Here is a 72089-nt window from a genome sequence, read left to right as displayed (position 1 = left end):
ACTTGTTTACCCTAATCCTTTACTTGATCTAGGATGGCCCTTATATTGTGATTGCTTCCTACTTTAATGGATATTGAGCATGAAATTGTGGCTCACTCGATATGAAGATCTGTTACGTAGCCACCTGACTTTCATGCCCATCCCTCGGATATAAATCAGTTTTTGAGCAAGTATTATAAGATCCATCATATAGTTATTTGACTATTTTTTCCTATTTCATAGATGAAAAATGTTTGTTTATTGTATTTTCAACATTTTTATTTATGTTAAAATGTGGTCATGGGTCTACATTGGGAAACTAATGTTAAATGTACAAGAATGATTTTAAAGAATTTTGTATTAAATAAATGAACTTTTACCGATTTTTTGTGTACACTTAGGGCCAGATGTAGGTGGCTAAATACCGGTCGGTAACGCCGAAATTTGGTAAATTTCAGTGTTACCGACCGGTATTTAGCCATTCCTAATGTAGGTAAGGAATCGGTAAATAAGGAATTGGTAAATACCAATTCCTTATTGCTCTTGCATTTAAGGAATCGGTAAAACCGATTCCTTAAATGCAATGTAGGAAGCACATTAAAGAGTGCTTTTGAGCCTTAAAAATTCGGTAATTACCACCAACTTCAAGTTGGTGGTAATTACCGATTTCCTTTAAAAAAAACACTTTTTTGTTTTTTGTTAAGTGCCATATGGCACACATTCATGCTCTTAGGGCATGTATGTGCGGCACATGTGCACACATGCACATTTCAGGGTTGCAACAGGGTGTCCATTTGACACCCTGGCACCCTTGAAAGTGCTCCCGCTGTTAGCGGTTCGGTAATACCGAATCGCTAATAGTGAATGTCTTCATATTCATTCCTTTGGGCCTCCAAGCTCATAGAAATGAATGGGTAGGTTTTCCTTATTACCGAATCTCAATTACCGATTCGGTAATAAGGAATATTAAGGATTCGGTATTTTTTACTGAATCTTTACCTACATAGAAAATACCGATATCTTAATAGCGAATAGGTAAAATTCGCTATTAAGAAATTGGTATTTCAGATTTACCTACATCTGGCCCCTAGTTCCTAATATCATGTTGTTGTTTCGCTAGGTTTGAAAGTTTTCATAGACCAATCGTTGCCTAGGGGCTCTTCTCTCAAATGTGTCACTCCATAGGAGAAGCATGTGTGTTGCAGAGTCTTTGTCCCACCCAGCTTAGTTTATATGCAATGTCAGACCCTGTTTCCAAGCACACTCACACACACATTTTGTATTGAGTTTCTCATATTTAAAGGAGTAAACTGCTAACATTATTAACTCCTCTCCAAGACACTCGTCCCTTGTAAATAAGGGAAGGCAATCATCTTTTGAGAGAATGATGTCGCAGGCATCCAATGAATGTGGCCGAAATACAGCTTTTAATGTCTGCGATAGATCCCCTTCCATCAGTGTTTCAACCTGTATGTATTCTTCAGTTGGAATCACCAGCAGATAGTCTTTGAGAGTCTGGCAAAATAAAGTTACTTCTGCTGTACTCTACAAAAAAGGAATTGCCCAAGTCCAAATCCACAGAGATATTTGCAGCTTCTGAGGGGTTTTTCTTTGTCAGTACAGCTACTTTCTGAATCTTACAATGAGCATTTAAATCGAAATGTTTCCCTTCTTTCTTTAAGCTAATCTCAAGATCGAGTGTTGACTGTCTTTCTTTTTTCCTTTTTTTAAAATATTTATTCTTTTATTTAATTTTAAGAAATCGAACTGTGTACAGTGTTCAAGATAATGCTTCTAACACTGTTTCTACTCACTAGGAAAGTCCATGTCTTTAGTAGTCATAGAAAATGAAGGAAAAAAGGATTTTACACAATTCACAGAGAAAGCGAATGCTAATAACTCTCTATTGCCCATGGACATTTGTATAAACTGAAATACAGAAAACTCTCCAATACTAATATAGCGAGTATACTCATTTCAATAGTTTATTATATCTCTATTGTCTGCTTCCAACATACTGTCCTCAAATACTGTCACAAAATTGTATGTTATCGTTCCTTTTGTAAATCAAGTATTCATGTGAGGTCTTTGTCATAATTGCATCTGTCCAATTCTCCACTATGGGGGAACATACGTTTTCCAATGCCGCAGAATGCATATTCTTGAGTATTTATTCCCCAGATTCCTCTGGTGTTGTGGAGTGTTGCAAGTTCCACGGACAGTGTAATGTTCAGCTTTCTGGTTGTTTTCATTTGTTGCCACACTGAGGTCCCGTAGTTCTGCAGAATTGGGCAGTGGCACAGGATATGTGCCATTTCGCCTGAAGGGACACATCTCCAGCATTTTATGACCTGTACCAATTTCGCTTTGTGCAACCTTTACGGTGATCAATGTCAGTCCTGACTTATCTTGAAAATCTAAGCTTCAGCCTGGTTTCTCTGATTCTATGATTGTCAGTAATTAAAAGGATTATCCAGTCCTCTTTGGGAAAGGCTTTTGGATGTGAGGCTGCCACTTACATCTAAAGAGGGTTGCTGTGGGCTTGGAGTAAGCTCTTTGATCAATATTCCATATTAGTGCACCAAGCAGAGTACGCTGGGTCAGGGGCACAAGCATCAGAGTCGACAAGCCAGGTCTCTGCCGGCCCCGATAATGCTGCATTGATGGCGGCAATACCACAGTCTTGTGAGGCGCTGGAGGCACAAATTGGAGTGGTGGGGTCGGATGTCATACTCATTCGCCAAGATCTGCGCAAAGCAGTTGACAGAATAACAGAGGCCGAAACTCACATTTCAACTGAGGAGGATATTGTTGCGTGCCTTCAGACGGAGGTGACCTCTTTGGAGTCTATTACGAAGGGGCTGGCGATTAGGGCAGATGAAGCAGAAGGCAGAGGATGGAGGAACAACCGTCGCTTTGTGGGTTTCCCGGAGGGATGTGAAGGCAATAATATGGAGCAATTTCTTGCAAAGTGGATAGCTGGATGGATGCCCCAAACAGCTCTGTCTCAATGCTTTATCATTGAACGCGCTCATTGCGCTTTGATGCAGAAGCCTCCGCCTGGGACCGACCACGACCCATCATGGCTAGACTTTTGAACTTTCACAACCGTGATGCCATCCTTGCACAGGCCAAATTGGCTGGCAAACTCCAAATTGAGTCCCATCATATTCTAATCTTTGCAGACTATATGCGACTGGTGCAGCAGCGTCGCCAGTCGTTTACAGCTGCAAAGGCTCGGCTGCGAGACCTCAACATCCAGTATGCTCTGCTCTTTCCAGCCCGATTGAGGGTTGTCTACAAGTCGCATACTCACTTCTTCGACACTCCAGAAGAGGTCTTTGCTTGGGCAAACGAGAGGCAGTGGCCGAGGCCACACACCCGCCGCGATTCGACTCAGAGTCGTCCTCCGGAGAGGCCACGCAGCAGCTGAACAAACCTAAAGTAAAGTCTACTCGCAGATCGCGATCGAGATGCCGCTCCAAATCATGGGGTGCCTCCGGCTCCCAGATGGAGGATGATCCACAAGATTCATCATTATTACAACGTGGGGACTGAGGGCTGTATCCAAGAAGTCTATTTGGCTGATGACATTCTTTGAGGGCCCACGTGCGACTTCTTGCCCCACAACTCTCTTCTCAGTATCTGAGAACTTTATTTACGATAGGGAGATAGTTATTGGGGATCTCTTGGTGTGGGGTTGTGCCCTGCTCCCATTGGGGTAGATGCATTACCCCCACCGCAAAAGATGCTTTAGCTGTTTTTGAGGTATTGGGTGGGGTGGGGATTGTTCAGTTTCATTGAATGTGCTGTGTCATACTCTTCTATACATATGGTCTTCATGCCACACGACAAGGCAAGCCCTACATTCTTCTTATATACTTTGCCCTGGGACAGACCCCATTGGTAGGCTTCACATAGTCAGTTGGAATATACGGGGGCACTGGATAAGATTGAAAGAGGAGCGGTCCTTCAACAGGCCAAGCGCGCCTCAGCAGATGTCCTGTTACTGCAGGAGACTCATCTTATGGGTTCCAAGCCACTGTGTCTCTCCTGTTTTGGATATATACAAATTTATCATGCTGGGTTCACGTTGGGTGGCAGTCCTCATCCATCACAGAGTTCCCTTTGTGCATGCTAAAACATGGTCCGACGCACAGGGGAGATATATTACTTTGATTGGTTCATTACGCGGGGAGTCCATTATACTTGGTAGTATCTGTGCACCCCCTCCGCTATCAGAGCCATTTGTAGAGTGCCTGACGAGGACAATACTGGAGATGTGGATGGGTCTCGCTATGATAGGTGGGGACTGGAATGACGTAGTGAATGTGGTTCAGGACAGATGTAGACCACACACCGGACAGGAGTCACTTAGGGACACACGTCTGCAGACACTGATGAGGGACATGGGGTGGATGGATACATCGAGACATTTGCACCTGACTACACAAAGCTATACGTATTATTCTGCCACCCATGACTCCTTCTCCAGACTAGATTATATACTAACCATGTAATAGTATTAAATCGCAGCGACAGATATACTACCCAGGGGCTTATTGGATCACTGCCCAGTAGTGCTGACTATGCGTTTGAGGTAGCCCGTCCTCCATTTCGGTGGCGCCTATCGGCATGGCACCTCCAAGACCCGCAATATAAATCACACATGTGTCAGGCAATTACGGACTATTTCACTGATAGCCTAGGCACGGTACACTCCACAGAGATTATCTGGGAGGCTTTGAAGCCAACCATTAGGGGTGCGGTATTTCAAATTATTGGCCAAAGCCCTGGCTAATCGAATCCTTCCCTATACGTCAGACTTGGTTCACCCTAATTGGGCAGGCTTTATGCCTCGTTGAGCGACTCGTCACAACATTCGATGGGCCCACAATGCAGTAGCAGCGATTGATCTCTTGGAAGGCCCGGCAGCACTGCTGCTAGCCGACAGAGATAGAGAATTCGATTCGCTGGGATGGACTTATCTGTTTGCTCTCCTACAGCGCCTTAATATAGGTCCGTGACTCATATCCTATATTAGACTACTATATACCGATCTCACGGCCTTGGTTACAGTAGGCGGTGCAATCTCTGATCCCTTCCCTATACGACGTGGTATTTATTTGCGTTGGCAATGGGGCCGCTTGCCTCGTGGGTTCGAATCAATAATCAGGTAAAGGGCTTTGAATGGCCGGGACGGTTTTCGGATCGGATCACCCTATATGCGGATGATGTTCTTTTCTTTCTAATGAAACCACTTCAGACAGGGCCTCCAATACTCCGCATTATGCAGATATTTGGTCAACACTCAGGATTGTTTATGAACGCTAGAAAGTTGATACTGTGGCCTCTTCGCGGAGTCCCGGAAATGGGCACATGGGTGGGAGAAGAAACGCTAGTCACAACCGGGTTTAAGTACCTCAGGGTCTACATTTGGTCCTCTCAATCTGTGTTGTGGAATTAAAACATTGCCCCCATCTGGACGCACCCGCAGGCTGAGATGGAGTCCTGGGCGCATATGCCTCTATCCATACTGGAAAGGTCAGCGATATTTAAGATGTTAGCCCTCCCTCGCCTTCTCTACCTACTGCAGAACCACCCTTTTCAGATATCGGTCTCCCGGTTCCGACAGCTCAACTCAAGACTAAGCTGCTTCCAATGGAATGCTCAAGCTGCTAGAGTTGTGCTTAAAACGTGCTTTCAATCAACATACTGCAGACGTATGGCAACCCTTGATATCCAGTCATATCTCGCAGCATCTCATCTCTTGGTATTGAATGACTAGTGGTATGGGAATAGCAGTGACCCGGCGTACCAAGTGGAGAAATGGCTTATGGGTGATGTACTTCCCCATAAACTTCTGTACACCCCAAAAGCGCAACTGTGATTTCCGCCTGCCACCCAAGTGGTTTTCGGAGTGTAGAAGGAATCATTGTGCAGGATGCGGTGGTGGGAATGGCTGATGAGAGAGAGACCTCTTTGGCAGAGCGGCTTTATGCCGTAAGTGTCCATCTTAGTGAGGCTTAGACAATTCCTTAGCCATTTCCACATTGGGGGATGTAATGCGAGGTACCACCATGAGGTCCTACAGGAGCTCAGAAATGAATATGCCGTGCCACATGCCCAATTTTACAATTTTGCTTGAAACTGTGACATTCCATATCCCCGCATGTCACGCATTTGGAATCTCTCCCAGAATTTAACCCAATAGAGGCAAATGTTTTTATTGGGGATTTGGAGGACCTTAAAACTGCAAAGATATATCAAACTATAGTGACAAACCTCTCCACGACCTTAGATTTGCTCCGGGAAAAATGGCAGACAGGCCTTTGTACCCTTGACAGTGATGATTGGCCAGAGGCCTTGGAATCTCCGAGTTTAAATATTTACATCATGCTCATTTCACCAGATTCAGGCTATGGAGGACGGGCTGATAGATTCCCCTAAGTGCCTACGATCTGGCAGCAAGGAAGGCATGCTCATACATACCGTTTGGGAATGTACTGCGCTTGGTAGGTTTCAGAGGGGGGTTACAAATTGCTTATCAGAAGTGTTGGGATGTGACATACCTTTGTCTCCTAAGCTTGCCCTCTTGCATATCACGGAAGAAATAAGGGGAAACATTTAGAAAAGACTGCTATTCTTGGGCCTTACTTTGGCGAAAAGAGATATAGCTAGGGCACGGAAATATCCGGTTCCGCCTAGATTGGGTGCTTTGGAAGGCAGGCCTTGATTGGTGTATGGGTCAGGGGCAGCCTATCTTTAAAGCTCGGGGATGCCTGCAGAAGCACCTTAAAATATGGAAACGTTGGACAGAGTTCAGGGGTCTCATACTGGAGCCTCCCTCACCATGACCTACTGAAGTGGAAACCATTTAAGAATGTATCACAGGTCAAAGCAGTGATACAAAGGGTTATGATATATATGGAATGACTTGATGGGTATGATCAATGGACTACTACAAAGCATGAGACACAGTCATTTGTAAAGTTAGGGACTGACGTTCAAAGACCCAAAAAGTTGATCTGTTTGTATCATAATTGGCATATAGAAGTCACCTGCTTGAAAGCTATTACATTGATCAATCTATATTCTTTTTCCTCTGTAAAGCATGTGATTATATTATTTGATGATTAATTAAAAAAGAGTTTAAAAAAAAAGTATTCCATATTAGTATTCACAGCTAAATGCCATGCACTGGAAGTTATCAAAACATACATACGTGGTGTCAACAAAGAGCCTGATCCTTGCATACTTTGAGATATGCTTTATCGCGCAGCTCAGGCTAAATCCTTGGATAATAAATTGGGCAGCGAGGCAAACGAGCCTGCTGCATACATGTACCCATAACCTGAAGGCTTCAAGTGGCAGGCCATGTTTCAGAGGCTTTGCTTGTCAAAGAAATCTGTATGTACCCAACAGATCACATATTTTAATGTGTAGAGGGCAACTAATTTTTACAGCCTTCATTGGTGAGAAGCAGAGCCATAAGACGTATGGGCCTGTGAGTATATACCATGCTACCTACCCCCTTCCACACTTCCTACACGCTCCGAAAATAAATAAATATTGTCAATTGTGAACACATTGGACAAGTGACACTGACCCATTCCTCCTTGCCCTGTACAATGCTGCAGGCCACAACGGAAAGGACAGTCCTCCCCGGGGAGTTTACAAGTGAAATCATGAATATATTTGTAATAAGGTGTGTGTATGCATGAAATGAATTACAATTTAATTAACATAAAAATTATTCAAAAAGTTACATGTTAAAAAAGACAATATAAACCTTTTAATAAACTATAGGGGTGAGTGACGTAGTGGAAGACAATATAATCATGAGTATAATGTTACACTTACTTGGATGAGGTTGTAATGAGAAATGTATAGCACAAAATGTAATGGTCAATTTATGTATCTTAGGGTGATAATGTCACATAGAACTGCAGCTACTTAGGGAAGGATCTAGAATTTGGTTGACAGTCATCCTTCTGTCGTGGTGGAACATACCCATCCATCAAGCCGGTGGATAACTGTCCACCGTATTTAGGAGTTTGAGGTCATGAATTAGGCCAGGCAGTCTGTGGTCCCTCAGTCCCCTGTCATCTTTTCACCGGTACTTTGTCTTCGGATAGCCCTCCTTTATTGTTGGTACACTGGACATTCATCCACCATATTTAGATTTGGTCACATATAGAGTGGAATGGAGGTTTCTTCATGACAGAGGACACCATGTCAGACTGGGTTTAAGATGGAGGACATGCCTGTTAACAATGACGGATGCATCAGTTAACACACAACTGCTCTAATTCAACTCATCAACAACTCCTGCAACTCCCACTGCAAAAGATATTCCTTAAACCACAGAAACCATTGACCACTCAGAACGAATATGTGACGTTACATCGAATGCAAAACATCGCATGCCATTACAATGCGGCCGTTACAACGACTGTGTTGTTACATTGCATTCCATTACAACGTAAGTCATTACAACGACTTGCTATATGGAGCGCTGGATGTTGAAATAGTATTATTTGCTATTCCACCTATAGTCTGTGCAACAGTAGGGAATGTGTTGGATTTTAAATCCAACACCTTCTGCCCCCTAAAGCAAGTCGTTGTAACAACTTGCATTGTAATGGTTTGCGATGTAACAACACAGTTGTTGTAACAACCGCATTGTAATGGCATGCGATGTATCGCATGTGATGTAAACAATGTCTCCCCTCAGAACACGAAGCAGCATCTGATCTCCTGTTCTCTGTAACCCAGAAATCGAGATTGTCAGAAAACGAGCTAACTTTGATGGTGGATAAAATAATCAGGACTGAGCCCCTAGTTGGTTAGAGCACAGATTAAGACAACAACCATGAGCTAGAGAAGGGAAACTTGGACTGAAATCGTGGCTAAGGTGAATGCTGCATCAAATATCAGCCAGAGAGGGACATCTGCAAGTGGTGGAATGACCAGCCGATGAGAGTCTATTCCCTCGCTTCCATGGTACACCAAGATGCCCTGGAAACTGGTGGTGGGCCTCAAAAGCTTTTTAACAAACAGGTATGAGATTACATTTTGACTTGAACTCATACCCTCTCCTATGTTACTGCAACATCTGCCAAATTACTCGTCCCACCATAAAGTGCACCCACTTCTAACACTATCACATATCACATACTAAGCTTCAAGAGCCACTACATTGCCATATCAAAAATAGCAAGTAGTACAAGGTTGACCAGATGAATCCATGTGACTGGAACAAAACCGTTCAAGTTCTGGGTTATATTTAACCTATCACGGCTTTCTGGGAGTTTTAGTTTTATTTCAGGTTGGGCAGAACTCACAAAGTTACATAAAAACTCAGCGAGATTCCACAGAGTTTCTCCAGTGGGTGGACACTATGCATCCTGCTCTGATCTCAATGCAATGTATTGCTGGTAGTGTGGGCAGCACTGAAAATCAGTGTGAATGGCACCATGTGTTACACAAGAGTAAAAATTGTTCGGCCATTTTTGAAAACGTATCATTTAAGGAGGTGCTCACAGTTAGTATGAAGGGGTTAAAAAGTAAGATGTATCTGGTTGGGTAGTTCCAATGGTAATGAAAATAAAGGAGAATAGGGCCTTCTGATTGGCTGAGGGAGCTTTTTCTCCCTTTGCCCATTTTGGCACCACAGAATCAGTCCCACTCCTGCAGTACCAAGCAATCTGATTGGCTGGCCACCACTCAGAAGAAAAAGTTGCGGTAGCCATTACCGGACTCAGAGATTTCAGCCTTCTGCTTGGGCTCTGTTCTTCATCTGTGTTCCCCTGCTTGGGCTCAGGTCTTCACCTGTGTTCATACTTTTTCAGTTAGGATTATCTTCAAGCCAGACATCAAGAACATCTTGATGGATGATTTCTGTTAGCAAGCAGCGCTTCTTGAAATTCCTTTTGCAGCCTTGGAATCATTCTACCTCTCCCAGCACAGTCTTCTCAGGCCTCAGATTAGTTATATTTAGTGAGCGTTAGTAATTTTCTGAATTTTAGCACTCCTTCAACTATACAGTGGGGGTAGTGCGCAGGTTCTGGCTCCTGAATGGACCCTTCACCAAGCCCCCTGCTGCACTGTATAGTTGACTGTGTGCAGCAGGGAGTTAGGATAGGCCCTGGGTGCCCAACTCTTCCACTAAACATGACTGGTTGGTACGTACTTCCTGTCGTCAGACCAGGCCTGCACCCAACACCCATTGGGTGTGCAAACCCCCACGGACATCCAACACCTTGATTGGTGTATGGGTCAGGAGCAGCCTATCTTTAAAGCGCGGGGATGCCTGCAGAAACAACTTAAAATATGGAAACGTTGGACAGAGTTCAGGGGTCTCATACTGGAGCCTCCCTCACCATGACCTACTGAAGTGGAAACCATTTAAGAACGTATCACAGGTCAAGGCATTGATACAAAGGGTTATGATATATATGGAATGGCTTGATGGGTATGATCTATGGACTACTATAAAGCATGTTTCACAGTCATTTGTAAAGTTAGGGGCTGACGTTCACAGACCCAAAACGTTTATCTGTTTGTGTATCATAAATAGCATATAGAAGTCACCTGCTTGAAAGCTATTACGTTGATCAATCTATATTCTTTTTCCTCTGAAAAGAATGTGATTCTTCACTGCAGGCAGTGTCCATGGACTGTAGAATGGTGGTTGGCCACAGGGTCTTGTCTATGACCAGACCCTTCTCAAAGTGTTTTTAATGATTTAGTGGAAGGCCTTAGAAGTGCATTACTGCATACCAAGATGCTTCCGGACCCTTGTGTGGCATTGATTTTTTTTCAGGACCCAGGGGCTGTAATGGCTGCAAGATCTACCCACCCAATTTGAATTGGCAGATCAGAGCATATGAGGACACCAGTGAGCTGGATATCTTTTTTATTACCATTACCCTCTTCCTGTCAACACCTAGCACCTTTTAAAAGGCTAATATCTCTAAAAAACGGTTGAACAAAATTACACCAAGTCACAAAAAGCGCATTTATGATCAACAAATCTTTTTGCCACATTTAGTGTAACTCCGTTCAGCTGCTTTTCCGCACCGGAGAGCATAGTAATTATACTATTGGGACTTCCTTTTATTCTTGGCCCCCGATCAACAAAGCTTTCCATTAAAGAACCAAAGTGAATGAGATATTTGGAAACTTTGATCCAGATTCATCAAACAATGCCATTAAAGGAACAAATAAGGCCTTTCCTATGGAAAATCTGGCATAACTATAGCTACACAGTGGTAACTGCCACTGTGCAATATATGGTATGTATGTATTTATGTGTATATAAATATATATATATATATATAAATACGTATTACAAAAACACACTACCAAATCCCCGTCTTGCCTCCTCCTTGGAAACAGGAATTTAAAGAAGCAAGTGGCACAGCTCAGGTGATGCAGCATAATTTCTTTATTTCTTTAACTTCATTAAAAACAGGACACTAACTGACCGACGTGTTTCGGCCGTGGACTTCCACCCCGTCATAAATATGCATATGTACCTATACGTATTAACATCTATCAATATATATATATATGTATTGGGAACAATCACTTTTGATGTAAAAGCAGCAAAGCAAATCTTGTATGTAATGACTCACAATATACTGCCTTCCATTTAATGGCTCCTCCTGTACTGTTTGTGATGTAAAGGTAGCACACTAGGGGTGGGTGGAATATTCTGTTCTGTCCACGGAATTGGTGACTGCGATACTCTTGTAGCGTAGAGTTCCTGACAAAGTCTGACAATTGCTGTATGATGGAATTCTTTCTCATGCAAGGCTCCAGATTTTTTATTTGGAGATTTGGGGACCACTAGCGCAATTTCCGGTAGCTAGGAGGACATCTGGTGAGATTTTTCTAATGCCGGCAGTAGTAGACGTTTGCAATCTTAAATGTGTTAGCACGGAAAGCAGAAGAACATAATTTTGTGGCTTTGGCCTTTCAGTCTGATGGCATGAAGGAGTTGTACCTATTAATGGCATGGTAGTTTCTCTGTCAAAAGTCATTGTTTTCTGACTGACACTTCAGAACCAGCTTGGAAAAAGAGAATGGAGGAAGTTTTCTGTGTCTGTTTTGCTAAGACAGATCCCTTCCTGCTTGCTACAGGGCTCAGAATTGTTTCTACCTTTATTCCAAGAGCTGGATAGCAAGCTTCCTGACCTGGTCCATGGTTTATTTGGACCAACCCTGCCATAGATCTTGTTTTTGGAAAGAGTGAAATCTTCTTGTCCTGGCAAAAGAGGGGACGGTTTATGCGTTTGTCCATGGCCCTGTGCCCTTATTTAACCCCCCTCCAGCCGCTTGTTGACTCGCCGCCGGATTGGGGGTGCCGTAGCCTATCCAGGGGCGACCAATCCTGTTTGCCCCTTTTTCGTGGCCTTCAGCAATGGGGGGGGGGAGGTTTTCCCACCTCTGGGAGGCGTTTGTCCCGGGCACCCATTGGGTCCGGCTATGCCTTCCCCAGGCCCGGGCTTCTTCCTGCCCTTTTCCTTTGACTTTGGGCAACGCTGCAAGAAGGCTTGCTGCACTGCCCTACACCAAAAGTTTGAAAATGAGGCCCTTTGTTTCTACAAACGGTCCTTGAAAATGCCGAAAATCATAGCGGTTATCATAAGTGGATCTCTCTTCTATGATACGAATGCTTCTACAGCAGAGACTCGAGGAGAGGTTTATTACTTCTCCTCACACTGGTGCTCCTCAATAGCAAGCATTGCTTGGTAGTGCCCGCTTCATTTAAACTGGAGCTGTCCATGTTGTTTTCCTTCCCTAGGATTATGGGATCTGTAGTTCAAACTCATTTGTCTTTGAATTAGATGTATCAGCCCCCAGACCTTTATGAAACGGCCCAAAACTGCCATGGCATGACACACAGATTACTTTCTGCAGCTCCCACTGGAACATTACACAATATGTTTTGCAGTTTGGGAGAATAATTGTTTCTAACAGTGCACTACCCTTTAGAATATATCATACAATAAATGAATTGAAAAAATACACAGCTTCTTGCCATGCTTTATTGTTCCTCAAACAAGAAAGACAAGCATTGGCAAAGCCAATAGTTCTGGTCTTGGCAAGCTGGTGAGATGTTCATTTTCTTTATTGCAAGTCTACTTTTTTAAATGCAAATGCTATTCTACATGCTTAAATGTAAGGATTATATAGATACACATGTGCATATTCATTTCCAATGTGCATTTGCACATTACCTCCCTTTTCTTCTTGTTTCCTATTGGAACTCCTCTGCATTACATCCCACCAAATGTAAGGGTATTTTCTCCATATTGCCACACTCCCAGATAATGATATATGTCTTCTCTACACTGGAATAAATCTCTGATAGGTATGTATGCGCAAACATTTGTGACCCAATCATATTTGTCTGTAGACATTTGTATTTAAATGAAAGAAAATATGAACTTGGGCTCACAAAGCAGACTGTTTGCACACCTTGATTCAATGTTTGGCTGATTGAATTTGAAAATTGGGTCCAGAGTGCCTAAGTCCCAGTTGGACCTGCAGATAACACTTGAAAATGTTTTGGTATGTTTCCAGTCTCTGTTAACAATTAACATAATACCTTTCTGCATGTGTTTTCGAATGGACATTTCTCCTTACCAGATGTACAGGACAAGTTTCAGACAGCTTTCAAAAAGTACAACAGAATTACAGAGGGAGACTAGGATTTGGATCTGACATTAGCTCCATATGTTTGTAATAGTTTGGCATTGCTTGGTGTCCTTTAAGGACCAAGGGACATTTTATAGATGGTAACTATGACCCATTTGTTTCACTAATATATGTGAATGGATATTAAGCAAGCCATTTCTTAGAAATGACAATTAATTGCTAATTTCTGCCTTTTTTGTCGAGGAAGTCTAGGATATTTAGATGCATTACCCTGTCATAAAAACAGAGTACTAATAATTAATTATCTTTTTGTTGAAAAGTGGATTATTAGTTGTGATAAGGCCACAAACACAATAAAAGGTTCAGTTAGGGCCTCAATAAATTATTCCCTTGCTGAACTCTTCGTAGCTCACAATGAGTAGGCAGGTTTAATTTAGGAGACAAGGGTGTAAATCATTTAAAAACAACAATACATTAAATAAGTAAGACACAGTACACAATAAAAATCCAAAACCAATTTATAACAATAGATCATATGTTTATTAACACAAAGACACCAAAACAATAAAGATCTAATGTAGGGAATTGGAGATATGAATATATAAGGAATAAACACTTTCAAGTTCTTAAACAAATATAGCACCACTTTGGAACATCTGGCCACGCTTGACAGTGACAAATTCAAAGTTTTAGGCCGACCACGATGGAGCCCTGGTCAGATACATTAAGAGGGAGGCCTCAGTGACAATTTTATCTTCAGACTTAGAAACATTTCTGGAGGATTTTATCTTGACTTCGAGCTGTCCCTCCAGCAGGCCGATTTTAATGCAACATCGTCAGATTGCTTCTCCGCGAGGCCCTGGACGAATCCTGGAAGTCTTGAGCTCCAGAACTTTCAGCGGGACAAACCTGAAATCCAGGCCAGGTTGTGGTTGACAGTGGCCGGCATGACTCTCAATGTCTAGTCGGTCACCTTATGGAGCCTTTTCCAAAAGTTGCTCCAAACTTCTCTAAACTTCTAGAACTTTTTCCTGAAGTTCCTATGGAGGGTTCAAAGTGTCCAACACACAAATCCAAGGGCCTGGAACCTCCTAGATGGTCCTTGGAATGTCTGAATTACAATTCCCAAAATGCACCGTGCCAAATCCTTAATAGACCACTGGATGTACTCCAGGATGGGGACTCTTGGTGGAGATGATGCAGGTGGGCTCTGTTAACTTGCAGGTAGTCCACTCCTTAACCTTAATCCGTCTTGGAGCAAGGCAAAGTCCTTAGGGCTGTAGTACCAAATTGTGCAGCAGGTGCAGTACTCCAGAGTGCAGTCCTTTGGGTGCAGATCCAGATTTCCAACAGGGCAGTCCTTCTTCTCCTGGAAGTTTCAAGCAGCAGATCTGAGGAGATATGCAGCTCTTACATATTTATCCAGTGTGTCTGGGCATCAAGCAGGGGGCACCCCTGAGTAATGGGATGCAGGGTGCCATCCATGTGTATGACCATTTCCTCCAAAGTTTGGTATATTCTTCTCCCTATTCTCTCAAAATGCAAAATGGAGAAAGTCTCTCAAGAGGAACTAGAACAGGCTAACCCAACCTATTGGTGTTGCTAATTTTCCTAAACAGGCCCCTTTCAACTCTCTTCCTAATCTAATTACAGGGGCTCCTGTGTGGCTGGGGTGGCAGGATGTGGGAGTCAGCCTGTGCTGTCCTAAAGTGTCATTCTCCCTTTTAAGACCACTTTGGCTATCACTCACACCCTTCCTGCCATCTGCTCTGCTGCTTGTACTTCTCTGCCTACAGGGGACCCATCGTCTCTATAGCTGGGTGTTAGGCCTGGCTTTTCCAGTGGGTTTATCTCCATACTTTTAGCTTTTTGGACCTCCTGTTTATGACCCTGTTTTTGTTGGTTTTATGACTCTAGGCACTTAACCACATCTGATCAGAGCTAACATGCATATGCTCTCCCTGTAAATTGTGCTTATGGATTGATGATTCCAGATTGGCATATTTGATTTACTAGTCAGTCCCTAGTTCAGTGCACTGTGTGTGCCCAGGGCCTGTAAATCAAATGCTGGTAGTGGGCCTGCAGCACTGATTGAGCAACCCACATGAGCAGCTTGTAAATGTAAGACAGACCTGCCACCACAGTGTCTACGCAGTTTGGTACTGCCATATTGACCTGACAAGTGCACCCACTTGCTAGGTCCTAACCTTCCCTTTTCTTACATGTGAGTCACCCCTAAGGTAGGCCCAAGGTACCCCTTTGGTCAGGGTGCAGTGTATGTGAAAGGTAGGACATGCCCTGGTGTGTATGTCATGTCCTGATAGTGAGAGACTGCCAATTTCGTTTTTCACCATCTAAAGGCTAATCATAGGACAGAATGGGAATTTATTTATAACATCTTATAAATATAACTCCGCATTGGGACAAGATACAAAGTGGAGTGTAGTATGCCTGAACTCAGAATATAAAAAATGCATTTTATATTAAAGATGATTTTTATATTGTGTGTTTGAAAATACTACTTTTAGAAAGTGGGCATTTTCATGCTTAGCCATCCTGTGTGCCTCTGCTGGTTTGTGCATTGACTGTATGGCTTTGGAGTGACAGGGACTGGGTAGGTACATTTTTTCAGACAGCCACCGGGGGTGAGGGTTGATGTGTGTCCTGCCTTTCCTAAATGAGTCAGGATGGGCTGAATAGAACTGGGTTACATTCAGAGTAGGGGGAGGAGCTCTCACTAGCACCTAAATAGGCCCGGTCTGCATTTAGAGTGGTGGGTGGAGATTTCCCTTGTACCTGAATAGGCCCTGTCTGCCTTACACACTGCTGTCTCCACCTCCTGCTGGGCAGCTGAACCAGAGAGGACAGAACTGGTTTTGGCTGGGCAAAGAGTTTCACTGCCACCAGAGAACAAAGAGAAATGGACTATAAAATGTGGGGCCCAGACCCCAGAACTTTAGATTACTGTTGAAGTAAGGAACCTGCCAGGAAGAAGAAACAGGAAAGCTGGAGGAGAAGTACTGCCCCTGTGCTGTGTGCTTTTGGGGTTGGCCTGCAGTGGTTGCTTCTGTCTTGTGCAGGGAACGGACTGAACTGTGCTTTCATCATCCTGTTGTTAGAGGTTTCTCCAAGGGCTTGAAGCACTGCTTGCCTCCTGTGAGAAGTCTCAGGGATAGAAAATACTTCAAAGATCACTTCTGGGAATCAAGAGGAACCTTTGCCAAGGAGAAGAGCTGGAGAAACTGAGGAGGAATACTGCCCCTGTGCTGTTTGCTGTCTGGGGTTGGCCGGGAGTGGCTACTTTTTTCCTAGGAAAGGAGCAGGACTTTCGTGTTTGCTGTATCCCCTGCTTGAGGAAGATCTCCAAGGGCTTGAAATAGAGCTTGCCTCCTGTTCTGAAGTCTCAGGGACACAAAGACTTCACCCCCATCCCCTCCTGAACTCCTTTGCTGGGAGTTCTGATCTGCTGAGAGGTGCCTGCCAGTTTTCTGGACCTCTGGAGGTTGTTTTGGGACTAGACACTGCATGAACTGTGAGAATCGATGCATCGCCTGGTTCCGACGCATCGCAGTGGTGCAAGAAGAATTTTCTGACGCATCGCCACGTCCAAAGAATCTATGCAGTGCCTGCTCGCGGCTGAAGTGTCTGCTGTGGGACGAATCCTGTGCACCGATCTCCGACGTCTTAAATCACTGCACCGATTCTGACGCAGGCCCTGTTGTGGAAGAACTGACGCATCGAGAAGATGCGGCTGAAATCATCATGCATCACATCGAAGCATCAAGTCTGTTGCATCGTTGGAGAACGCAGTAGGAACCCGACACATCCTCTCCAAACAACGCCTCACCACCTCCCATGCGCAGCAGTAAGAACCCGATGCATCACCTCCCCCGGAGCAGGGAACCGATGCATCACCTTCCCTGAGTGTAAGAAACCTACGATTCACCTTCCCCGCCACCCTTTTTGCTTGCATTTTTTGACTCATCCTAGGTACTTTGTGTGAAAGTGTTGCATTCCACATTTTCTTGAATCAGAACTGTTTCTACCTTTTAAGAATCATAGTTTTTGTACTGTATTGTGGGTTTTTGTCACTTTGGTCTTGTTTTGTTTTGGATAAAAATTACTTATTTTCCTAAACTGTTGTGGTGTCCATTTGTATTGTTTTAACTGTATTACTGTATGTGTTCAAAAATGCTTTACACACTTAGATAAACCTGTCTGCTCATGCCAATCTACCAAGGGGGTGATCAGGGGTTATTTTAGAAGTGTATTCCCCTTACCCTGACTAGAAGGGTAAGGGACAAAAGAAAGTATAATAACTTAGTTTCTGTCATAGATATTATATAAATATAACAGTGGCAAGTTGTTGTATTTATCTTAATTCTTAATTTGATGACTTGAAGTATATTTTACGTGGCTCCTATCAGTATTTATACTTAAATAACATATCTCAATCTTGGCCTATGGAGATATTCACTACAATAAGGAAAAACAGAATTGGTAGTTTTTTCCTCATCAGAGCTTTTAACCCCTTGCATGCGCAGGACGGCCGGGAGCCATCCTGCACCACGGTGCTCGTGTGCGCAGGACGACTCCCGGCAGTCCTGGCACATGGCACCGGAAATCCCTCAGATGCAGGCACCAGAGGGTTTTTTTTTCTTCCCCAAAGCCTCGGAAGTTGGGGAAGAGCTTCCCCAGCTCCCAAAGCCCCCCCCCCTGGTTTCTATGAAATGACGATCAGCGCGCACATCGCGCTGACGTCATTTCATAGAAACCGAAACTGAAATTAGCCTTTAGACTCATTTCTGTTTCACTTTCTATGTGCTCAGGGGGCTATCTCAACCCCCCGAGCACATAGAAAGACAGGAGAGGTATCATTGGAAAGGGGAGAACCTCAACAGTCAGTGGATTCCTAGGGTGTATAGTTTTCAGAAATATGTGGGTTTGGTAGGTTTCCCTAGATGGCGGCGTGCCCGGGGTAAAAAAACCAGGTCCCCCCCAATACCAGGTAGTTTTGTTATAGGTAAATTTGAAGTCTCCACAGTACGATTTGAGCCATTTCCTGTTGCAGCCACTATGCTTACCCACACATGTGAGGTATCATTTTTATTGGGAGACCTGGGGGAACGCTGGGAAGTAGGAAATTTGTGTCAGCCCGTTGATCCTACAACTTTCGCATACAGAAATGTGAGACAAAATAGAGTTTTTCAATAAAATTTGAGGTGTGCAGGGGATTCTGGGAGGGAAATGATGTGAGACCCACGCAAGCCATACCTTGCTGGACTCCCCTGGGTGTCTAGTTTTGAGAAATGTGTGGATTTGGTAGGTTTCTCTAGATGGCTGCTGAGCCCGGGGCCAAAAACTCATGGGACCCCCCTTGCAAAACCAGGTTTATCTCTTGATAGGTAATTTGAAAATCGCCTCAATAGGTTTTGGACCCTTGCCTGTCGCGGATACTTGACCCACCCACATGAGTGAAGTACCATTTTTATGGGGGACCTAGAGGAACGCTGGGTGGTAGGATATTTGTGGATCCACGCAGATTCCAGAACTTTCCCACACAGAAATGTGAGAAAAAAGTGATTTTTTTCAGCTGAATTTGAGGTTTGCAGGGGATTCTGGGTAGGGAAATGTTGGGGGACCCACGCAAGCCATACTGTGATGGACTCCCCTGGGTGTCTAGTTTTCAGAGATATGTGGGTTTGGTAGGTTTCCCTAGATGGCCGCTGACCCCGGGGCCAAAAACTCATGGGACCCCCCTTGCAAAACCAGGTTATTTTGTGATAGGTAATTTTGATGTTGCCTCAATAGGTTTTGTGCCCTTGCCTGTCCCAGGTACTTGACCCACCCACTCAAGTGAGGTACCATTTTTTTCGGAAGACTTTGGGGAACGCGGGGTGGGTGGAAATTTGTGGATCCACGCAGATTTCAGAGCGTTTCACCACAGAAATGTGGGAAAAATGTGTTTATTTTTTTAAATTTTGAGATTTTCAAGGGATTCTGGGAAACAGAACCTGGTGAGATCCAGACAAGTCATCTCATCCTGGATTCCTCTGGGTGTCTAGTTTTCAAAAATGTATAGGCTTGCAAGGTTTCCCTATGTGCTGGCAGAGCTAGTGTTCAAAATCTACAGCTAGGCATTTTGCAAAAAAAGTGTCAGTTTTCATTGTGAAATTGTTCTGTGTCCATGTTGCGTTTTGGGCCGTTTCTTGTCGCAGGCACTAGGCCTACCCACACAAGTGAGGTACCATTTTTCTTGGAAGACTCTGGAGAATGCGAGATGGGTATAATTTTGTGGATCTACACCGATTCTAGAACTTTCCACCACAGAAATGTGAGGAAAATGTTGTTTTTTTGGACACATTTTGAGGTTTGCAAGGGATTCTGAGTAACAGAACCTTGTGAGAGCCAGACAAGTTACCCCATCCTTGATTCCCCTGGGTGTTTAGTTTTCAAAAATGTATAGGTTTGCTAGGTTTCCATAGGTGCCGGCAGAGATAGGGTTCAAAATCTACAGCTAGGCACTTTGCAAAAAAAGGATCAGTTTTCACTGTGAAAATGTGGTGTGGCCATGTTGCGTTTTGGGCCGTTTCCTGTCTGGATGGGTACTCACAATTTCGGAAATGTGCAAATATCTACTGTTTCTAAACTCTATATTTTGTTTCAATTTCAGAAATACAAAGGTGTCTTTCATACCGATTTTTCCATGCATATATTTTCCCAAATTAATTGCCAGATACCCGGTACATAATGAAAATCCATTGCAAGACACTGCTCAGATCTTGGCTCTGGGTCCATCCGGTTCTTGGTGAACCTACAAATCCTATATATCCCCACAACCAGAAAGGTCAAACGGATGTAATGGTATATTGCTTTCAAACAGCTAACATAATTAGAAGTCACAGGTGAAAATGTTGACACAAATGGCTGTTTTGCAACTAATTTTCAATTTTTCCTATATTCAACTGTTAGTTTTTATGAAGAAACCCTGAAAGATCTACACAAATTACCCCTTGCTGAATTCAGAATTGTGTCTACTTTTCTAAAATGTATAGCTTTCATACCCATTTCTACCATTAACTGGATGGAGGCTGAAAGCACAAAAAGTAGCAAAAATAGGCTATGTCCCAGAAAAGTACCAAAACTGTGTAAAAACATTGGGTTTTCTGACAAAAGTCTGCTTGTCCCTGAAATTTGGGAAAATTTGCAGGGCAAAAAAATCAAACGCTTTCATTTGCTGCACTTCTTCCTATTATTTCACCAAAAAAATAACCATTTTGCTGTATTTTGGCTAATTTCTGGGTCCCCTCCTGGGGAATCCACAAACACTGGGTACCTTTAGAATCCCCATGATGTTGGAAGAAAAGGACGCAAATTTGGCGTGGATACCTTATGTGGTCAAACTGTTACACGAATAGCCAAAAAAAAGGCTTAGCGCAGAGGAGGGCGAAAGGCCTAGCAGCGAAGGGGTTAAAACATCTTTTATAATGTCCCTGCTTCTAGTTACAAGGCAGCCTGCCCCTGGGGCACCTATGGGAGATCTCAGGGGCGATGTATATGTAAAAATAAGGTAGATTAATACTTTGAAAGCACCTTTAAATCCAAAGTCGCATTTGCATATAAATTTAAGGTAAAGGCAACCTGAAAGGCAGTGCTGCCTTTGAAATCACAGCAGGCACCACAGTAATAAACACTTAAGTGCATTACATCTACTGGGCCTCTAAACCTACATGCCCCATTATATACTAGTAACTTATAGCTAGGCTGTCAGTACCAATTATAATTATACCTAATTTGCATATCCTTATATTCAGAGCACTGTCCCTGGGCCTGGTAAGCACAGCCGAGTGCCCAGTCACAGTCAGTTACCACCAGTACCAAGCAAAAAAATTGGGGGTGATCACGGCAAAAAGGATGACTTTCTCACACCTTTCACACCAATTTGTTTTAATTGGTTAATCTGCTAACTCATTATATTTACTGCTTTTTTGTCCAAAAATTCAAAACGTGAGCACAAATAGAAGGATGCAACAGAAAATACTAGCCTTTTGCCAAAGGTTTCTACTTTGCCATATTTTGATGTTTATGCCTTTATACGTTCACTACTTACAACGCAAAGTTTATCTTTCATTGCATTATTATTTGGAGGAGTAGCTTCAAATTATTGTAGCATACGATGTTGCTTTACTGGGGTATTTTCTCCATTTACTTACCCTTGGTTTAAATTTTAAGTTCCTTAATTCTTCATCGGTATTTTTGTTTGGTTGGCTTGTTATATACAACACCATGCACATTTTTCTGGGGATAGTCTAGCTGCTCAGTTCAAGACGAGCCTTGGGTATCCTCATGTAAACTATTTCACCTCTGTGGAATGCTCTTTGTGTACTCTATGCAAATAGCCACATTTCACACATAGGCCATGGCCCTTCTTTTCACTGGTCACCACTAGATCTTCCTATTGTAAGCACAGTTATCCCCTAATCATATTCAGTATAAGAAATGAGCCCTTGTGCTCTCCTCCTCTTCATATCTGAGCTGTGTCAGTGGGGATTTCAAAAAGATTGAGTCTTGTACATGCAAATATTTTCTGCTGAAATGTCTGCTCTTACTTTACAGACAAAGAGCAGGTTCAGGGTGGCTGACCATAAGCACATAGGGGCATATTAACAAGGAACAGGGAATATTAACGCTAAGGGCGCTTAGCATTAATATTTTTAACGCCCGCTATCGCTGGATAATATCGCCTGGTTATCGCGTTATTAACAACGCTAACCGCCTAGGCGATAAAAAATCCAGAAATAGCGGCATTTTGGGAGGTTATCGCTGCTAATGCAGCGATAAAACTACAAGGATAGGGATATCCTTGTTAATAGCCAATGGTAGACTTAGCCATGTAATCCACGTCCCATTGAATTACATGGCTAAGTCTTAAAATTAGCAGAAGTAAAAAAGCAGCATTAACCGTAGTTAGCGCTGCTTTTTTTGTCTCTAACAGGGTTAGCGTGAAGCTTGATAATAGGAGAAATGTCGCTTAGCGACATTTCTCCTATTATTTTGCTCTGGAATGCCCACTTTGCATCTCATTAGAGATGCAAAGGGAAGCGTAGTGAAAAAGGGTGCTAACATGCGATTTTGCATGTTAGCACCCTGTTGTTGATAGGGCAATATTTTTATCTCCGCTTCTTTGGTTTTTAAAGCCAAAAAAGCGTAGATAAAGCCCTTGTTAATATGCTCCCTAGTTGGGTGCCGGCTTAATTTTATGAGATAGCTAGGGAGTTTGAGGGTCTTTAGCTAGTGGATCTCGCTTTTATTTGGAGCTGATGTAGGGTGTACAGGGAAAGCAAGACTGAAGTGGCCATGATTTGGCAGACAGAAAATAAGCCAGGCACTAAAGATCTGAACTCTATATATTGTAGAGTGACTGTTTTTGGCAGCGCAGTATACAGTTTTGAGGCAGTTGCAATGGATATTCTGAGTGGTGACTACTGTTAGTTCTGCTGAAAGAGGAGAGCTAACCAAAGATAGCAGAGCAGCTAGAATACATTCCTGGACACATATATTACATGTCGTATAATGCAGTGGCTGCTAGTACACAGCCAAACAAAATTAAGGGGCATATTTATGTAATAGTGGCGCAGTGCAGCAAGTCACCCGCACCACTGGGAAAGGACTGGAATGTGCAGCAGCACATTTCTGACTTACCCCCTGTGCTGGTGCCCTTTTTCCAGCCTAAGATCAATGCAGGAATCCTTGCACCACGGTACAAGGGTGTCTGCCTTGCATGAAGGATTGTTTTTGTGCAGGAAGGTATGCCTTCCTGCACAGAAACAATCTTGAATGGAATGTTCCTCTTTCTATGTGCTCTGTAAAATGCAGCACACATACAAAGAGGATGTAAGAAGGAGAAATAAAGATATTTCTCCTATTTACACCTCTTCTGGTGGGGTTAATCTTTTTTGGCGCATTCCCAGGTTTACAAGGTTTTGTAGATCTGGGAATGCATCAAAAATCATTGGGTTTGTGTGTGAACACTCAAGCAACACCCATAGAATGCCTACTCTGGAGTCAGGGAAGAGTAATGCAACACAGCGATTAGCGCTGCATAACTCCTGATTTGTGTAGCCAAGAAATCGGACTTAAGGTCTGTGTCACTCTTGCACCAAGTTGTGTGGTGTAAGAAGGACGCAAACCAGGTTAGAAATATGGCCCTAAGAGTTTCCTGCTTAGACACATCAGACAACCCAGTTGAGTCACATGAGGAGAATGGGTGAAATGAAGGGTGCGTGTAGAATTTTAGGTGCTACATTACAGCTAATTGTGGAGTATACCCTGGTAAACAATCTTCAAATAGTTGACCAACTGCTGATGCTCCAAGCCGTTAGGGATTTTCAGGATGTCAGAAAATGGAGCTATTGGAAATATTTCAAAGAGGTTTACTGAAAGGAGGCAACTTTTCCAGAAGTGAAGCATTGGTTGTGGGAGTTGCACACATGAAAGGGCCTGTTTTGACTTGTTGGTGTGGTTGTTGAGAATACACTTGCTGGAAGTAGAAATGGTGTGGACAGAAGTCTTGTTGGGCTGCATCACCTGGACTCCAATGTACATGCAACTAATGTCTGAGTTGAAATTTTCAAAAACTGATGCTCCTCAGATGTTGAAGCACTCCACATTCGGCTGTTATGTGCAATGGTAGCAGAAACATTAACAGTCGTCGCGTCACAAGATGAAATAACATAATTATAAAATGAAATGCATTCAAATGCATATATCTTCTAAGCAGGCATATCTATAGAAAGGAATCAATGAATATTAATTTCTGATTTTTGGAAACTGAATTTGAGATGGCAGAGACAGGGTAATTAAACTATGAAACAAATATATTTCATATATGTTTTATATTCTTTCTGATAAAAAAGGGTTTACAGCGAAATTATTTTAGAAAAATCCCATTCTTCTGAAGGAGCCAATCCTAGGGCTCATGGCACCCCAGTCGCTGTATCGTTTGTACTCCCCAGGCCTCAGGTAGTACTGGCGTCCTCTGTAGTTGGGCTCCTCATAGAAGATCCAGTGACCGTCCTGCACATTACAGGAGTGTATGTCATTGAAGCGGAACCGATCAAATACATTTGGGCAGTCATCTGTGAAGTCCATCATCTGGCCTCCGAAGTCACCTCTCTCATATAGTCTGATCCTGAAGGTGCCCCGGTACTATGAGAGAAAAAATAGATATAAAGGAAAATGTAAATATTTGTTCTATTTATTTAATTTAAAGACAAAAGCATGTTTAAGAAAATGTACTTTCATCGCTATATATTCACAGTTGAGTTTTTCTTCACAAACAATTCACACCACCATGGACTACCAAAGGTGCTTACAAAAGAAAGGATTTACTATTTGATGACATATCATTTCTTATAATGTGTCTATGTATAGAAAGAATATTGGCAAAGCTAGAGATATTATTGAAATCTTCCATTATGGTGTAATTGCAGAAATCGGTATAGTAAATGAGCAGGCAACTACATGTCAGCATTGAATGTCTAAGTATAACTCTATGTTTCATTACTTATCATTAAAATGGATTAAAGTATAGTAATATATTAGTAGCCACCTCCCTATGACCCCATGGTCTCACCATGGGGTGCATATGAAGCCCCTCACATAGACCCTCTGCCGGTATACTCTACCAGCAGACAACAAAAACAATTTTAACCCAGCCGTTCTTGCCCCTGCCACAAAAGTAGTCCACTCATATAACAGACCATTTGGAATGAACAAACTAGAATAGTTCAGTAAATCCGGTATAAATCAAGCAAGATATAAAGTGCCACTCATACCGCCAAACAATTAATCAATAGAGAAACCACAGCACAAAATAATTTAAAGATATGTTGGGGATATACAACAAAATGACACATACTTTTTCTAGGCTAGCTAAAAATTCTCTTTCTGTGTCACATTCATTGATTTTAAATGATAACTGTCTTTGTAGATTAAAGCAAATAAAGCAAATCCCTGAGGATCAAAATTGATCTGTCAACATATGCAGGTACATCCAAAGTACCCCTTGTTGAAACCTTGGCTTAATGTCTTAATGTATTCGACCTCACTAAACAACAGCAAGCCCAAAGGCAAGTTAGGGATGAGCTAACAGATGCTCTAAATCTGCTTCAGTCATGCAGTCAATCTGCTACATCCTCCTTAGGGCTCTATGATCTCTTTACATGCTTCATGAACCCAGGCTTTCAGGCAGTAGTTCTTGTTGTTGCCTTAAAGAGTTCTAAACAAAGAAGCTGCAGGAATAAGGCATATTACGTTCCAAAGGCAATTGTTTCTCCTGGTTCTTATCCCAGATCCACCAAACACTAAAACAAGATTAGATTACGAGAGTCATTACTATTAATCATGCTTCAGATGAATATCACTTGTTGAACATCCACCGATCCTCCATTCATCTATTGGTGGAGGAATTCAGTATGCCAAACCCATCGACTGCAGGGCAAACTAACCAACAACAACCTATTACTGGTGCCCAATAAACAAGTGTGTGCACCACTAGTCAATTTCATTAAAAACAGACAACAAAAGCAAGAGAAGAAGAAAAGAAGATCACATCTAGGAGAAGGTCAGAAACCCCCCTGATAGAGGGAGATAACTATTACCGAAGTCAGAAACCATCAAAACTGTTTCACTTCCTTTACTAGTAACACATACTAAAACCTGTAGCAACTTGTTTTGCTTATTTTCAACTTTAGCGATGTCTGTACATCCATAACTCCCTCCATTTTCTTTATTATTTCCGTCCATCTTGAAAGTGATCGAATGCCATATAATCCTAATCTGAAAATGATTGACTAAATGCATGGGCTCATACCTATCCCATCCATCCCAAATCAATTCACCACACCCATGGCCCCATATCTCTAATAGAATAATATTGGTCGACAACATCTTCAAGCATTTGCTCCTTCCTTTCTCTGGTGTGACGTGTTATATGTTAATTGATTAAGTTATGTAAGAATAAACAAATATGACAGATAAAAAAAGTAACTTTATCACGTTTTGGTTTCTGATTTGTGTATTAGACATTTAGGCTAGATAACAATTAGATGTTGAAAACTTTGTGATTAGCCATTCTGTTATTAAGCTTTGAATGTGTTCACTGCTTTCTCCTTAGATTGGACAGATATAGAAACTTGTTTTGTTGATCACTGAATAGGTCTACAATCACTACATTGTTTGCACTAACTGAAGATTCGAAGCAATGCAATTTGACCTTCAAAGTTCACAAGTGTTCAACCAACATGGAAGTGCTTCTTATCTTGAACCAAGCCCAAAGGGCATGAGTACATTACACTGGTGAATATTTACTATTTTGTTATGAATTGGACTTTATGGGACTCATTTATGAGGTTTTGATGCAGGGCAGAGCCGCAAGGAAACTTGCTGCGCTGCTCTGCATCAAAAGAAAAGGGCAGAAATGCAGTGTATCTTTGAGATTTGGCGCATTCTTGTCCTTTTCCCTCATGCTGGTGCACAATGGGCTGCCATGTGCCACGTAAAGCCACCCTACTGGGCCTTGTAAATATGACCCCTTTCACACATTACTGTGTGTGAAGGGGCATTTCATGGGTGTTGCTGTGGGATGGAATCTTTACACATTCCCAGATTTACAAGGATTCGTAAACCTGGGAATGCATCAGATTCCCACACCTCCCCAGGGGAAGCTGATGAGGAGGCGCGACAAGGAGAAATCCCTTTATTTCTCCTGGATTTTCCTTTTTCTGCAACATACATAGAAAGAGGAAAACATCTCTTGTGATCGTTTTTGTGCAGGAATGTGTCCCTTCTTTTGACGCAGGGCAGCGCAGCAAGATTCCTTGCGGTGCTGCCCTGCGCCAAAACCTCCTAAATTAGGCCCATTGTATCTCACATTTCATGCAGAATGATGTTTTACTGATTTCTAGTTCTTGCAGAGTTCTTAAAATATAAGTACAAGATGCAATCATCAGAATTTTGTGAAGGGTTAGCTAAAGGCCCTTATATCCTTGAAGTACTTCAGCGGACCTAACAGTAACTTGTTTTCTTATTCAGCACTTTTGAAGTGCACAGTAATGGCAGATGCTACAATAAACCAATGGTTCTCCATTCACTCCACTCAAAAAGAAGCGAGACTGAGTTATCTTTATGAGCATTTGAACGTGTACCTAAATAACACCACAGATTTCAGAGTCAAGCATTAAATGAGCTGTCTAGACCCTGAGTACAAGTCTTTCTAAATTCCATTCAGGGATTTGGGCCATCAAGAATAACTGATACGGCCAAAATCTCTGTATGGATTCCTGCAATTTGAATTTAAACTCTTCAGAATCAGAAATAACTGAACTAGAATTATGGGCCAGACGTCTGCACGGTATTTTCGATTCTGGGAAGTTTTACACATCCATTTATCACCTGCTTTGAGTAGGTAGTAGATAATTGTAGGAGTCCTGTGGGGCCTAGCGGAGGTGGTCAGGAAGGTGATGGAGGGAATGGAGAGATGTTGCCTGCTAGGGGGAAGCTTTACATGCTTCCCTGTGCCTTAGTTGGGGGTAGGATGGCACTGGGCAGACGTGTCTGGTCTGCAATGCATCATGTTTGCTTTTCGATTTTACATTCTGGATTTTTCAGCTGATATAATTGTGCAGAGTGGAATTCCACACATGAAATCAGCTCCACACAACTCAATGACATGCAAGTCTAACAGGCTTTAATCATATTCACAAAGGTAACACTTTCAAATAAATTACAATGTGCTACAAAAAAGCACTATTTGTGGAAAAAAAATAAAATGGAACTTACTTCTGGGATTCTACGGCAGGACCTGATAGTGTCATTGAAACCCATCCATTGCTGATAATTGGGGTACTCCCCCCTTCTCAGGTAATACTGGTGTCCCTTGTAGTTGGGGTTCTCGTACAGCATCCAGTTTCCATTTTCCACCCGAAGAGAGTTGCAGCGGCTAATGAAGGAGTGCAAGTCAGCACAATCGGAGCTGCAGTTATAGGAATGGCCGTCATAGTTTCTCTCCTCGTAGAATGTAATCTGTAATAAGAACAGGTTTTAAAATAAAGCCTGATTTACCGTACTGTAATATGATGTGTCAAGTGATTAGTCAGTCTCAGAATACAAACTTTTGTAAAAGTTTTAATAAATGTGAGAAACCAGGACTTTTTGCAGTGTTGCCCCACTTTTTGCCCCCATTTATGACTACTAGATGAATCTGATTGTGCCCTGGGCTCTGCTAACCAGACCATAGGCATGGGCTCTGATTAAAAGTACATGGCAATTAGGTGTAATTACAGTTAGTACTAACAACCTACCTAGCCCCTTGTATATGGTAGTGCATGTAGGTTTAGATTCCCAGCCGATTTAATGTACTTAAGTGCGCACTGCTGTGTTGCCTGCTGTCATTTTATAGGCAACCCTGATTTTCAAGCTGCTTTTAAAATTTAATTAAAAATTTAACTTTGGAATTAAATGGTGTTCCAAAGTCTTAAACTAGCTAACTGTGACATATAGGCCAACTCTAGGTGACCCCAAGGTTAAGGTGCCATGTGAAAATAAGTAGGGTCATTGTCAAGATGTTTTATTTGATCTGGTGAGGGAAAAACTGCCAATTTCATTTTTCCCAAATGCAGCACATTGGCTCCATAGGGTAACATGGTAATACTTTAGCAAAGTATAACTATTGATAGGAGTGAGCTAATATATACTTCAAAGTATTAAAATGATAGTAATAATAAATTCAACAACTTTCCAATGTTATATTTATTAAAACTGTCACAGAAAAAATGTTATCAAACTTTCTTTTCTGATGAACCAAAATCTAACCTTTCAACAGCCTCCCCTGATTGCCCAGACTTTGATAGGCTGAGCCAAACCGCTCTGATAAGGTGTGAAGCGGCCTACATAGACACAAAGGACATCTGGTGGGAGGAGAACTGCAGATGCAGAGCAAATGGCAGGATGGGAGTGGAGAAGCCAAACTAGCCTTCAAAAAGGGAACAACAGCTGAGGAGGACACAGGCTCACCCCCACATCCTGTACCCCCAGCCAGAAAGGAGCAGATGGGTGGAAAGGGGAGTGTTAGGGAAAATTAGCCACACTCGTGGGATGGCCTAGCCAGATTTTAGACTCCCGGAGAGAGTTTCTCCATTTTGGATTTTAAAGGAATAGTGTTTTCAGGGACAAGAACATTCTACACTTTGGAGGGAATTGTCATACATGAGGGTGGTACCCTGCACCCTGTTGGTCAGGGTGTACCCCTGCTTGTCACCCAAGAACACTGGATAAATATGGAAGAGTTGCCTAGCAACTCAGATCCCTGCCTTGAAACTACAAGAAGAAGGAGGTCTGCACTGCTGGACCTTTGTACTGCACAAGAGAAGACTGCATTCATAAGTAAGGCACCTGCTGCACACTTTGGTTTTCAGCCCAAAAAGGATTTTGCCTTGCTCTGAAAGCTAAAAGAATGGACGTCCTAAAAGCAACAGGTTAAAAGAGCTCCGCCTGCATCATCGCAACCAAGAAGATCCCAACTGGACAGCGTTCAGTGGACTTTTAAGGATTTGGCCAGGTGCATTGTGGGTGGTGTGGTCCCATATTCCCTGGGAGCAACTCAGAGAACTGGAACCACAGAGTGGTGTTGTGGCCCTCAAAGACCCAAAAGAAACATCTGGAGAAGAAGGACTGCCCTGCTGTACCCTTGAACGGCACACAAGAGGATTGCACTCATAAGGACTGCACCTGCTGCACTCACATGGCTTCACAACAAAAGGACTTTTCTTCTCTTAAAGGATAAGGAGTTGACTCCCTGATCAGCAACAGGTAGAGTGCGGGTAGGGCTAACTGCAACATCAACAATGATGAAAGCTCCAGCTGAAAAGCTTCACCTGGATTTTAATTGGATTGACCAGGTGCATAGTGGACGTTATAGTACCAGACCCCAAGAAGACCTTCTGAACCATTTGCTGGTTCTGTAGACCATTTACCTGCTTCAAGAAACACTTCCGGAAGTAAGTGTAAAAGTGTTACATCGTGGGTGTCCTGAACTCTTGACTTTGTCCCGGTCCAGCTTGATCTTTTTTAACCCTTTGAGCACTATTTGCTTCTTAGCCCTAGTTTTACTTTTAATCTCTAGAAATCCATATCTCCAGTTCCCTACATTAGACTTTCGTCAGTGTGGTGTCATTTTAATTCTAAAAATATGTCCTATGTTTATAAACTGGTGTTGAGTTTTTAGTGTGTGTTGTGTCTTACTTAATTAATGTATTAGTGCTTTAAATGCATTATACACCTGTCTCCTAAGCTAAGCCTGCCTTCTTGCATCCAGCTACCAAGGGTTGAGTAAGAGGAGAATTTACTAAGACCTTGACTGGACCTTATATTGTGATTGTGGCCTTGTTAGAAGTAGTAGGTACCTACCTACACCTACTAATAAACCACCATCCAACAGAAGGGTTACTAATCAATAACCTAAATGCTGACATCATTCTGTACCGGTGTCACAAAGCAAATTACACCTAAGTGGAGTCTTTTTATGTGAACCCTAACCTGTGTTATTATTTATTAATCTATATGTACTACAAAATAAGCCACAAGCATACTCAAGCACTTAACTTACTAGAATAAAGCGAGAGGGGCAGGCTAACTTCTAGGAGTGTAACACAGACCCCTGCAGCCTCTCCAGCGCTGTGGGGACCCCAGGGTCTTCATGAGGCTACCATTCAGCCCATGGCTAATTAATATCTTTGAGATATGGGAGACTCATGCTGATGTTACAATCCCACACGGTACCCCTGGAGGAAACCACACCGACAGGCATCCAAAAAGAATCCCCATAATACCTCCTGCATCCTTGCGCAACAGTGTGAAGGGGATCTCTGGGATTCCCTAATGCCAGTGGGTGCTGTGGCAAAGTTGTAGTTGTTGGAATCATGATCCATTGTGTGCACAAGCAGCCCCTGGCAAAAAGGGTACAGTGAGGATTACTTTTTCAATGCAAAGCATACTTCATTCTTTGCATCACCATAGCTTCTTGTACTTGTGAAAGAATCTGGGAAATAGTCCAAGGGCTCTTAAAAAATTCAGTAAGCACCTGGGTCTTGAAGAGGTCAAGTCAGAGTGCTACTGTAAGCTCTAAGTTAGCAGGTACCACTACCTTCATCGCCATGGACATACTTCCATCTGATTGTTGGTAACCTTGCTTCTACCTTATTGTGTATCAACTAGTTTAACAGGGAATCATGACTTCAGGTCTACCAGTGAAGCCTGACTGCTGCAGTTTAAACTGGAAGTCCAACTTGTCAAAATAACCCTTTTGGACAGAGAAAAAACGTTCTTTTAACAATTAATGTTACCATAGGTAGGCCTTGAGGTCCACAAGGAATGGTGCATGATTATTTTTAAAAAGTGGGCCATAAAGAAATGTATTGGTACAGTGTCTCCACAGTGACAAGGTCCCAAAAGCTACTTTTACTGTGGAAGGTTCTGGCTATCCTATAAGAAAACCTAGAATACAGATTAAAATATTAATTCTGTCATCTTGGACTGACTAGAAAATGTGTTTAACAACTATTTTTAATATTTATCAAAAGCCCAATTCAATGGCAATGTTCGATCTTTAATAAATATTTAGAAATAATAGATTTTAGAAGGTTATGTTTTCTCGACCTGGAGGTTGATTTAAATTAGCTCTTCAGCAGCTGCCTAGCTATTACTTGACCATAATAACGTGTGAAAACTGTTGCAGAGCAGAGACAGCGACCTGGGTGTGGAGGGATTCTTTCCTCTTGCAGGAAGACCAGTTAGGGTGGATCCAGGAACTTCATTAACTAGAAAGAGGCCTATCCTTTCACAAGTAAATTTAAGGTGAGATCTGGAAAAGGCAACCCTTTGTTCTTCCTACCAGGCTGGCGCTAAACCCAGTGGGAGGGGAGCTACCCCCAGAGCTGTTTTTGTCAGTGACCACAGAGGAATAGATTGCTCATTTCCCTGGCCACCCCTAGGTGGGTACACAGGCTCTGCACATGGATGGAGGGGCTACTCCATTTTTAGATCTGTTGTTAACCAAGACTGTTTGATTTTACAAAAATGATATGTATAATATACTTACTTAAACAGGCTTTCAGATACTTCTCTTCATCCATTGGTCTGTTGTCCTGTCACTCACATTTTGCTTCCACCCACTACAGTATACATCATGGGTCAATGGGCCAGCCTACTTCAGCAACTGGTTAACTTCACTTCGAGTAACTACATTTTGCTCCCTCTCAATGAACACATCCACACTTAAGGTAATTCTCTTAACCCCTTCCCTGCTCATGACGGAACCACTCCGTTATGAGCCACGGGCGCCGTGTGCTCATAACGGAGTGGTTCCGTCATGCTGCGGCCGTTGGCGGCCGCTCCGCCCACGCGGCACTGATTCCCCGCCTGTGCGGGCGATCAATGCAAGTGGGCGGAGTCGTGACGGAACCACTCCGTCATGAGCACAGCGCGCCCGTGGCTCGTGACGGAGTGGTTCCATCACGAGCATGGCGGCGCCGCAAACACCCCAAACCCCCCCAGCGCCGCGGCGGAATTCGTGCCGCGGCGAAGGGGTTAATTGCCAGGGTTTTTGTTGTTTTTACTTTATAATTACTTTAGTGCTGCCTTTGTTTTTAGAGCCAGAGATGAAAACAGGCCACATTGTATCTTTCTTTATCAGTTTCTGTCTCCTGCTAATGTTGCTGTAATTTCCTTTTGGAGAGTCCTTTGTTTATGTTACTGTGGGCATTTCTCAGAATGATAGATTGTGTCAATTTGAAACTGTTCAGTGTTATCCTTTTCTTACTATGCATGCAGCACACAAACCAAAAGCTTCAATATTATATATGTGAATTCATAAGCGTACAATATTTCATGACACATTTACTCTGAACTGAGTCTCACCAATGATTCTTTAATAAACTTTTCCCAGGAATAAGATTATTCTTTATTGTCTTTAATATGCAGCAACTGTTTGTCCCTCTTTCCTTCCTTCTTTCTTTCCTTCCTTTCTCATTCTTTGTTTGTTTGTTTCCTTCTTTTTTAATTTGTTCTCTCTTACATTCTTTCTTTCTTTTTTATTTATTTCCTGCCATCCTTCTTTTTCCCTTTTTCCTTCCTTCTTTCTTTTGTTCCATCCTTCTATCTCACTTTCTTTTTTCATTCCCTCTTTCTTTCTTACTTTTTTCTCTCACCTATCTTCTCTCTGTTTCTTTCTTTCTTTCTCTTTCTTTCTTTCTCTTTCTTTCTTTCTTTCTTTCTTTCTTTCTTTCTTTCTTTCTTTCTTTCTTTCTTTCTTTCTTTCTTTCTTTCTTTCTTTCATCAGTCATGCTGTGTGCCTTGTGCACCCTCATTTTTTGCTGACTGGTACTGGTGGTAACTGACTCTGACTGTCCCTGGCCTCTGCCTAACCAGGCCCAGGGCCAGTGCTATGTTGAAAACACTGGAAAACACACACATTAATCAGGGTACACTAAGTGCATGATACACCTATACTTGGCATTACCTACCCTATAAGTCCCTAGTAGATAATAGGGAAGGGGATTAAAACTATCTTTAAGTCCCTAGTATATATTAGGGCATGGCATTTTAGAGGCCAGCAGCCTTTGTTGCACTTGCATGCCTGCACTGCTGAGAGCCCGAGGTCATTTTAAAAGCAGCACTGTGTGGCAGCACTGCTTTTAAATGTAAATGCTTTTAAATTTAAATTGTGCCCAAACTCGACTTTAGTGGTAGGGGCAGTTAAAGAGTGATAAACTACAATAATTTGGCCTTTTAAGTACCCTTTGGGTCTCCCCTATGTGTCCCAGGGGTGGGGGGGGGGGGTCATGTATTATAAGGAGGGTCCTTTAAAAAGATGTTTTATATGCCCTGGGAATAGAGACATTGCACATTTCACTTTCCCCGTTGGTGTAAAGGGGACCCCAAAACTGACTTTGGTGCTAGGAACACTGTGGAGTATTTGTGCATATTCAGGACCCCTAAATTCTCCTCTAGGTGTCCAAGGGGTTGGGGGTCATTTAACTATAAGCAAGAGCTTTATAGCAATGTTTTATATGCCTTGATGATGGAGGAATTGTACATTCCAGTTTCTCCATTGTCAATGCCTAGCCCCCTAGGATAACATGTCAATAGTTTATGAATGCAAAAATGTTGCTAGGAATAAAATAAACACCATTCAAGGACTTAGGAGAATTGTATTGATAAATACAACAATATGCCATTGTTGGATCTATGCTAAAGTATGCAGAAGAGAAGTTATAAGAATTTCTTTTCTGTAAGCCAAAATTCAGCCTTCCTGTGGTCTTCCCTGATTGGCCAGAGATAACAGGATTAGCCAGGATGCTTTAATGAAGTGATAAGTGGCTCACCCAGGGATGGGCTATCTGTTGGAGAGAGTTCTGCTACACAGGAATGCCAGAACAGGCGGGAGGGGTCATAAAACATGAAGCTTCAAAGAAAGAATAGGACAGGCAGGATATGCCAGGTCCATCTACTCACATCCCCTATCACCCAGTCAGATAGCAGGCCTAAGGCAGCAATCTTCAGATGTTAGGGGGAGGATAGCTATGGAAATGAGTCATACTCTTGGTTGGTTTAACTAGTTCTTACTCCTCTGCTGAGATTTCACCCATACTGAATTTTGGAGGAATATTGCTTTCTGGGAGAAGAATATGCCACACTTTGGAGGAAGTGGTCATGCTCTGGTGTGTTGCCTTGCACCTTATGGAACAGTAGTGCTGTTCTGCTTGACCCCAGAGAACACTGAATACATATGTGAGAGGAGCAGAAGAGCCTCTCAGATCTGCTGCTTGAAACTGAGATAAAAAGAAGGTTTGCCAAGCTGGAAATTTCATTTGCACCATCATGTCCTGCATTCTGACTGGATGCGCCTGCTCCATTATCTGGAACTACAGCCCTGTGGATGTACCTTGCTTCAAAATAACTAAAGAGTACACTCCCTGCAAGCTCCAGGTTAACAGAGCTCACCTGGAACATCATCACGAAGATCCCCCTACCTGGAGTACATCCTGTGGATTTGTAAGGGTTTTATCCAGATGCATTGTGGAAATTGTGGTTCCAAACTTTCAAGGACCATCTTGGAGCTTCCAGACCCTTAGATTGTGTTTTGGACACTTTTGACCCTAAAGCGGAAATTCAAGAAGAAGTTCTGTGACTTTGGAGATGATTGGAGCAACTTTGGAAAAAAGCTCCAAAAGGGGACTGACTCAACTGTGAGATCCAAGCTGGCCACCTTCAACTGCGAGTTGGCCTGACCTGCTGGCTCGTCCCGCTAAAAACCTCAGGAGGTCTGACTTCCACAGTCTGGCCGAGAGCTCCCTGAATGGCAAGCCAGCTAACCCTCACCGAATCAGAACTGGTGAAGCACATCGAGGGACCTTGGCAGAAAAAGTTCTAAGTCCAAAGGTAACATTTTGAACGAGGTCTACTGCGAGGGGTACCCGAGCAAGGCTTCATTACTTTTGGCCTGAAACTTTTACTTTGTCCTGGTTAAGCACGACCAGATGTTCCACAGTGGCACTATAGGTTTCTAAGCACTATAAAGTGATAATTTCTTTCAAAATTCATATCTCTGGTTCCATACATTGGATTGTTGTCGTTTTGGTGTCATTTTAAAGATAGAAATCTTTCATATCCTTACACGTTGGCGTTAGATTTTTATTGTGTGTTGCGTCTTAATTATTTACTAAATTGATGTTTTTTAATGCTTTACATACCTGTCTCCTAAGTTAAGCCTGCCTGCTCGCAGCCAAGCTACCCAGGGTTGAGCATGGGAATAGTTTTTTGAGACCTACTCTGAGCCCTATACTGTGTTAGGGGCCTTATTGTCAGTGGTAAATGCATATTTACCACTACTAATAAACCACTTTCCAACACTTACTTACTTTGTTTGTTTGTTAGTTTGTTTCTCTCTTTCTTTCTTTCTTTCTTTCTTTCTTTCTTTCTTTCTTTCTTTCTTTCTTTCTTTCTTTCTTTCTTTCTTTCTTTCTTTCTTTCCTTTTTCTTTGCTCTTTTCTTTCATTCATTCCTTTTTTCCTTCTTGCATGCCTTCTTTCCTGCTTTTCTTCCTTCATTGCTAAAAAAATGACTGAAAGTGGCAGACATTTTGGTGTTTGCCAATTCTTGTTGATTTTGGTAGTAAGGTGCACTGTGGGAATGTTTACAGTATGGCAAACAAGAAATTCTGCAAACCTTTACCCGTTGTTTAGGGAAGAACAAAGAGTCAACAAAAAACTCACTTTAACTTTAAGGACTAAAACACCTCCAATCCCATCAGAAAACAACAAATAACCAACAGAAGGTGTGAAGTCCGTTGAGAACGGAATAGGCAACCAATAAATGCTATGAGAAAGTGCATGAGATCCTACAGGTAGTCGGGACACCACCTAACAGGAGGTGAGAGTCCATCAGCCCACCCTTACTGGCGGAGCATCGTCATTTGGAACTCTAAGGAATCACGATCTGCGCCCACACTTGCGGATCGCCAGGGGCTCCGCTAGGCGCATAGGTCAGTGATTCCTGAAGGAGAACACTCCTGCCAGGGTATATACCTCAGACCTGGGGACTCAAGGAATGTGCAGTGCTCATGTGTAAAGTGAAGTTAAAAATGAATACTTGGTCAAAAAATCTGTTTATTAAGAATTAACCAAGTTTCATATCTAAAAGAGCCTATAGTCTTTTCAGAAAAATATATAGACTAATCTCTGGCTCAGTTATGGTGTGGTCGACATGTTTCAGCCGTAGTGGTCAAATCGAACCGGCTTTCTTCAGGACCCAAAAATATATACTAAGATGCTACTGCTCCAAAAACACGTGATTTGTGAAAAGCAAAAGACATGCAATCAAAAAAATGTGAACATTGGATAAGATAGTGGCAATAGCCACCCTACCAGACATATAGTCTCGTGTTTGAGCGCAAGAACAATGTCTTCTTTCCCAGCCTTATGTGGGAGAACTGCCTCACCTCACCCGGCTGACTGCTCGGAGAAGGAGGCACCGCTCTGTCCGTCGATACCTCAGACTTACCAACGAGCCGTCTGGGAGGACAAAAAGTCACCTCCATCCACTTGCTGGCGCCAACTATAAATGTATTACCCCATGGCACCCCCCTCAGAACACTCTCTCGACATGTGGAAGAAGAGTAGCACAGCTACACCTGCTGTTTGAGAACCATGAGGAGACTTGAAGGGCTGTACCTAGGACAAAGAAGTGGATGCCAAAGGTCAGTAGCCTGATTTCCTGTGTGGCTGCAGGGACACAACAAGATGAAATAGGGCTTTTACCTGAAGTGCCCAGCTGACCAGTAGCAAGTGACCTGGACTTGACCCTGCTAGTGGCCTCTGCTGAAGTAAGTCATGACCCCCAATTGCTGTTCATGATGTCATGGGCTCTTGGCTGTGTCTAAACGGTCATCTCTTATTAGCTCTGAAAATTTGTGACTATGAAAATTCTTTCAGATCTCCAGAGGACTAAGACCAAACAGCTCAGCCTATCTGTCCAAGGTGAAACTTCACTGGGCTGAGAAACAGTTTTCTCCCATTTGGAGCTTCTCCACAGCAGCAAATCAATTTCACCATGCTCTAGGTGAGAAGGTATACAACCTCTTGGAACTTATCATCAGATGCAGGCTTCAGCCTTTTCCTGCTGGGGGATTCTGAGCTCCAAAAAGAGACTATATCCGAGCATGTAAATCCTGACTTGGAGATGGTGCCAAAAGTATCCATCTGCCACAAGGACTTTCATGGGTCCAAAATCTGAATTTTTCATCTCAAAGCATTTTCCGCCAAAACCAGCAGCTTTAGCGGGATCTAGTTGTACAGTTATCTGACTTCAAAAGGACTTTCTTGGATACAGTCTGTGATCTTGCCCCACTGGAGGATTACAACTTCCATTTTAGAGACTTACGGCCTGATTTATCTTTGGACAGAAAGCCAGTCCGCGACCTAATGGAGGGGCCTGCTGACATTTCTAACATTGGCAAGAATCGCTGTCATGTTAATTCCTGTCAATGCATCGTAACTTTGCTGTATGGCACTGTCACATGACGCAGCCGCACTGCAGACTTACCAAGCATTTTCTATTATGTTATGTCCTATGTCAGTTATCTTTGGAATATGTAATGAAGATAAAAGGATACACTGAACAAAATATTTGGGGGAAATTTAAATAATATGTTGTTCCAAAGTCTCATATTTGTGTATGTGATCACTAGGAGATGTTTGATTTTCAGTATGTATATGTTAATGTGATGTACTGTTCTTTATGTTTTCTGGACAATGGAGAAATATGAAAAGATATATATATATATGTACGTGTATTAATATATGAGAAATAATATATTTAAAACATAATTTAATGTTTGTGCTGTGTCAGTGGTTTTAAGATATCATTTTCTTGAAGGATTTGTGTTATTTGAGTCAGACTTTTCCCACATCGTGGAGGGATCACTTATTGGCCCTTTGAGTATTTAATGTTTAATAAAAATATATTATTTACAATTGCCCTTGACGAGATTTACTTCACCTGACAGGAATATTTGTAGCTCATAAATCTAAATTAGGAGGACAAAGACATAGCCAAACCTACAGTGGCCCTCACTCCATCGAGCCTTCAGAGAGGTTTGACCCCGGTGGAGACAGAGTAGTCTCTGCTGTCATCATACTATGGTCTACCCGCATTTAAATCGGTCGGGAAGACCATAATCTTAGTGGAGAGGCAACTCCATCGCCATTGCAAGGGAGTTCCTTCTCCGCAAATAAATCAGGCCCTTAGTCCCACTGTGAAATCTCCAACCACGACAGACCTGCTTGGTGTTTCTGACCCACACTGAAGACTAACATTGGCGCTTAGTGCTTTTTACTGCTATTTTTCCTTAATCTTCCAAAGTTCATATCTCTGGTTCCTCTTTTTGGATTTTTGTCGTTTTGTGTTGTTACTCTATGTTTCAAAATTGGAGCGAAATGTTTACTGTGTTGTGCTTTTGACTTTGAACTCTTTTTGTATTTTCAAATGATGCACACAATCTCTTTAAGTTAAGTCTGTCTGCTCTGTGCCATAGCTACAAGGGGTTGAACTCAGGTTTAAATTCCTGAAATCTTTGACTAGACCTAACAGGTTAGTGACTTTATTACTGGCGGTGAACCTCCATCCACCCAAATTAATTATCCACTTTCTTACATCAGCTGATTTGAGGGGAAAGTAAATAGATGATCGAGTTCTCAGTGAATTTGGAAATAGGAGTAGTGCCAACGTTACTTTACCTAAAGAAAGCTTCTGACGAAAGGCAGACTGCCCCAGATGTTCACATTATTTGAATGGAACCTTTACATTGCACTGCTGATATCTGTTCTCTCTGTTTGAATCCGAAATGTGTACCTTTATTCATGGGACTGAGTATTTCTTTTTGTTATAGCCATTGGAAGTTATTGCTCAAGACACTGAACTCAAAACACTGCTCTGGTAGGAAAGCTGTGAAAATATGTTTCGTTTTTCAAGGTTCTTATTTACAAACCCTTTGCGCCACCCGTACGTCACTTTCTTCCATATTAAAAGTGGCTCACCGGCGGTGCAAGGGGCTTGCAAACAAGCCCCACAGTTTTGAATCCGGTGCCTGCAGAGGTATAGAACCATCTTCTCCATAGGCCTCTTCAGGTTCGATGGAGTCAGTGAACTGGAGGTGATGTTCCAGCATCACCAGCTGCCATGTTATGTTATGTTTCCATCATTTGGGAAGCCCAAAGTGACTCACTCCCGACGGAGTATCTGGGTGCTGGGCAGACAAAAGCAGAGAAAGAAGCAACTTAGCAGAGGTTTTCAGCATTTTTTGGAAGCTTCAAAAATCAGAACAAAAGCAAATGTGGTGTGGAAGACTGTTCCAGGGGTTGGGGCCAGAGAGGAAAAGGAGAGACCCCGTGCCTTGAGGTTCTAATACAGTGAGGCCTTAAGAAGGCTTTGTCCATGAATCTCACATTTCTAGTGGGGTGATATCAAGAGAGCCTGGCTCAGACGTAGGGCGGGCCTGCTTGTTTCCCAAACAATTATTCGCCCCCAAGGCATTTTAGCATAACTTTGAATTTTAACTTTTGCAACTAGCTGCAGTTTTAATTTGCTGTATTTGTTGTAATGATTTAAATAACCAAGGTTGACTTGACAACGTTTTGTCAATATTCTCCCATCGGACTGAAGTCTACTCCAATTTGATTTTCCAATTAGTTAGGCTCAGTGATCCGGGCTTTGCAATCCACTCCTCTTTGATTTGATTGCTATCTTTTTAAGCGCACTAATGCCCTGAGGCGTCTTGGCGCTGCTCTCTGACTTTGGGAGGATAGGGTCACTCTGATGATTAAAAGAGCCAGGCTTTGACAGATTTCCAGAAGGAAAGTAGGTCTGGGCAGTTCTTCAGTTTCAAAGGGAAAGAATTCCACAACTTTGCCATGCCTGTAAAGATGCTTCTAGCACCCCAGGATGCACGTTTCATCCTGGGCAGCACTGAAAGCTTAACATCAGCATATCTAAGTGCACTAGATGGAAATATCCAGATAAGTCATTTCTTCCGGTAGGTTGGAACAATATTATGCAGTGCTTTATAAGCAATGCATAGAGATTTAAAATCAACTCATTTTTTAACTGCCAGCCAGTGCAGTTTAACCAGGGAAATGAACACAGATTGATGTTTTGGAATTCCTAACAAAAGCCTAGCTGGTGCATTTTGAAGCATCTGAAATTTGTGAAGAAATCTCTTCTGAATGCCCATGAATAGGTCATTTCCATAATCCAATTTAGATAGTGTTAAAGCAGCCACAACCATCTTTGGAAGATTAAGTGGACTAAAAGGGATGATTTTCCTGATAATCCTTAAAGGAAAAGAATACAGAAGAGACAAGAGCATTAATCTGATCTTCATAGTTAAGTGTATTATCAAAGACAATCCCCACGCTTGTTTGGGCCAGAGGAGGCCCCCGCACTTACAGGCAGCACTGCTCCTGCTTCACCATCACCATCGCTGGGGTGGGAATCGGTCCCCCGACTCAACGTGCTCCACGGCAAAGGCGGGGCCACGCACCTGATGCCACAAAGACGCCAGAATACTCCCACAGTGCGGTACGCTTGTTTGGGCCAGAGGAGCCCCCGCACTTACAGGCAGCACTGCTCCTGCTTCACCATCACCCTCGCTGGGGTGAGACTCGGTCCCCCGACTCAACGTGCTCCACAGCAAAGGCGGAGCCACGCACCTGATGCCACAAAGACGCCAGAATACTCCCACAGTGCGGTATGCTTGTTTGGGCCAGAGGAGCCCACGCACTTACCAGCAGCACTGCTCCTGCTTCACCCTCGCCATCGTTGGGGTGGGACTCGGTACCCCAGCTCAAAGTGCTCCACAGCAAAGGCGGGGCCATGCACCTGATGCCACAAAGACGCCAGAATACTCCCACAGTGCGGTATGCTTGTTTGGGCCAGAGGAGCCCACGCACTTACCAGCAGCACTGCTCCTGCTTCACCCTTGCCATCGTTGGGGTGGGACTCGGTACCCCAGCTCAAAGTGCTCCACGGCAGGGGTGGGCCATGCACCTGATGCCACAAAGGCACTGGAACATTCCTGCACTGCAGGATGCTTGTTTGGGCCAGAGGAGGCCCCTGCACTTACAGGCAGCACTGCTCCTGCTTCACCATCACCATCGTTGGGGTGGGAATCGGTCCCCCGACTCAACGTGCTCCACGGCAAAGGCAGAGCCACGCACCTGATGCCACAAAGACGCCAGAATACTGCCACAGTGCGGTACGTTTGTTTGGGCCAGAGGAGCCCCCGCACTTACAGGCAGCACTGCTCCTGCTTCACCATCACCATCGCTGGGGTGGGACTCGGTCCCCCGACTCAACGTGCTCCACGGCAAAGGCGGAGCCACGCACCTGATGCCACAAAGACGCCAGAATGCCGCTGCCCGCGTCCCAAGCAGTGGGACATCAGCAGGGCAGCATTTTAGTGGCCGCCCGTCGGAGCTTCCCCCCCCTTGCTGCCTCGCGCGCGAGGCCTACGCCCACTAGGGTTATGACCCCCTATAGTGTCGAGCTGGAGGCGGGCCGTTGGGGGCGGGGGGGGCGCGGCTTGCCCCCCTACTTAGGGGGCCCTCTCGCCCAGTTCCTCCTCTGTTTCCTGCGCGCCGCTCCTGCCTGGACACGCGTTTTTCCTGCGCCGCATCGCGATCGGGACACGATGTCCAGTCATGCCGGGGGTCGTCGCCACGCTGTCTTTGTCCGTCGGGGTTATTAAGGTGAGCCAGGGTGTTAATGTGTCGTCCCTGTCTCTTGCCCGGAGTACCTCCGGCGGTTGTGGTTTTAGGCTCTACCGGGTATTAGCCATTGGTGGCTTGGTGTGAGAGTCCCCGGTGGTGACCCCCGAGGTTATGGGGTGTCCGTGAACCTTTCAGGCGGTTTGAGTGCACGTCCGGCGGGGCGGGGGGACAAAGAGGCGCAGGTCGTAAAGACTGGCGGTGGATCAGGCTCGTTACTTGCAGCCAGCATTCGCGCCGCGTTCTGAAAGCGTCTGTATGCTTTCCTCGGTTCAGAAAGTGTCCCTGTGCTGGAAGAAGGGGTGTTTTCAGTCCGCTAATTGGTGAACGCCACACTTTCGTTTGTAGAAGTGACTGGCACGCGAGAACGTACTGTTCCACATTCGCAGGGCGGCCAAGAATGAGGGTTGGGCACGGACGCTCGGGTCGGGTAATCATGGTGGACAGCAGGGCTCTGCTCAGCCCTACTAGGGACGGGAAGCAGAGGGACGGGTTCGAAGCTGCGGCGGGACCGCGTCCAAAGTAGACTGTATGTTAATTCACCATCGTCTTTTCATCGTATTTCTATCTGATGACGGGAAGGTGTGCGGCGCCGCAGCTCTGGCGGCTGACTCCAGCAGCTGGGGATCTCGGTTCGTCCGCGGGGCCGGCGGCAGATTTACCCAATTCTTAGTGTTCGTATCCCCTGGAGCTCGGATTCGCAGGTCTCTGAGGCGGGATTAGCAGCAGGAGGACTCCCCGGCCTCGCTCGCCACTGCCTGCCATGGTCCCGCCGCGCACAGCAGGCTGTCCCTTCCTCTCCTGGCCGCGTTTCCACTCCTTTCCCTGTTCTGGACCGCACACAACCGGCTTCACGCCTCTCTGTTGCTGTATTGTAGCATTTATGTAGCGCTTCATGTTCCATTGTGAGGCGTCGAAGCGCATGATCACACAAGTAGTACAACACACAGACAGGGTTTACATAGCTGGAAGGGTGTTTGCTGAATCCTTTGTTATGAACCTTTGTGGGTGCGCTTTGAAGTAGCCCGCTAGTGACGAGTGAGGTGCTGTGATCTTGGTGTGTAGCGCCTACCTGTGTTACGGAGGAAAGAAGTGCTAGAGTCAGGCGCGCAAAGGTGTAATTGTAGTTAGCTGGTGGTAATGGTTTACTTTGCAGGTCACGAGTTGTGCTTATGAGTTCTTTGTGTCTTCCAATTTATCTCCCATGATGCCTCCTGCATTTGGGGTAAAGGTTCTGAGGGCCTTGTATAGAGATCACTGAAGTACTTGCTAAAGTGCACAGTACACACCAAACCGTCTCCTCGAGTGATTCTTTTCTATCGACGCGTCCTGGTGGATCCTCGCTTACCAGCGATTGGCCGCTTTCGGATCGCTTCTCTTCCCGCGCCTGAATATGTAATGTAATGCACTGCACGGCACTTCTGGAGGATGTCCCTGTAATTGGTGGCCGGCCCCGTCGGCGTTGTTGCGGTCTCCTTTGTTCCGCGGGACACGTTGTCCACATCGCGCATTGGGTCTGTGTGTGCGGATGTTGAAGGCTGTGGCGCCGGAGTGCTGGATGGTTTTTTCTGGCCGCTGAGGGGCAAAGGGGGTAGCAAGAGGCCGCGGCCAGCCTCACATTGCCCTGCGGGCCAGCTCGGTCATTGTTACCTTTTCTTCTCTGCTCTGCTTCAGTTTGTACCTCCCAATGTGTTGACCCACCGCCGAGAGCTGAGGCGCATGTTCAGGTTTTCATTATACTCACGCTTTCAGTTAAAACGAAGCCCACAGAACTAGAAAGTTTTAATCCCCTTGTTCCTGACACGCGTTGGAAACCGCTCATGCTCCCTACACGCGTGGCACACTGCTTCCCTAGTCACAGCAGTGCGCGTTCTAGCCTCCACACTGTTGCGTCAGCAAAAATGCCTGCACACGTACATTCCCGTGCCTGAAAATGCGGATCCACCTCGCACATAGCACAGTTGCATGGCTATAATGCAGGTTCCAATACGGAAACCTGTCTCAGCATTTCAGTGTTCCCATACGGTCCCATACCATCCTCTTGCATCCCGCATTTCGCCGTCATAATCCAACGCATGCGCTTACCGAGGTTAAACGCGGACATAATGCCGTATTGCTTGTCGCATGGCGCGTTTCCGTGAAATAATTGAATGCGTTCCCATCGCTGGGATGCCGGCGTGTCCTCTCTCAAAGGCGCTGTTGACTGCCCCGAATGCGCGGCCGCTTGGTGGGGCAGCGGGGGAGACTTGTGGTATGCCACTTGCTGTGTCTATCGCGTGGCGCTATTGTTGGTTTCCTTGAGCCCTGGCGAATTATTGGGTAGAGTGCGAGTGTGAATCGGTGTATAGTAGGTGTTGCCAGGGCCGGAGGACTCTTAAGTGTGGGAGTCTCGTGTCGTCCCTACTGGTGGGCAGTGTAGTTTATGGTGGCTTGGTGTGGTAATGCACAAGCTCAGAGTTATAGCTCACTGTTGAATATTACGACTTTAAGTTCCAAATGGGAAGTAACAAAGGGATGCCACTTGTAGGGACAGTGACCTCTGACTTATTTACATCAGGCACACTCTGTAGTCTGTTTGGGGCCCGTCCGTTGCATCAGGCAACTGAAACAGTAGCTTGTTTAGTGGGCGAGGGTGGCGTTGGCAATGGCTGCGATGAATATGTAAGGTACCTGGGATCATGCGTAGCGTTTCAATGCCTGGACATCTGCATACACGTTCTATTTGTAGAATAGATAGGTAACTCACAATGTGCGTTGGATTAATGCTAGTGAGGGCGGAGCGCCAAGGTGTCCACGGGACTGAATGCCATAGTCAGTGCCTGAGCAAGCTGGGTAGCCCTGCAGATTAGTTTTTTCCCAGAGGCCACCATCACTATTCACACTATTGTCCCCAAGCTTTCCTTTGGTTCCTGGCTTCATGTTGAAAATGCATGGCTTTATATTGCGGCCCACTCGCCATGTGACTAGGGAAGTAGGCCCAGGCTGATTGTGATTAAGTTATTCACATGTGGTCACAGATTGGTACAGGTTGGATTTGAAATACACGGTTGTTGGATAGGCACCAGGGCCAGATGACATTCCAGTGCATTGTGTCCTGGGAACTAGGATAGGGTCCAATTTTGTAAGCACGGGGAGTGGTAAATATTTGGTGTCACTCATGAGATGCACTGTGTTGGGGTGAATGATATCTGAGAGTTTTACTCCTGCGAAAAGGACATTGCCGATTAGGCAAGCCAATGGCACAGCTAGGGGTCATGGTGCAAAATCTAGAAAGTCAATTTGTAAGTAACCCACCAATACTGCTCTAACTTATACATTCAGCGATGTTAATGTGTTGACGTGAAATGTTCACCTTGGCCACGTCACGACCCACAAGAATAAAACTACATGTGGCTTCCCCGGGGATCCTCTACAGGGACACCCTCTGGTGGAACAAGGTTTAGCGCACCAGGTCACTTATACTGGAACCCCCCACCTCCAGAGATTAGGTCCCGCACAGACCTCATGACTTCCCGCAAAGTCTTTAAAACATGGCTAGTTAGACAGGTACATGAGTACATACCACCCTAACCGGTTTCAGAGTAGCGCCAGGGAACCAATTTGAACGGGGCCCATCAAATTTGGTAAAACATAACAAATGTTGGATTGGTTTTCATAATCTTTTAGGAGCAGAACATAGAGTGTTTGTTGCACAAACTGAGAGATTCGAAAACAGCTGTGTAACCACACAGGATGTTTCACAAGGGGACAGCAAGCCGTACTGTAGGAATAAACAAATAACGAAAAGAGAATTTACGTTATTTTGAAATTAATTGAATGGAAGTCAACAAGTTTAACGATATGTTGGACGGATAGTTATGGTTAAAGGTGAGATAAGGTTACATCGTTTACCAAAAGCAATGCTAAATTGCAGTGCAAGTTGTAGCAGTCGATAACATCAAATAACAACATTATATAACGATCAGTACAAAAACGGTAAAATTGTCAGTGCCTCTTAAAAGACTTTGCACATATGTTCCCGATTGTTGTGGTTAGCATTAGGTTTTGAATTGGGGAAGGAGGTGCCGAGCCAATTCGCGTATTAAAACGGTTTGATTGCTACAAATATTGGTTCAAATTATGCATATGATTGATTGGCTCGGCGGATTCTGTGTAAGATGCAAAGTTCGGGGACACCCTACACTGGTAGGAGTGGCACTATATGACTAATTCAATGCATCTGAGAGTGTGGTCAGGGAAACGTGGTCAGCAGTAACTTCTGGTATTTCTTGCCCTGCGCAAGTGAGTTCATTTCTCTCCAGTTCCCTGGGAAAGGTTTGGGGGGGCCAGGGTGATAGTTTTTACTAGTTTAGCTTTGGGCCAATGGTAGTTTTTGTCATCCAGATTCGGAATAGCTGGTATTGCAGGACACTAGAGGCGGTTGGGTGTATGTCCAAGTTAGGGAATGGCATGCTTTGCCGATTAATTGATTAAGGGAATAAAGTCGCATGGTCTAGCTCGAGCAGAGCAACTGTTACCAATCGCAATGACATGAGCACACGCACTCGAGAGCCCCCCCCCCCCCTTTTTTGCATTTATTCCCTGGTATCTTTGGCCCAAAATGCAGCATTTAGTAGGATTATCCGGTACTAGGGGGGAATCTCGTGGGCATTAGTTCCATGCCGGTGGGTACAAAGTGACGAAGCTGTGTCCCAAGTGGTGAAACAGGATAAGGGAAGGGATACATGTAGATTGATGTTCCCTGGCAGCAGGTGTACAAATATGTCAAGGTTCAGCCTAAAACCCAGTCTCAACCATGATGCAATGGTCAGCGTGTGTAAAGGTGTAACACAGAAATTGAGCGCCCAATGTTATTATTGTAGGTTCAACGCTTGAGTCATGAGATGCTGCTGTCTCTCATCTTTGCCTTGTTATTTAAAAACAGCTGGGGGTAAGGTTTCACGCAAATAAGTCATAGTAGCAGCTTAGTATTATAGAAAAGTCAGCAGCCGGTGCTGTGTTGAGGCAAGTTGTAGGCCTGGGTTTTGTGTGTCATACATAACGTATAGAAGGTATTTTGTGAGTTCCACGCTTAAGTCAAGAGATGTGGCTACCTTCAGCCAGCCTAGGTTAACACCCATCTACTCCAAGCTAATTGTTCTTGGTGGTATTGGGCCGCATTTACACAGCCCAGTATATCGCCCCTGGGGTTGTCAGTGTCGTGAATTACCAAATCTCACTGAACTGGAGGTGTGGCCGGGTTTTACACTAGCAGAAGTTTGGGAGTGCAAGCCTCCACCTAGGGGGTGGCTGGCTGAATCTGATGAACTACTTCAAATGGTTCACGGCACTGCACGTGGGAGAGTGGCAATGACCTGTGCGTACTTCAACCAGACCCCCGTGAACGGCATGCCCTCAGCTACATGGTGATGATTGAGAGAGCAGAGAGCGACCATACTTCTTGAATTGTGCACTTAAACTTTCTAGTAATGGAAAGGGCTTAACACCTTCTGAAATGAGCATGACCAGAGATGTGCTGCTCTCCACAGACATTTGACAGGTCAATGGGCAAGGCTGGCGGAAAAGCCAGATGTATTGTCGTCAGTTAAGGCGGACGTGACCCAGGTATTGGCGTGATAGAGGCACTGCTCGCTATGAAGATATGAACGGAATCATCACTGGGGCTCACAACTTATTATTTGATTAAATAAGACGTTTCATTTTTCAAGCCTCGATGTCGGTGCAACGAATTACCTATAGTACAGCAACAACGGTATAACATGGACTGTAGGCAAACCTATTAACTCCTTTCAGCAGCGGTAAAGTCCCGAAGCTAGCTTCTATTCAACAGGCAAGGAAAGTGGTTACGCTGTCCCAGTGGAGAGTAAGAACAGATTGGGATACGCAGCGGGACTAGTATAAGACGCTATCGTCGAATTTAATGTAACGTAATTTGCAAGTAGAAAGGCTAAAGCAAGGAGATGTTGCTAGAGATATGGGTCAGTTTGTAATAAACAATAGGATAATAAGTTCTGTAAGGAAGAAATTGAGACACCGGTGATGTCAGCTTGTGTTTATATAGGTAGGTAAAGTGGTTAACTCACACGTTACCTTCACCCTGCTTATTGTACTGTAGCTGTTGGGAACACCATTCCGAGCCAGGAAGGCACCTAATTTGGCCAATTGAAAAATCTTATTAGGATTGCAGGTCCACAAGCGCCTATTTCACCAACGCCTTGTTACCCATACCATATTTTCCAGCCTGAGAAACAGATTTAGGTGTTGCTCCTCTCGCTCAGCCTCTCCTTGGAGCCAAGGAGGTGGGATACGTTCACAAATTTAGTCCTCGAGCTGAGAGATGTATGCTTCGGCAGCTCAGTCAGTCAGTACCCTGGACGGGGTGCACCTGCCCAGGGTAGGGATGGACATGTTCCTGCTTGACGTACAGGAGGCACTGGCTAGCAAGGGACACCAGTAACACTTATTAGGAGAGGGGGGCTCTGGCAGCGACGGTAGCCTCCCCAGAGCTGTGGCGGAGTTACAGGGCGATCTGGATGCAGACGGGTACAGTAAGGGTACCTCTGCGACAGGCGGTACAGTAAGGGTACCCCTGTCCGGCACAGTAAGGGTGCCCGAGCCAAGGTCCAGGAGCCGAAGGGGGTTCTGGGAGGACCGCGACGGCGCCCCGTTAGTCCTTCGGGCGGTTGGGGGGCCTGACCAACCGGGGGTGTGCCACAACACGCTCCGCCCCTGCCGGAAGGGGCGGGAGTAGGAGACAGATCACGTGACCCAGTGGATGATCTGTAAATAATTATGTGCCACACTGCCGGGCATCGACCCACCGTGTGTGCTGGCTCACCAGGCGGGCGGAGCAGCAAGGGGCTGCCTGCCCTGGATCGCCCGTAAGATAACCCAATTTTATTATCATACTGTGTTGTATGAAATAAACCTGCAGCAGTTCTTCACCCACAAATAAAGTGTCAGTGTAATCTTTGGGTGACGTCTGTGTATGCGTGTTGACTGAAGCGGATGGCGGTGTGGTCACTATGCCGCTGCCCGCGTCCCAAGCAGTGGGACATCAGCAGGGCAGCATTTTAGTGGCCGCCCGTCGGAGCTTCCCCCCCCTTGCTGCCTCGCGCGCGAGGCCTACGCCCACTAGGGTTATGACCTCCTATAGTGTCGAGCTGGAGGCGGGCCGTTGGGGGCGGGGGGGGGCACGGCTTGCCCCCCTACTTAGGGGGCCCTCTCGCCCAGTTCCTCCTCTGTTTCCTGCGCGCCGCTCCTGCCTGGACACGCGTTTTCCCACCCTTTCCACTTACCCCACGTGTCAGGCACAGCGCGTTATTGGAATGTTTTAATGTTTCTTTTTGCGTTGCAGGCGGAGTTACAGGGCGATCTGGATGCAGACGGGTACAGTAAGGGTACCTCTGCGACAGGCGGTACAGTAAGGGTACCCCTGTCCGGCACAGTAAGGGTGCCCGAGCCAAGGTCCAGGAGCCGAAGGGGGTTCTGGGAGGACCGCGACGGCGCCCCGTTAGTCCTTCGGGCGGTTGGGGGGCCTGACCAACCGGGGGTGTGCCACAACACGCTCCGCCCCTGCCGGAAGGGGCGGGAGTAGGAGACAGATCACGTGACCCAGTGGATGATCTGTAAATAATTATGTGCCACACTGCCGGGCATCGACCCACCGTGTGTGCTGGCTCACCAGGCGGGCGGAGCAGCAAGGGGCTGCCTGCCCTGGATCGCCCGTAAGATAACCCAATTTTATTATCATACTGTGTTGTATGAAATAAACCTGCAGCAGTTCTTCACCCACAAATAAAGTGTCAGTGTAATCTTTGGGTGACGTCTGTGTATGCGTGTTGACTGAAGCGGATGGCGGTGTGGTCACTATACTCCCACAGTGCGGTATGCTTGTTTGGGCCAGAGGAGCCCACGCACTTACCGGCAGCACTGCTCCTGCTTCACCCTCGCCATCGTTGGGGTGGGACTCGGTACCCCAGCTCAAAGTGCTCCACGGCAGGGGTGGGCCATGCACCTGATGCCACAAAGGCACTGGAACATTCCTGCACTGCAGGATGCTTGTTTGGGCCAGAGGAGGCCCCTGCACTTACCGGCAGCACTGCTCCTGCTTCACCCTTGCCATTGCTGGGGTGGGACTAGGTCCCCCAGCTCAACGTGCTCTATGGAAGGGGCGGGGCCAACCACCTGATGCCACAAACGTCCCGTAACACCCCCGCAGCGCGGGACGCACCCGGGTAAAGCCCGGGCCAATGGCGGGCCTGTATGCGCACATCCGCGCCTGACTGAGGCCGGGCTGGGCCACACCTCTTGGCCCTTGCATATGGGACTGCAGCCCGGAAAGGAATTAAATCTTCTGGTAAGGTAAAATCATGGGGAAGAGAAAGGCAGCGATGCCGAATACCAGAAAACACCCGCTGGCCGCAACCATAACTAGCTTCTTGAGTACAGCAATGGGGGCGTTTAACAATGAAATTGAGCTTGTGGAGGAGAGGATGGGGGTCACCAAGAAAGCTCTGCATACTAAACCCCCAGGTGGAGATGCCCGAGATGGGGGTACAGTTCAGCCCCCACACCCTCCACAGCCCCACACCAGGTCAACAGTAGTAAGGACACTGGAAACCCTTGTATTTTTAATGGCGACCTCATGATTGTGACTAATGACGATCAGAGCTCACAGCTTGAGCCTAGCGGCTCACCACCACTGAAAAAGGCAAAAATCAGTAATAAGTTGCCAACGAAACGCAAGATACCCGTGGCTGGAAATAAACAGACACCTGTCAGCAGAAATAACGGGTTGCCGCCTAGGTCCAAGCCAGTTAATGAAACCACTCAGCGAGGTCCAACACAAACCAACCTCTCTGGCCTCCTGGAAAAAACGCTGAAAGTGTGCTTGAACCAATCCTGGCTGCCCTTAATAGTATTGACACTTCCCTAAAAATCTTGATTGGCTCAAGCTTGAGCTCTGTCTCGAGCTCCTTTAAAAGTCCAGTGGATCACAGGCAAAGCTCAGAGGCCTCCATTACAACCATGGCAGGCCTCATTCAGGGAGTATCAGGCGCAGGCCGCACACTACAGCAGGGCAAGAAAAATAGTTCTACCTGCGCAGCCCAGTTCAATTCAATAGTGTGCCATCCCAGGGCACAATCAGCCCCGCCAAAGAAGCCCAGTAACGATCTTGATTTTGCACCTAAAAAACATTTAGCCGCTGCAAATAATCAAGTAGCATGCACAAGACCTCAAAGAATTCTTCAACTCCCCCCGGAGGCAACACCGTCAGTAATAGTTTTCAAAAAACGTCCCTCCTTCCCCCCCTAGTTGAAGAACACTGCCAATTAAAAAACAAAGTTGTTCACTGGCTCCTTAAGACCACACAGTGTTTCAGTTGCGAAGAACTCTACGGGAGTATAAACAACATGCAACACGTGTCTTGGGTAGGCCATCATCCAAAAGAGACACCTGGCGACTGTATTGTGTTAAATTTTGGAATGGTAGGCTGTCTTCTGGATAGATCGTCCCAACTGCTCCCGATGGGAGGAGTACCCTTGGGATACTTCTACAGAAAACCCTCTCACAGTTGTTTTCCACTAATGGGGGTGTCTCTGAGTGACCTCCCATTCCAACTTATAATCGTTTTTCCCCTCTTGAGCAAATTGACTAACTACACAAACAGGGAACTGCTCTGGCTGAAACTCACACTAACAAGGAAGGGAGAGTAACAACACAGGCATATGCGGACAATCCATTGCCTCTGGCATCCCCCTGTACGGTTACAGACAATATAAAAGAGAAGGTCACACAGGCTGTATCCAATTGTATGAATAGTCCTGTGACCAGAGAGTCTGACCTCACCACGCAAGAGGGCCACAAGTTCACCTGCCTGTTTTGGAATGTAGCTGGTCTTGCGTCCAAGGTGAAAAATGATAACTGGTTAGACTTTATTAAAGGCTACGACATCATCTGTCTTCAAGAGACGTGGGCCCGCGAGAAGATATGTATAGATGGTTTTATATCAATCGATACACCAGCTGTCCGCTCGCGTGGAGGACCTGACCGAGGAGGATTGCTCACTTTAATAACTACAACTCTGGGAAACCGCAGATGTACTTCTAACCTTGACACTCCGTACTTTCAATTTATTAATGTCGCATATCAATTAAATGACAATTTTATACCTTTAATACAGAAATAGCTGCTAGCCTTGAAACGTTACTAAGCAACCACATCATGGATCTGAATACAGATTAAATAATACTATGGGGTGGGGATTTTAACTAAAGACTTTGCACATTATCACAGGTTTCTGTTTGTATCTACATAGAAGACCTCTCTGAGGGTTAAAGTCACTTTGAACACACTACCTGTGGCAATGTTTTTAACTCTATTTTATCTAAATGTTCTCTTTTTTTAACTATAGATCTGATTTCGGGAGCTGGACAGGATGAGATTACGCATAATAGTTGTGGCTGGGGCACCCTTATTGATTTTATTGCCCTTTCTGACTATTACAAGCCCAAGTCGGTACATTTTTAAATTTTAAAAGTACCTCTCACTGACTACTTTCCACTAGTAATTCGCTTGGAAAAACAAATCAAGAATCTGCCCCTACTAGTAGCTCCTCCCGTAATCCATCACAAAAATAAGGGTCTCATGTGTAAATAGGCATCTATGAACACTGAGGTGGTTTTGGGATAACCTTTAGAAAAAAATAGGTTGCAATTCCTGACCTGTCTCGAAGATGAACTAAATCCAAAGACCATGCTAGCAGCATTTATAGACATTTTTATAACTTAAATAAAACTCTAGAATGTATCAGAAGGTCCATGGCCCGCAAACAGTTTAAGTGGTTCAATAGCGATTGTACAAAAGCTCGTTGAAGCATTAAAAAACATAAGCCTCGAGATTTAGCACAGGTGAGAGCTCGTAGATGCCAATATAAAAAGATGCTAGCAAATCGCAGGGAGACTGTGGGGAAGGAGGCATGGGCAAGGCTATGCAAAGCAAGCATCACAAAAAATTGTAGTCTTTTCTGGAAGACCATCAATTCCCCCTTCTTTCAAGATAACCATAATAACACCACCGATATCACATTTCCCCTAAACAAGTGGGTTGATCATTTTCACGCAATTTATAATAACGGGGGTCCCAACTGGCACTATAGAATATGGCAATTACACAAAAGGGGTTGCGAGAAAATTAGACCCACCAACAATTAAGGAAGCCACAAAGGCTTTAGACTTGTCAAAGAACAATAAGGCTGCCAGTCCTGATGGCATACCGTCTGATCTCTTCCTGGCAAAGCCTGCCCTTTGGCTCCCAATTTTAAGTAACATTTTATGCTGTGTTACAGTAGTGGTTCCTCCAGATTCTTGGTCAACAGCAATAATTGTCCCTATTTTTAAAAGGGGAGATAGGTAAAACCCCAAATGTTACTGCCCAATATCACTAATTGACACCACATGTAAGCTGATGGGCAGGGTTCTACTTGACCACCTGGAAAGTTGGACAGCAGAAAAGGGGAAATCTTCAGACATCCAATATGGTTTTAGAAGTGACCTGGGCACAGTGGAAAAATGCCTTAACCTTTATTTGGTAATTGGCAAGGACACCATGGCAAAAAACACCAATCTTTACTTGGGCTTCATGGACCTGACATCAGCCTTCGATTGTTTGCTGAGAGGGAAATTATGGAAAAAGATGTTAGGTTTCGATATAGATGCTCCCATTCTTTAGCGCAAATGCATCAGGATGTCACGGGCAGAGTAAGATGTGGGGCAGATGGAGAACTATCAGCCCTGATTAAAATGAATAGTGGTGTCCGACAGGGGTGATTGTTAGCCCCCTTCCTGTTTTCCTAAAACATAAATGATTTGGAGAGTTTCCTGAATGAAGGGGCGATTGATGTGCCCCAGGTGCGTTGGGGAAATGTCCCCACACTATTGTATGCAGATGACTGTGTATTGAACTCAAGAACAGGTCTGGCCCTGCAGACCCTCCTCAACAGATTTAATGAATTGATGAGGGAGTTGGGCCTGCAGACCAATACTGCTATGTCACAGGTCATGGTGGTGGGGAAAGGTCAATCGCAAAATGAGACCCTGTTTTATTAAAAATTAAAAACGAGTTAATTTGTCAACTTTCTGCTACCTAGACATTCCATTTGACCAAAAAGGTTTATGGGCCCACCTCTTAGAGGTGAACGAGAGGAGTTTTGATAGAACGCTTGAGGCCCTATTCAGGTTTTTTAGGAAACTTGGTGGTAGGCCGACAGAGTCCCTTATTAATATCTATATCGCCCGATGCTCTTTTGTGATTTTGTACGGAGCTGGGGTGTGTGGTTTCAGCAATTCGTCCAACCTACATAGAACAGAAAATGTATTTCTCAGATTATTGTCGGCCCCCTAGCTTGCCTTCTATTATTTGCCACCGGGAACTGGGGTTAATCACCCTGGTGGACCGCATACAAAGTGCCCCTATTATGTTATGGCGCTCAATCTGGGTAAATGAAGAACCCTCCCTTGACTGGTAAATAATCCAAGATTGTTTAAACTGCGACCATGCCTACAAAATATCATGGCTCAGCTATGTGAAGACCCAGCTGACTCTCATGGGGAGGCAGGATTTCGTTGCAAACCCTCAGCTTATTACTGTTACAAAATACCAACTAAAAAGAGATTTTTTTTTAAATATTGTAAGAGATCATAGAGAATATAAGGAGCGCAGAAAAAAGCAGGTAGCTGATTATTTACCCGTGATTACCACTTGTGGAATTGAGCCATATCTTTTGTACCCTTTTAGTCATTTTTTTATCTTACTAGATTCACCTATTGGTCTTGTGTCCGAGTCAAATATATTTCAAGGCCCTTTTGGATCCATGCCCCTGTGATTGTATTTCAAGCTAGAACATGCTGCACTTTCTTTTCTTCTGCGAGCTATACATTATTCCACACAGGGAATACATTGTACCACTCTTGAGGGTTCGGAATATAAAAAAATGTAGGCCAGTGCTGTTTTATCTCCGACTACTCCAATCAGAATACATTTGCGAAATGATATATAGATTTATTTCAGTTGCAATTCGCTTAAGGAGGTTAGTTGGAAAATAGTGGGTCTCTTTTATTTGAGATTTTGTTTTATTTATTTCCCTCTGAGATTGTTTTTAAAATGATCACCTGCAACCGGTGGAGGATTTTATATTGTATATATAAATTTTTCTAGCACTGTCAAAAAAGCATTATTGCACTTTAAGAATGACTGACGTCAAGCCAGTTTTTATTCATTTATTCATTGGCTGAACTTCAAATTTCATCTTAAAGTTAATGATAACAAGAAAATGAACTATATTTGATTGAAACCTGTTCGTTTCAGTAAAAAGCTATTATGCACTTTATTTAATGTTTACATGCCCTGTTTAAATACTGTTGTTTTGCCAAGAAAGTTTGCACTAACATATGGCACTCTGCACTTTGAAAAACGATTGTTTTATTGCGGGGGTCTGGTTTTGTATTAAAAAAAAAAAATAGGGAAAATTGTCCTGATGCAGCTGAACATTGATAATATTGTATTCATGAGTTGCACCTGGGTTAGCTGCTCTTATGCATGGTTTTATGTCTCTCATGCATTCATGCATTTTAAATGTCTTGTATTTTTGTGGGTATGTGTGACTTTTATGGTTTACCAAAAAAACGAATAAAGTTTATGAACTGAACTGAGACTATTCCCAGGTTCTTAGCTTTCCTGACTGGTGCAGTGAGTGCCTCAAATTCCTGAGGCCACGAGCTGTGCCCACAGCATGAGTTGTCATTGCCCAGAAGAAGAATCATGGTTGTGGGCAAAATAGTTTTGGTGGAGAGACACCTTCCTCCAAGAAAACTATCCTATGAGGCTATTTCCTCTTTGTATGTGTGCAGGAGAATACAGCACACATCCAAAGATGAAAATCCAAGGAGAAATAGAAATATTTTCCTTGTTAAGTCAACATCAGGTAGGCGCACCATTATGGTGCAAAGCTATGTTTACTAGTCTTTGTAAGTATTTGTAAGTATAAGTTTGTGTCAAAATCAATGGATGCGTGGAAACACCCATGGTCCACCCATATGGCATCTACCATATGCAAGGTAAAACAAGGTAGCTCTATGGCCAAACACAAAATCTTAGTAAACCTGGGCTTATATACATGTAAATTGGGGTGCAACTTATGATGTGAGAACTTAGCTAAAATTACTAAAATATTTAAAACATATTAAAAGTGAGTTCTAGAATTGATGCCTTCTGCTACATGCATCACACCAGTACACAGTCATCTGAAAGGCAAAGTATAATGGGCAGACAGCCCGACAGTCTGCCAGTGTCGCACTGATAGGGAAAGAGTGAATCATCTCCTGTAGGCGGTGGATTGACAGTGCAGCCAGTTATTTACTAGACATCTTGAAAAGTAAGCACTTATTGCTGCAGCTTTAGGGCAATAACTAAGCAGGGGTAAATGCTGATGTTTGAAGAGGAAATATTTACATCACTGATAGGTAGAGGGCATAACACTTAGGCGTGGAGGAAGAATAACAATGTATTTTTATATAGGACTTTTCTGACATCTGCATCAAAGTGAATATACAAAGCTATAAAGCTATAAAAAGAAAATGGAGAGCTGATACAGTCTAGTCCTTACGCTTGGTGGGAGAGGTTAGTCTTTTGGCCTTTGCAATACTTTTTGAAGCACCTTCAATTTAAGATGTAAAGGTATGGAGTATCCTGCCTGAAAAAAGACCAGACCCAGACCTTTCATATCTCAATGGGCAAACAGAGGGTTGATTATGTACCCTACAAGTATCTGATCGGGATATTGAAACTTACCTCCAAGTTCAACGGCCCTACCAGATGGAACTTCCACATCGGCAAGTTTAGTGTTAATGGCGGGTCTGTGGGCCTACCTAAAAAGGACTGTCTGAAAAAAGATAGGTAAACACCTAGTAGAGCTGCATTATGGGAATATTTATGGACCTCCACAGAAACTGACGGAAATGTATTCTGGATAAAAGTGTAAATGAATTTCTAGGATCGGAATGCGGAAGGAGCGCCACCATATTTAATGGGGATCTAAAAAAGGTGTTTTCTTCATGGGGGGAAATATTTTCATTGTGAAAAAGGAAAGGCAAGTTAAATGTACAAATGTATCAGATGTACTACTGCACATTTTCTTAACTAATGGACATGCGCATCCAAAGGTTAAGTGCTGAAGTAACTTTGCAAATGTAGTATATTTCCCTTCATACATCAAGGCTTTTTTGCACATCTTATTACAGGTGGAAATTTGTATTAAACATTGGAAAATCTTACTGAAGCAAATAAAGGACTTTGGCAGTATGTACAAACCTTTTTGCTGGTCGCAAACGGGTCGATTCGAGCGCAAAAAGGATTTTTGGGGTGTGGAAAGTCCAATTTGAAATTCAGTAACCTATTATCGAATTGCAAATTGGGTTTGTGATTCAGTATAAGTAAGTGGCGTGTTTAGGGCGTCCATTCCTATTATGGAATCATAGTGGTATGTTTGAATATTTTCGACCGAAATGCAGGTGCAAAACATTCACAATATACTGCCAATTACAAATTGGTAGTAACCCATTCACAAATGGGAATGGGTCCCCAAGGAACCCCTTCCACTTTGTGAATGTTTGTAAAAGCATTTTTAAGAGGTCCCACAGACCACTGCCTAGTTTTATAAAATTAAAAGAAAAGTTTTGATTTTATTTTCTAAATGCTTCCCGTTTTCCTCTAAAGAAAATGGTCAGCATTTTTTTTTTTTTAAGATTGCTTTATTTAAAAGCAATCACAGACATGGTGGTCTGCTGACCCCAGCAGGCCACCATCCCTGTGATTTTAGTGATTGCCAATGAGTCGCAAACCGAGATCTACCTCATTAATATTCGTGATATAGGTCTATTTGCGACCCACTGGGAATCACAAATGATACTCAAAACAGTTTCATACATTTGAAATAGTGATTACCTAATTGCGATTCACAGGAAATTGCAATTATAAACTCACTATTTCAAACATTCGTACATGTGGCCCTTTGAAACCAAGGTCTTAGCGAATCTGTCTAACAGAGTTTAGATGTTTAACCCGTTAAGTACGCCCGTCAGCCAACGGCAGTAGCGAGCACTACCTCGGCAGTGCTGCGCACGTTCGTTGGCCGACGCGGCCCCGCCAACTTAATGGAACGCCCCGCACCGCGGCGGAATTTGCGCCGTGGTAAAGGAGTTAAAGCAACTGAGACTTTTGTGGCACGTGGTCTATCTCAATTACAAATCCGATTACTCTAAACTTTAATCTTACCTTTACCATGTTGGCTGATGTCAGTCAGATGTATCAGTGCCCTTGTGCTCACAGACAACATCCCTTTTATACAACCTCTGCTCTAGCGCTGCAATTCAACAAAAAAGGGATATGCTGCTTTACAAGAAGAACACTGTATAGCTGTCTTTGCTTTATTGTTTGGTGACGTGGAGAACATTCCTCCTTTTGTTAATTGCTCTTTTTGTTTTTGTTTAGTACAGGGTAAGCTTTGCTCCTGTTCAGTCCAAGTGGACAATGCATGTTTCTGGAAGCATTTTAACGATTACAAAAGGGGAATTATTTAACTTGATGATACCATCTGGAAATGCTTCTAAAATACAACTGTTTAATCAATATTTGATATTTCTGTCATTGTTATTGTAAGCATTCTCACTAAAACAAATTGAAATGAGTTTATAAGGGGATATTATACACAATGTAATCTACAATAAACACCGACCTGCACAGATAGCGGTTTCAGAATTTCAAGGTAAGTATATATACCATCAAGGTAAGTATATATACAGCGAAATTGTTATTTTACAATAGGTATTTTAGATGGTTAAAAACTTAAAGAGGTTGCAAACCATGGCGCTTGTTTGTCTATAGATCTGAATTAATGTCAATCAGAAGTATTATTTGCCAAGTGCCTTAGGTTACAACTTGAGAAATACTGGCAGCATGCTCAGTACATGTAGCACACCTGCGGCTTCACTGCGCATGCTGACCATTTAAGCACAGGATTATTGCTCGCTAGCAGTATTTTATGTTCAAATGACTGAAGCTGAATGATAAAAAGAAATTGCAAACAGGACATATATATATAGTATTTGTAGGATAGTTTCATTTTCGTGTCACCAAAGGCTGCAATTCTGCTACTTCAAACCTTTCCCCATTTTAGTGTAAGTTCCTCTCTTTGAAAAGTTCCCAGGCTGCAACTCATAAACTTGCTTTATGAATTAATTACCATCCAAGCACGTGGTATTTTTGAAAGATCATCTTTGTTCTGCATGTTGAAGGGAAGCTTTTTCCGATTTTATTAACTTTTGTGGAAGACATTTGTAAGATCGGTGTTTCCCATAAATTAGTCAACAGAAGAGTGTCCAGTGCATTATTTAAGAAACTTTGCCATTAATTGTTGTAGTCTGGTCTAGAAAGGACAGCTCAAATGAGATAGCTTAAAGTACCTTTTGGGCATTCTGCAGTTTCTTGCAGAGCTTGAAGAAGGTGTTGTACGAGTTCGTTTTGAGTTACGCCGAATTCTAAACAAATTAAGAGGTATTTTTGCGGAGAGAAAAAAGATGGCTATGTGGGAGCCTAACCCCAATAGTCTCCTGAACCCCAATTTTAGTAAAGCCCAATTATACCATAGACATTTCAGCTCATTGACTCTTCTGGTTGATCTAGCGGTAAGAGACTACCCTACCCCATCAATAACACAGACTTGGCAGAGTAAAATCATGATTAGAAACTGTGACCACTCAAGAACTGAGTTCTAAATCTAAATTAAGGCCCTTATTACGATGACAGATCGCCATCTTATCGGGCAGGTCACCGTCTCAAAATGAGTCGGCGGTCCCACCTGCCCAATTGGGATAGGACCACCGCGCAGACCGCAGTAAAATTCTTTTTCTACTGCAGCTTGTGCTGTTGCCCAGGAAAACGGCAGCAGCACAAGCCGCAGTAGAAAAAGGCACTTTATGTACATCCATGCACCGTGTGCCAGGCACCAGATGGTGCCTGGCACACAGTGCATGGATGTGTAGAGGGGTACTAAATGTACCCTGCAGGGAACTTATCAGTGGCCCAGGTGGATAGGGGCGTTGCTTGGGGCCCCCAAAGTCGTTTTCTGTCTCCTTTCTCATGGCGGTGGGACCGCCATGAAAAGGCATTTGGAAAGGGACATCTTAATCCCTATGGCAGTGTCTGCGCAGATACTACCTTCATTTTAGGGATAGGAGTCTGACCGTCACCTTGACAGGATCTTGGATCCTGTAGGAGGCGCAGGTCTTTCCCCCAATCTCTCTGCTCCAAATGACAGTACTATAATATGGCGGTGGGAACGATGGCCTAGATGACAGTGGCAGTCCACCTGCCATCGTAAAGGGGCCCTAAGTTTTAAAAGTTTAATTTCAGATACTTAATAAAAATCAGTACATAGAAAATGCATAATTGGAATGAAGGATCAGATACAAAATACAGAATCACAAATCATAGCAAACACCCTAGTCAGTCCATAGTAGTTTCCCTAAATTCTAAGTGTCAAACTCGTACAGTGTAGTGACAGCATTCTAGGTGAGGAAAAGTGTGAAAATGATTCAGGAGGAAAATGGAAATCACCCAGACCTTTCTTTCAAGACTCAGGGTTTTTGTACACAATGTATGCATGTGAATTAGTAAAACTGCAAATTTAGCATGGCACGGTCCTGTCAGCATTGGCAAATCAGATACATTTCTGTGAATCTATAAGGTTCTTAGCGCTAACCCACTTCTTAAGTTAAGAGTAATCTTCCACTTACTTCCTCATCAAATACACTCCTGAGATGTACAACACAATATGAAACATTTTCTTGACAGTAGCTCATAGAATTATGTTCTTTCAAATGTCTGCAACAAAACTAGGAGCGGAAATCCTTCAAAATGATACATCAGGTATACATCACAAATGTTTGCTTTCTAACACTACACTCTATCTGTGTCGTAGCACTCTGTGTTCTGTGGAAACTGTGGGGAGAGAAGGCTCGCAGCAAATAGACGATTGGGAGGCGGGATGAGCAGGAGCAAGATGAGTAGCAGATCAGAAACTGCATCCATTTTAAAATAATTGTGTCTTGCACAAAAATGTGGCATGAATACATTGTATTATTAATCACACTTCAAATGAGATAATCATATCATTTTAGGTGCAAAATCAGTAGTTCATTGGTTACAATCATATGCATCATGAAAATTACCACTTCACACCTCAGAAGTAGCTTCCACAAACTCTGGACTCTGATTATAAATAATCACTTAAACTTCATTAACAAACTTTATTAGTCAGCCATTAGTACATCAAACCTTAATTTTCTTAGATAGTTGTGCATTCTCCTCCAATTAAAAAAGGAACTTTAGCCAGAACTCAGCAAGCTAAAGTATCTTGCATGTCCTGTAGCTAATGTATTTTCACATATGGAGTTCAGTGCAGCTGCTGCAACCAGGGTCCATGGCACTGGGTGTGGTCCAGGCACAGACGGGTGCAGATGAGCTTGCCTTTAGCGCACCTTTGGCATGCAAGCTGCATGGCCGCTGGGAGGCGGGAGTGGGAAACTCACTGGAGGGGGGCAGGACATGAGTGATCACAGGGGCAAGAGCAGCTAAAGCAAAAGGAGAAAAGAAAAGTGCAAAAGGGACAGAAAAAGAATCAAAAAGGCAAAAAAAAAAGGCAGAATCAAAGCAGGAAAAGAGAGACAGAGGGCAGCCCAGCAGCAGAGCAGTGACGCTCTACCACTAGACAACCAGGAATGAGGTTCAGGTGGTTCCTGCAGGTGGAGGAGGGCCTTGAACCGCTGACCGGAGGATCAGATGGTCCGCAGCAGGGAGCTCAGGGGCAGCAGTATCAGGCAGAGCTGTGCAAGGCAGGGCGCAGTCCACTGTTATGGTCAGGGGATAGCACCTTCATTGTGCGGCGGCTGCCATTAAGTAGTGTGTGGGGGACTGGACAGCTGGGAGGTGAGAAACAAGGGGAGAGGGAAAGTGTTACTGGAGGCATGGACGGTACAGCGGGGGATCGCAGCAGCAGAGGCTAGAGTGGCAACAAGCAAAATAGAAAAGTGCAAAAGGGACAGAAAAAGAATCAAAAAGGCAAAAAAAGGCAGAAAAAAACAGAAAAAGAGAGAGAGTGCAGCCCAGCATCAGCGCAGTGACGCACTACCTCTATATCACCAGGGATGAGGTGCAGGTGGGTGCCTGCCAGTGGAGGAGGGCCTCGAACTACTGACCCGAGGGTCCGATTATCAGCAGCAGGGAGTTCAGGGGTAGCAGCTACCGGATGGAGCAGCGTAAGGAAGGGAGCAGTCCACTGATAGGATCCTGAATAATAAATGAACTGATCACATTTATTATTAATTTAGAAAATGTATTTTATTTGTCTTGGTGCCCATCCGCAACAGCAATATATTATTTTTTATAAGGTTATGTGCGGCCCCCCTCTTTGAGCCAATAGAGGCCCCTGGGATCACCATCCCTAGGGATTTTTCTTTTTTAAATTAAGAGGTCCTTGAGTGACTATGGACTATAGGGGAACCCATTGTTTGGGACTGTATTTTTAATGAAGAAGGGGAATGTGCCCCCCTCCCTAAGCCACAAAGGGCCCCAGGTACTTCATCACCTGGGGCCTTTTTTAATTATGGGGACGACGGCCCTTGGTCCCTCTCTCCGAGTCTTAACGGCTCCAGTGACTTCATTCCCCGGGGCTTCAGGTAGGTGCCCCGGTGTCCACCCTGCGCATCCACCAAACACTATGTTGGGGGCCATGCCACTGCTAGCTTCCCAGACAGCACGATACTGGGTTCTGGCGGAAGCCAGCACCAGTCCTTTGCTCCTACCTGTACGGGAGCAGCATTCTTTTACAGCTTCCACCAAGGGGTGGCAGAGTTGAGTTCTGTGCCTGAAAAAGTGCGGGTAGGGTATGTTTGCACTCTCCCAGGCAGGGAACCACAATGTCTTGGTGTTGGGCCCCCTGGGACAATGTGTTGAATGACTCCCAAGGGGATGGTGTCCCTGGCGCCCAACAAAGGCTCAGGGAGGGAGGCCGCACACAATCCTCTCCTTTTCTTTTCACAAATTGGTCCAAGGGGATGTAATGTAAATAGGCACTTATAGAGCGCACGGCTACTCCACAGAGTGTCCTGGCGCTACAAGACCACGAGACTGGCGTCAATGCTCCTACCAAAATGAGGGCAACAGACAATACTATTGCAGGAAAAGCCAGGTCTTCAACTGTTTCCTGAAGGAAAGAAGATCTTGCAGAAGACCATTCCATAGCCTGGAAACCAGGACTTGAAAGGAACGCCTGCCGAAACGAGTGCGGGAAAACTTTGGGGTAGTCTTCGAAAGCTGTGATGAGGATCTCAGGGCTCTCTGCGGGACGCAGTGCTGGATCCTTTTCCTGACGTAGACGGCTCCTGTATCATGTAGGGGCCTAAAAGCTAAAACTAGTGCTTTGAACAGAATTCACTTCCAGACCGGCAACAAGTGCAGAGACTAAAGATGGATGGACATGCGCTCTCTGGGGCCCATCATAAGAATTGCTCTGGCTGCCGCATTCTGCACCACCTGCAGACGGTTTAGCAAGTAGGCCTAAGTACAGGACATTGACGTAGTCCAGCCTTGATACAATCAGCGCATGGACTACAAGCTTCCTGTACTTAACTGGGGGCAGAGGGAGGAAGTTTTTAAACATTTTTAACTGGCCAAAGCAGGTGCCGGCTACTGTTTGGATCTGAGCCTTCATAGATATGTTAGAATCTAGCTTGACTCCTAAGTTCTTCACAATGCTTACTGGGACTCCAAGCGGGGACATATCCTGAGGTCACCACTGACACCATACTTCGCCAGGTGAAGGCCCGAAAGAAATTATGTTGGATTTCTCCGGATTGCACTTCAGTTGATTTCACCTTACCCAAGAGAACACCTCCAACAGGCAGATGTTAATCTCGCCGCCTTTAAAATCGCTGTCTTTGTCACAGGTGAACAGCAGTTGCGTGTCAGTGGCGTATGATACTATTTTAGCGCCCTGAGCCTCGGCAAGGGGAGCCAAATAAACATTAAAAAGTGTTGAGCTCAGTATGGATCCCTGAGGGACCCGTACCTTCAAGGGGGGGTTGAGAGCAGCGAAGCGAGGGGACCAATATTGTTTGCTGACGGTTGCTTAGAAAAGAAGTGAACCACTTGAATACCGTGCCACCAACACCACACTCCTGGAGCCTCTGAAATAGCCGGTCATGTAGCACGGTATCAAAGACAGCAGAGAGATCCAACAGTATCAGCACCACCTTTCCCCCTTTATCTAATGTCTCTTTAATAGCTTCGGAGATCTCCAGAAAGGCTGTTTCAGTGCTAGAATTCGCTCTAAAACCCAATTGACTCTGATGGAGGATATGGTTGGTCTCCATATATTCGGTGGTAGCTCAATTCACATATTTTCCAAAACGTTTAAAAGAAGGGAAGAAGCAATATCGGCCTATAATTTGAGGCCACCAGAGGGTCAGCCTATGGCTTCTTTAACCCCTTCGCTGCCAGGCCTTTTCCCCCTCTTGTGCCAGGCCTTTTTTTGGCTATTTGGGGTAGTGAGCACTTAGGCCCCTGTAACGTTTTGACCGCATTAGGTAGCCACGCCAAATTTGCATCCTTTTCTTCCAACATCATGGGGATTCTAAAGGTACTCAAGGTTTGTGGATTCCCCTGGAGGGGTCACAGAAAAGAGCCAAAATACAGCAACATTTTCTTTTTTTTGGAAAAATTGGAAAAACGGGCTGCAAATGTTATCAAAAAAGGGTTTGTGGGGTTGAAATCACCATTTTCCCAGCTTTTCGGGGATACTTGACTTTTGTCAGAAACCCAACATTTTTTACACAGTTTTGGCATTTTTCTGGGACATAGCCTATTTTTGCAATTTTTTGTGCTTTTGACCTCCTTCCAGTTAGTGGCTGAAATGGGTACAAAAGCAATAGTGGATCCTGGAAAAGAAGACAACATTCTGAATTCAGCAAGGGGTCATTTGTGTAGATCCATCAAGGTTTTTTTATAGAAACAAACAGTTAAATGTAGGATAAATTGAAATTTAGTTGAAAAAAACAGCCTGTTGTGTCAACGTTTTCACCTATAACTTCTTCTAATTATGAAAGCTCTTTGAAAGCAATATACCGTTGCATCCGCTGGACATTACTGGTTGTGGGGATATATAGGACTTGTAGGTTCACCAAGAACCCGACGAACCCAGAGCCAAAAACTGAGTAGTAACTTGCAATGGTTTTTTATTATGTACCGGGTATATAGTAATTATTCTGTAAAAAAGTGTACATGGAAAAATCGGTATGAAAGACACCTATGTATTTCTGAAATGGGAACAAAATATAGAGTTTAGAAACAGTAGATATTTGCACATTTCTGAAATTGGGAATAGTCATACTAGCATGAGAATTATCAGTCATTTTTTAGAATGACTTCTTTTTTACACAATATCTTTCATTTGGAAAGCAGAAATGCAGGGAAAGTCAATAAATAATAACAGTTCCTTTACAAATCTGAATTACCCTAAGTCTCCCGATGAAAATGGTACCTCACTTGTGTGGGTAGGCATAGTGTCCACGACAGGAAACGGCGCAAAACGCAACGTGGTCACACCACATTTTCACAATGCAAAATTACCCTTTTTTTGCAAAGTGCCTAGCTCTAGTTTTTGAACCCTAGCGCTGCGGGCACCTTTGGAAACCTAGCAAACCTATACATTTTTGAAAACTAGACAACCAGGGGAATCCAGGATGGGGTGACTTGACTGCCTCCCACCAGGGTCTGTTACCCAGAATCCCTTGCAAACCTAAAAAATTGTCAAAAAAACCACATTTTCCACACCTTTCTGTCGTGGAAAGTTCCGGAATCTGCGTGGAACCACAAAATTCCACCCACCCCGCGTTCCCCAAAGTCTTACGAGAAAAACGGTACCTCACTTGTGTGGATCGGCCTAGTGCCCGCGACAGGAAACGGCACAAAACGCAACCTGGTCACACCTCAATTTCGCAGTGAAAAATGACTCTTTTTTGGAAAAATGACTAGCTGTAGTTTTTGAACCCTAGCTCTGCAGGCACCTTGGGAAACCTAGCAAACCTATACATTTTTGAAACCTAGACACCCAGGGGAATCCAGGATGGGGTGACTTGACTGCCTCCCACCAGGGTCTGTTACCCCGAATCCCTTGCAAACCTAAAAAATTGGCAAAAAAAACACATTTTCCCCACATTTCTGTCGTGGAAAGTTCCGGAATCTGCGTGGATCCACAAATTTCCACCCACCCCGCGTTCCCCAAAGTCTTACGAGAAAAACGGTACCTCACTTGTGTGGGTCGGCCTAGTGCCCGCGACAGGAAACGGCGCAAAGGGCAACCTGGTCACACCTCAATTTTGCAGTGAAAAATGACCCTTTTTTGGAAAAATAACTAGCTGTAGTTTTTGAACCCTAGCTCTGCGGGCACATTGGGAAACCTAGCAAACCTATACATTTTTGAAAACTAGACACCCAGGGGAATCCAGGATGGGGTTACTTGACTGCCTCCCACCAGGGTCTGTTACCCAGAATCCCTTGCAAACCTAAAAAATTGGCAAAAAAAACACATTTTCCACACATTTCTGTCGTGGAAAGTTCCGGAATCTGCGTGGATCCACAAATTTCCACCCACCTCGCGTTCCCCAAAGTCTTTCGAGAAAAATGGTACCTCACTTGTGTGGGTCGGCATAGTGCCCGCGACAGGAAACGGCGCAAAACTCAACCTGGTCACACCTCAATTTCGCAGTGAAAAATGACCCTTTTTTGGAAAAATGACTAGCTGTAGTTTTTGAACCCTAGCTCTGCAGGCACCTTGGGAAACCTAGCAAACCTATACATTTTTGAAAACTAGACACCCAGGGTAATCCAGGATGGGGTGACTTGACTGCCTCCCACCAGGGTCTGTTACCCAGAATCCCTTGCAAACCTAAAAAATTGGCAAAAAAAACACATTTTCCACACATTTCTGTCATGGAAAGTTCCGGAATCTGCGTGGATCCACAAATTTCCACCCACCCCGCGTTCCCCAAAGTCTTTCGAGAAAAATGGTACCTCACTTGTGTGGGTCGGCCTAGTGCCCGCGACAGGAAACGGCGCAAAACGCAACCTGGTCACACCTCAATTTCGCAGTGAAAAATGACCCTTTTCTGGAAAAATGACTAGCTGTAGTTTTTGAACCCTAGCTCTGCGGGCACCTTGGGAAACTTAGCAAACCTATACATTTTTGAAAACTAGACACCCAGGGGAATCCAGGATGGGGTGACTTGACTGCCTCCCACCAGGGTCTGTTACCCAGAATCCCTTGCAAACCTAAAAAATTGGCAAAAAAAACACATTTTCCACACATTTCTGTCGTGGAAAGTTCCGGAATCTGTGTGGATCCACAAATTTCCACCCACCCGTGTTCCCCAAAGTCTTACGAGAAAAACGGTACCTCACTTGTGTGGGTCGGCCTAGTGCCCGCGACAGGAAACGGCGCAAAACGCAACCTGGTCACACCTCAATTTCGCAGTGAAAAATGACCCTTTTTTTGAAAAATGACTAGCTGTAGTTTCTGAACCCTAGCTCAGCGGGCACCTTAGGAAACCTAGCAAACCTATACATTTTTGAAAACTAGACACCCAGGGGAATCCAGGATGGGGTGACTTGACTGCCTCCCACCAGGGTCTGTTACCCAGAATCCCTTGCAAACCTAAAAAATTGGCAAAAAAAACTAATTTTCAACACATTTCTGTCGTGGAAAGTTCCGGAATCTGCGTGGATCCACAATTTTCCACCCACCCCGCGTTCCCCAAAGTCTTACGAGAAAAACTGTACCTCACTTGTGTGGGCCGGCCTAGTGCCCGCGACAGGAAACGACACAAAACGCAACCTGGTCACACCTCAATTTCGCAGTGAAAAATGTCCCTTTTTTGGAAAAATGACTAGCTGTATTTTTTGAGTCCTAGCTCTGCGGGCACCTTGGGAAACCTAGCAAACCTATACATTTGTGAAAAGTAGACACCCAGGGGAATCCAGGATGGGGTGACTTGACTGCCTCCCACCAGGGTCTGTTACCCAGAATCCCTTGCAAACCTAAAAAATTGGCAAAAAAAACACATTTTCCCCACATTTCTGTTGTGGAAAGTTCCGGAATCTGCGTGGATTCACAAATTTCCACCCACCCCGCGTTGCCCAAAGTCTTTTGAGAAAAACGGTACCTCACTTGTGTGGGTCGGCCTAGTGTCCGTGACAGGAAACGGCGCAAAACGCAACGTGGTCACACCTCAATTTCGCAGTGAAAAATGACCCTTTTTTGGAAAAATGACTAGCTGTAGTTTTTGAACCCTAGCGCTGCGGGCACCTTGGGAAACCTGGCAAACCTATACATTTTTGAAAACTAGACACCCAGGGGAATCCAGGATGGGGTGACGTGACTGCCTCCCACCAGGGTCTGTTACCCAGAATCCCTTGCAAACCTAAAAAATTGGCAAAAAAAACACATTTTCCACACATTTCTGTCGTGGAAAGTTCCGGAATCTGCGTGGATGCACAAATTTCCACCCACCCCGCGTTCCCCAAAGTGTTACGAGAAAAACGGTACCTCACTTGTGTGGATCGGCCTAGTGCCCGCGACAGGAAACGGCACAAAACGCAACCTGGTCACACCTCAATTTCGCAGTGAAAAATGACCCTTTTTTGGAAAAATGACTAGCTGTAGTTTTTGAACCCTAGCTCTGCGGGCACCTTGGGAAACCTAGCAAACCTATACATTTTTGAAAACTAGACACCCAGGGGAATCCAGGATGGGGTGACTTGACTGCCTCCCACCAGGGTCTGTTACCCAGAATCCCTTGCAAACCTAAAAAATTGGCAAAAAAACCACATTTTCCACACATTTCTGTCGTGGAAAGTTCCGGAATCTGCGTGGATCCACAAATTTCCACCCACCCCGCGTTCCCCAAAGTCTTACGAGAAAAATGGTACCTCACTTGTGTGGATCGGCCTAGTGCCCGCGACAGGAAACGGTGCAAAACGCAACCTGGTCACACCTCAATTTCGCAGTGAAAAATGACCCTTTTTTTAAAAAATGACTAGCTGTAGTTTTTGAACCCTAGCTCTGCGGGCACCTTGGGAAACCTAGCATACCTATACATTTTTGAAAACTAGACACCCACGGGAATCCAGGATGGGGTGACTTGACGGCCTCCCACCAGGGTCTGTTACCCAGAATCCCTTGCAAACCTAAAAAATTGTCCAAAAAAACACATTTTCCCCACATTTCTGTCGTGGAAAGTTCCGGAATCTGCGTGGATCCACAAATTTCCACCCACCCCGCGTTCCCCAAAGTCTTTCGAGAAAAATGGTACCTCACTTGTGTGGGTCGGCCTAGTGCCCGCGACAGGAAACGGCGCAAAACGCAACCTGGTCACACCTCAATTTCGCAGTGAAAAATGACCCTTTTTTGGAAAAATGACTAGCTGTAGTTTTTTAACCCTAGCTCTGCGGGCACCTTGGGAAACCTAGCAAACCTATACATTTTTGAAAAGTAGACACCCAGGGGAATCCAGGATGGGGTGACTTGACTGCCTCCCACCAGGGTCTGTTACCCAGAATCCCTTGCAAACCTAAAAAGATGGCAAAAAAACCACATTTTCCCCACATTTCTGTCGTGGAAAGTTCCGGAATCTGCGTGGATTCACAAATTTCCACCCACCCCGGGTTCCCCAAAGTCTTTTGAGAAAAACAGTACCTCACTTGTGTGGGTCGGCCTAGTGTCCGTGACAGGAAACGGCGCAAAACGCAACGTGGTCACACCTCAATTTCGCAGTGAAAAATGACCCTTTTTTGGAAAAATGACTAGCTGTAGTTTTTGAACCCTAGCGCTGCGGGCACCTTGGGAAACCTAGCAAACCTATACATTTTTGAAAACTAGACACCCAGGGGAATCCAGGATGGGGTGACGTGACTGCCTCCCACCAGGGTCTGTTACCCAGAATCCCTTGCAAACCAAAAAATTGGCAAAAAAACCATATTTTCTGCACATTTCTGTCGTGGAAAGTTCCGGAATCTGCGTGGATCCACAAATTTCCACCCACCCCGCGTTCCCCAAAGTCTTACGAGAAAAACGGTACCTCACTTGTGTGGATCGGCCTAGTGACCGCGACAGGAAATGGCGCAAAACGCAACCTGGTCACACCTCAATTTTGCAATGAAAAATGACCCTTTTTTGGAAAAATAACTAGCTGTAGTTTTTGAACCCTAGCTCTGCGGGCACCTTGGGAAACCTAGCAAACCTATACATTTTTGAAAACTAGACACCCAGGGGAATCCAGGATGGGGTTACTTGACTGCCTCCCACCAGGGTCTGTTACCCAGAATCCCTTGCAAACCTAAAAAATTGGCAAAAGAAACACATTTTCCACACATTTCTGTCGTGGAAAGTTCCGGAATCTGCGTGGATCCACAAATTTCCACCCACCCCGCGTTCCCCAAAGTCTTTCGAGAAAAATGGTACCTCACTTGTGTGGGTCGGCCTAGTGCCCGCGACAGGAAACGGCACAAAACTCAACCTGGTCACACCTCAATTTCGCAGTGAAAAATGACCCTTTTTTGGAAAAATGACTAGCTGTAGTTTTTGAACCCTAGCTCTGCGGGCACCTTGGGAAACCTAGCAAACCTATACATTTTTTTTTTTAAATCTAGACACCCAGGGGAATCCAGGATGGGGTGACTTGACTGCCTCCCACCAGGGTCTGTTACCCAGAATCCCTTGCAAACCTAAAAAATTGGCAAAAAAACCACATTTTCCACACATTTCTGTCGTGGAAAGTTCCGGAATCTGCGTGGATCCACAAATTTCCACCCACCCCGCGTTCCCCAAAGTCTTTCGAGAAAAATGGTACCTCACTTGTGTGGGTCGGCCTAGTGCCCGCAACAGGAAACGGC

At 44.4% G+C, this 72089-nt stretch overlaps 1 protein-coding gene across 1 annotated transcript; it reads right to left on the bottom strand.

Moving 5' to 3' along the window:
* Positions 1–24509: 24509 nt before the first annotated feature.
* LOC146858104 (gamma-crystallin-1-like) lies at positions 24510–59403 on the bottom strand. The gene is made up of 3 exons (XM_085648862.1): positions 59361–59403; positions 28492–28734; positions 24510–24858 (listed from the first exon to the last, which is right to left on the bottom strand). Exons 1-3 carry the CDS (start codon positions 59367–59369, stop codon positions 24586–24588), a joined length of 525 nt encoding a protein of 174 aa, XP_085504988.1. The 5' UTR covers positions 59370–59403; the 3' UTR covers positions 24510–24585.
* Between the last annotated feature and the right edge of the window lie 12686 nt (positions 59404–72089).

The sequence above is a fragment of the Triturus cristatus genome, chromosome 3_2, assembly GCF_964204655.1.
Source record: "Triturus cristatus chromosome 3_2, aTriCri1.1, whole genome shotgun sequence".
Lineage (NCBI taxonomy): Eukaryota > Metazoa > Chordata > Amphibia > Caudata > Salamandridae > Triturus > Triturus cristatus.
Note: the sequence above shows the minus strand (reverse complement) of the source record. Positions and strands in the feature narration are given on the sequence as shown.

What these genes read in the sequence shown, in the direction of transcription:
- LOC146858104 (XM_085648862.1), bottom strand. An exon ending in CCTGCCGTAGAATCCCAGAA is followed by an intron (nt 24,859 to 28,491) that starts GTAAGTTCCATT and finishes TTTCTCTCATAG; the next exon opens with TACCGGGGCACCTTCAGGAT.